The sequence below is a fragment of the Engystomops pustulosus genome, chromosome 1 (genome assembly GCF_040894005.1).
Source record: "Engystomops pustulosus chromosome 1, aEngPut4.maternal, whole genome shotgun sequence".
Taxonomy (NCBI): Eukaryota; Metazoa; Chordata; class Amphibia; order Anura; family Leptodactylidae; genus Engystomops; species Engystomops pustulosus.
The window spans coordinates 144,231,759-144,303,847 of record NC_092411.1 but is presented as its reverse complement, the minus strand read 5'-3'; the positions used below and the strand labels follow the sequence as shown (position 1 = coordinate 144,303,847).

The 72,089-nt window shown below is 43.3% G+C and overlaps 1 long non-coding RNA gene across 1 annotated transcript; it reads left to right on the top strand.

Annotated features, from left to right (window-relative positions):
- The first annotated feature begins 28,703 nt into the window (after positions 1-28,703).
- LOC140134763 (uncharacterized) lies at positions 28,704-54,124 on the top strand. The gene is made up of 5 exons (XR_011856401.1): positions 28,704-28,749; positions 30,305-30,637; positions 34,825-34,983; positions 49,431-49,518; positions 53,349-54,124. It is a non-coding gene; the product is annotated as an uncharacterized lncRNA (long non-coding RNA).
- Positions 54,125-72,089: the final 17,965 nt, after the last annotated feature.

Genomic DNA, 72,089 nt, shown 5'->3' with positions numbered 1-72,089 from the left:
CACCAAGGAGGGATGGTCCATGCACCCTGCATGGGGCATGTGTTCAGTCTGGTTGTCAACTGGTTCCTGAAGTCTTCCACCCATCTGCAATACTTTCTAAAAATGGCCAGGAAACTGTGCGTGCACTTCAGCCATTCTTACAAAGCCAAGCACACCCTCCTCGAGTTGCAGCGTCAGAACGGCCTCCCCCAACATAGGCTGACATGCTATGTTTCCATCTGTTGGAATTCCAGCTTTCATATGTTAGACTGCAGGTATGAACAGAGAAAAGCCATTAATGATTTTTTGATGATACAAACGGACCGAGGTAATCCCCTGTGTAACTTTGATGTCAGCCACGGGCAGCTCCATCGTGACACCTGCCGTTTGCTCAGGCCCTTTGAAGAGGCTACGTTATTTGCCAGTCGCCAGGACTGCAGGATGAATAATGTCATTCCACTGCTTCATGTCCTGTAACTGATGCTGCAAAATCTGTCTGGTCAGGCCACTGGAGAAGTGGCAACTACATCTCATCTCACATGAGTCCAGTGGGGGCTGAACTGGAGGAGGAGGAGGACATTGGAGCACAAGCAGAGTCTGGTGAAATTAGTGGTTTTTCTACTCAGGTGACAGGACAGGAGGAGCAGGAGAAACCGGAGGAGGTAGAAGACGAGGCAGATGACCCAGAAGCGTTGCAGTATACAGTGAAGATGGAGGCTGGGAGTCCCCAGAGTCACTTGCGCAGATGGCCCACAGCATGCTTCTTTGCCTAACTAGTGACAGACGAATACTCAACATCCAGCATAGGGATGACTTTTGTCTCTCCACCCTCTTGAACCCTTGCTACCGGTCCAAAATGGGTGACTTTTTTCCAGCTGCCAAGAGGGAGGTACAACTGGCGTACTATAGAGAAATACTGTGCAGACAGTTGGCCGCTGCCTATGTGTGCCATTGTCCATCCTCTGTCAAGTATGACCAGAGGACTCCTGGCAGTTAACGGCTGCTGTTTGGAGATGGGGGGTTAGGTGCAGTAGCAGCTCCATCAGCAGCAGTTTAAGTCTGGAGTCCTTAATAAGTGCTTCCTTCATCTGCCTAGTGAGAAGGGTAGCCGCCACCAGCAGGACATGGAGCAGAACATGCACCAGCAGATGGTGGCCTACTTGGACAGCACTCTACCACCCCAGGTAGAGGATCCCCTGGACTACTCTGCAGCCGAACTTGATGTGTGGCCGCAACTTGTGGAGTTTGCTGCAGAGAAGCTGTCCTGCCCAGCCAATAGTGTGGCATCAGAGGAGGTATTCAGTACGGTGGGGGCCAATGTTATCCCAAGGAGAACCCGCTTGTCCACCCGTAATGTGGAGAGACTGACCTTTGTCAAGATGAATCAGGCGTGAATTGGTCAGGATTTCAACTCACCAATTCATTATGCATCAGATTAGATCAGCCATGACGCCTCTCCCAAATGTTGAGAAATGAGTCTGGATTCTAACTACCTGACTCATCCACTATTCTGATGCTGCTCCCCACCTGATGCACACATCTGCTGCCAATTACTCCATCTGCCTCCCACCATCTTTATCAGGAATTGGAATTGTCATCCACCTCCACACTCTGTCACTGTGCCACTTTCTGACCTCCTGCTGCTGCTGGTGGCAACTCCACACTTTCTGGTTTTCCATATTGCTGCCAGCTCCTGAATTTGTCATTGTGCCACTCTCTGACCTCCTGCTGCTGCTGCCACCTCCACACTTCATCATTGTGCCACATTGTGGCCTACCATGTTGCTGCCACCTCCAGAATTTGTCATTCTACCACTCTCTGACCTCCTACTGCTGCTGTCAACTCCATGCTCTATCATTGTGCCACACTGTGGCTTACCATGTTGCTGCTACCTTCAGAATTTGTGATTGTGCCACTCTCTGACCTCCTGCTGCTGCCACCTCCACTCTTTGTCATTGTCCCACACTGTGGCCTACCATGTTGTTACCACCTCCAGAGTTTGTCATTGTGCTACTCTTCCACCTCCTCCTGCCACCTCCACGCTCTATCATTGTGCCACACTGTTGCCTACCAGGTTTCTGCCACCTCCACAATTTGTCATTGTGCCACTCTCTGGCCTCATGTTGCTGTTGCCACTTCCACGCTGTATCAATGTGCCACACTGTGGCATACTGTGTTACTGCCACCTCAAGAATTTGTCATTGTGCCACTCTCTGACCTTCTCCTGTTGCTGCCACCTCCGCACTCTATCATTGTGCCACACTGTGGCCTATCATGTTGTTTGTACCTCCAGAATTTGTCATTGTGCCACTCTCTGACCTCATGCTGCTGCTGCCACCTCCATGCTCTCTCAGTGTGCCACACTATGGCCTACAATGTTGCTTTCCCCTCCAGAATTTGTCATTGTGCCACTCACTGACCTCTTGCTGCTGCTGCCACCTCCACACTCTATCATTGTGCCACACTGTGGCCTACCATGTTGCTGCCAGCGCCACACTCTTTCATTGTTCCCCACTGTTGCCTACCATGTTGCTGCCACCTCCAGAATTTGTCATTGTGCCACTCTCTGACCTCCTGCTGCTGCTGCCACCTCCACGCTCTACCATGTTGCTGCCCCCTCCAGAATTTGTCTATGTGCCACTCTGCGGTCTACTCATGCTGCTGCCAACTGACTGCTGGAACACCCTGTGATTTCCATAATGCTGTTTCACCCTCCACCATTCTATGACGTTGCCACTATGTTTGGTTTTCACCTTCATTTTATCTGTCAGCAGGAATGAAAAGCTTCAGGATTGATAGCCAAAAGCAGGAGTGGATACAGAATACAGAGGACATGCAAATATCCCATTTACTGGTCATCTCTGTTTCGGATCAACTCCTGTTTGTTTTTGGCTTTAGTAATACTGATGGATTATTGACTGATTGAAAGCGGACAGAGAGGATGAAAAGAAGGGCAAAATGATAAGTGAAATGAGCTAGCACAGACTTTACCTTGTCAGACTGCGTTCCCGCTTCACTTATTTGGTGAAGTTGGCCCCTGTGAGTGCCCATGGAATTCAAGAGTGAAGCAATTCTAAGAGCGGGGGCTGTCATTTGCGTGTCATACTAAAACAAAGCATTGTTGGAAGACCAAACCACGCTCCCTATGCATATTTGAGCATGGCACAACTTAACATGGCACAACGTTCTACAACACTCTACAGGCTCTCTGCAGCCAGGAAATACCTGTTCTGTTATGTGAGTCGTCGATTCGGGTCGAATCAAATTTTTTCGAAAGATTCGGCGAATCGGGTCAAATCAAATTTCAACAAATTCGCCCATCTCTAATTTTAGCCCATTGAAGCCCAGGAGACACAGTGACGTCACTGTATTACGACTCCTGATTCAAGCAGCTCACTATAGCAGTCGGTAACAGGATGTTTAATATAAATACATCACCACTCTTCATCTTGTACAGGAAGAAGGAGAGAATAATTAGGAGGGAAGAGAGGTTAGTAATAGTGTCAATTTTATTTTTTAAATTATACAGTGTGAGGCACATGGGGGAACTTTAGTCTGGGGGACAATGTTTGCTGTGAGAACATTTACTGGGGCTGTGGGGAACATTAATTGCAGGGGGATGTGGGTAATATTACATAATGGAAGACTATCCATTAGTTATTGTGGGAAAAAAGCACATTACTTATTGGTGGCTAGGGGCCGTATTACGTACTGGGTGTCACGGGTGCTCCTATGACCCATAGCGCTGCTCACCTCTCCCCGCTCCTGATTCTGGCCCGTGCGAGACAGGGACGTGCGCTGGCTTCAGAAAATTTAAAGGGCCACCGTTGATTGGCTCTGGCTGTTTCCCAGATATCTACTTAAACCTGCCTCTCCCTGCACACCCTGCTGGATCTTTGTGCTTATGCCTAGCTGTTTCCTGTGAGTTATTCCTGTGTATTGACCTCCCGTTGTGACCCTAGATCTGTTCCTGATTATTCTCCTCCGCTGTCAGTCCTTACCTCCTGCTCTGTCTCTGACCCTGAACCTTTGCCGCCTGTCTTGACCTCCTGCCTTTCCCCGATTATGAGATTGCCTGCCGACTTTGTACCTCGACCCTGGCTGCCACCGTAGCCAAGTTACGCCTGTGCGAATGACCTGGTGGTACCACGCTTCAGCAAGACCAACCTGCTTTGCGGCGGGCTCTGGTGAAGACCGGATGCCACTTAGTTTCTGGTCCCAGGTGTCGGCTTGTGTCATTGTCCACTGTGGTCCAGGAGGTTTACTAAACCCGAGTTTTCACACTCGGGACTGTGGTGGACATTATTTACTGGACGGATGTGGGGCACAGGGTCTGACTAGGGGGACCTAGGACCAGCCACTGAAAATGAAGTTGGGAGCCCACCTTCTGCTATGTTGAAATATTAAGTGTGCAATTTTAGGCCACACTGAAGCAATGCATTTGTATTTCTTTTTGCAATGCATTGCAAATGCCCCATTATTAATGATGGTAAAACACAGATCTGCTTTCAGTTGCGTTTTTTATGTTGTGTTTGCAATGCTTTTTAAAACACAATGCAGACACATAGTCCAACATTTATCAAGCAATCTGCGCCAGTATTCTGGCATAGATTGCACATAAATACACGTGCACATAAATACATATGCAATCTGCTATTTATGAGGTGTTTGAACCATTAAGCTTCACTTTGCACGGCATGACAGAATATTGTGTACAGTATATGTTGCCATCACAATACTTCCATCTTGGGACACACCTCTGATCGCATGATCAGCTGTTCGCTTCCCGAGTAGCTGAAACTAAACTGCATATGTGCAGTATATGCGTCGCCATAGTGATGCTTCCTCTTTGACAAACACCTCTATACTACTCTTCTTTTGTATTGGCTAAATACATCTGTGCTCAGGGAGAAGATATTCAGGGTGCGCTTGACATGTGTTTCAGGGTGCAGTCACACCTGGTGTAAGTGATGTGTTTTACATCTTACCATGCGTTCGGCTGTTTTGAAAGAGGTTTTCTTTATTGGTGGAAGTGTAAGCAGCTTTGTTAACATTTTCACAGCTGGTTACAATTTGAGCAATGATGAAAAATCCTTTCAAAATAGCCAAATTCACGTTAACATGTCGCCATGTTTGACTGCATCGTCAAAACACAATTCAATGCATCTTGTAAACATGGACTTAAAGTCCAACATAAAGCAGGATCTCTTATTAAAAGCAACTGGTGACTCCTACAACCCCCCCTCATATTGTGTCTCCTCCTCTACCCCTCATATTGTGGATTCCATTATTCCCTGTCAGGATCAGTGGATCCTCTGGACCACCGCGGGAGATGTAACTAGCCAACACCCGGAACCGGAGCCTAGCGGCACCTGGTATTCACCAGAGCCCGCCGCAAAGCGGGTTGGACTTGCTGTGGCAGGATACCACTAGGTCGTTCCCAGGTGTGACTAGCCCACGGTGGCAGCCGAGGTCGAGGTACCTTAGCGGATGACAATCTCGTAGACAGGTCCAGGCACAGGGTCAGGGCAGACGGCAGAGATGCAACGTCAGGTCCAAGTCCGGGGTCAGCAACAGGAGGTCCAGGCAGAAGGGGACGGGAACACAGGTACAGGAACACAGCAACACAGAGGAACACGGGAAACACAGGACTTGGGAGCGGAGACACACAGGAACGCAGGAATACACAGGAACGCAGGAAAACACAGGAACGCAGGAATACTCGCTTGGAAGCTTTCTCTAAGGCTATGAGGCACAAAGATCCGGCAAGGGTCACAGGAAGGGGAAGAAACTTATAGCAGGCCAGCGCCAATTATTGGCGCGCTGGCCCTTTAAATCTAAGAGTGACGGCACGCGCGCGCCCTAGGAGACGGGGGGCGGCGCGCCGAGCTGCGGGAGCCAGGGAGGACATCGCGGGAGCCAGGGAAGGTGAGCGGGACCCGGGACCGGGGGCAGCAGCAGGAACACGGGTGCGCCCGCGATCCGAGACAGCGATCGCGGGAGCACCCGTGACAGTACCCCCCCCCCCTTCGGCCTCCCCCTCTTCTTCTTGCGGCCAATAAACCTCTGGAGGAGAGTCCTTTCCAAAATGTTCTCTTCGGGCTCCCAGGATCTCTCCTCAGGCCCGAACCCCCTCCAGTCTACAAGAAAGAACCGCTTACCCCTCACGAACTTCATGTCCAGAACTTCCTTAACTTCATAGACGTCCGGAGAATCCGCCTCAGGAGCAGGAGGAGGGGATTGTTGGGAGAAACGGTTCAGGATGACAGGTTTCAGGAGGGAAACATGGAAATAGTTCGGTATGCGCATAGAAGGAGGAAGGCGGAGTTTGTAGGCCACTTGATTGATGCGCTTGATTACCTCGAAAGGACCAAGGAACCGGGGACCGAGCTTGCAGCTAGGTATCTTGAGTCGGACGTATCTGGAAGATAACCATACTTTTTCACCAGGAGAAAAGACGGGAGGAGCCCGACGCCTCTTATCAGCCTGGGTCTTGATACGGTCTGTAGCTCGGAGAAGAGACTGGCGGGTCTGGTTCCAAATAGAGTTGAGGTCCAACAGCAGATCCTCAACCGCAGGGACATCAGAGGGAGTAGACAGCGGAAGAGGAGGGCGAGGAATACGTCCATAGACCACGAAAAATGGAGACAAGCCAGTAGACCCAGAGTCTAGGGAATTATATGAGAACTCAGCCCAGGGTAGGAGGTCAGCCCAGTTGTCCTGACGGGCTGAGACAAAGTGACGGAGATAGCAGCCCAAAGTCTGGTTCACCCTCTCCACTTGACCATTAGACTGAGGGTGGTAGGCAGAAGAAAAGTCAAGGTTGACCTGCAGTTGGTTACACAAGGAACGCCAGAATTTTGACACAAACTGGACTCCACGATCGGACACGATGTGCAGCGGAAGACCATGCAGCCGGAAAATATGTCTGAAGAAAAGGCTGGCAAGCTGTGGAGAAGACGGAAGACCTGGAAGAGGAACAAAATGTGACATCTTCGAAAACCGGTCCGTCACCACCCAGATGACAGTACAGCCCGAGGAGACAGGCAGATCAGTGCCAAAATCCATTGCCACATGGGACCACGGGCGACTGGGTATCGGTAACGGTAATAACAGTCCAGCTGGCTTGAGACGAGAGGCTTTGTTGTGGGCACAGGAGGAGCAGGATCCCACAAACTCCCGAACATCTTTGACCAGGTCAGGCCACCAGTAGTAGCGGGAGATGAGAGCCACGGTGCGTTGCACCCCAGGGTGCCCAGCCACATGGGAAGAATGTCCCCAAGACAAAATCCTCTTCCGAAGAGCAGGTCTAACATATGTCTTGCCAGGAGGTAGCTGCCGAAGATCAACAGGAGCTGCAACAACAAGCTGGTCTGGAGAAATTATATGCCGAGGAGCTGGTTCCTCTCCAGTCACATCAGAGGCATGGGATAGAGCATCAGCCTTGACGTTCTTGTCAGCCGGACGAAAATGGATTAGCAGGTTGAAACGGGAAAAGAACAATGACCACCGGGCTTGCCTGGGATTCAGGCGCTGGGCTGACTGGAGGTATAACAAGTTCTTGTGGTCAGTGTACACACATACAGGATGAAGAGCACCCTCCAGAAGATACCGCCATTCCTCCAGAGCCAGTTTAATGGCCAAGAGCTCTCGGTCACCAATCGAATAATTTCTTTCAGCTGGGGAAAATGTTTTTGAAAAGAAGCCGCAAGTGGAAGTTCGGCCCCTGGGCCCTTTTTGGGAGAGGACCGCTCCAGCTCCCACGGAGGACGCATCCACCTCAAGAAAGAAAGGTTTGTCGGTATCAGGCCTAGAGAGTACTGGAGCTGAGGCAAAAGCGGACTTTAACTTGGAGAAGGCCTCTTCAGCTGTAGGAGACCAGGAACGTGGATTGGCACCCTTCTTAGTGAGGGCCACGATGGGAGACACCACAGTGGAAAAATGGGGAATAAACTGTCGATAATAATTTGCAAACCCCAGAAACCTCTGTATGGCTCGGAGGCCCTCTGGGCGAGGCCACTGAAGAACTGCAGACAGTTTTGCGGGATCCATCTGGAGGCCTTTGTCGGAAATTATATAACCAAGAAATGGAAGACTGTGCTGGTGAAACTGGCATTTCTCCAGTTTGGCGTAGAGATGGTTGGCACGAAGTCGAACAAGAACTTGGCATACGTGTCTCTGGTGGGATTCAAGGTCCGGAGAGTACACCAGGATGTCATCCAGGTAGACCACGACACATGTATAGAGGAGGTCCCGGAAAATGTCATTAACAAATTCTTGAAAGACAGCAGGGGCATTACACAGTCCAAAGGGCATTACTAAATATTCAAAGTGCCCATCCCGGGTATTAAACGCCGTCTTCCACTCGTCACCTTTGCGGATCCGGATGAGATTGTAAGCACCCCGAAGATCCAGTTTGGAGAACACCTTGGCGCCGCGCAGGCAATCAAAGAGTTCCGTGATCAACGGCAAGGGGTATCGGTTTTTAACCGTAATCTTATTAAGCCCACGATAGTCTATACAGGGACGTAAGGAGCCGTCTTTCTTGGTGACAAAGAAGAATCCTGCACCAGCCGGAGAGGAGGACTTGTGTATGAAACCCCTCTTAAGATTCTCCTTGATGTATTCAGACATAGCAGCCATCTCAGGAACAGAAAGCGGATAGACCCTACCTCTGGGGAGAGTAGCACCCGGAAGGAGATCCACAGGGCAATCATAGGAACGATGTGGAGGTAGTGTCTCAGCTTGTCTCTTGGAAAACACATCTGCGAAGTCCATATACGGGTCGGGAAGTCTCTGCAGGGATTTGTGAGACAACGTAGAAGTCCTGACAGGCAGTGGATGAAGGACCCGCATGCAATGTGAGGAACAATCCGGACCCCAACGGAGAATCTCTCCAGAAGACCAGTCCAGAACAGGGGCATGAAGCTGCAGCCAGGGGAGACCCAGCAGTAGAGCAGATGTGCTTTGGGGCAGCACAAAAAAAGAAAGTCTCTCTTGATGTAGGGCACCAACTTGCAGAAGCAGGGGTTCCGTGCGAAACCAGATGGGCACGGAGAGAATCTGACCATTGACCGAGGCAATGGACAATGGCTTCTCGAGACGAACCACCGGGAAGTGATGCTGAGAGACCAAGGCTGCATCCACAAAGTTCGCTGTAGAGCCAGAATCCAGGAAGGCAGAAACCTGGATCTGGGTACCGGTGCCAGCGCTGAGGAGCACGGGAAGAGTCAGACATGGAGAAGCTGTACTTACACCTAGGGACGCTTCTCCCAAGAAGCCTAGGTGCTGGCGTTTCCCGGACGTTGAGGACGGACAGGACAGGAACAGATGAAGTGCTCTGGGCTGGCACAGTACAGACAGAGGTTCTCCTGTCGTCGTCTTGAACACTCCTGTAGGGAGAGCCGAATTCTGTCCACCTGCATAGGTTCCTCAGCAGACAATTCAGGCGAAGGCTGGAGAGGTCTTTGAAAGGCAGGAGCCAGGCGAGGAAAACGTCTTACCCGGGCTTGAGGGTGCTCGGTGCGGAGTTCCTCGGCGCGTTCCTTGAACCGAACATCAATCCGAGTGGCCAGAGTGATAAGACCACTCAGAGTTGACGGCAGGTCCCGAGCAGCCAGAGCGTCCTTAACCTGCGCAGAGAGTCCCTTCTTAAAGGTAGCAATGACGGCTGCATCGTTCCTGGCAAGTTCAGAGGCCAGGGTGCGGAACTGAACCGCATACTCTCCCACAGACGAGCTGCCTTGGCGCAGGTTCAGTAAAGCAGTCTCGGCAGAAGAGGCCAGTGCAGGTTCCTCAAATACGGCCCGGAACTCTGCCAGAAAAGCCGAGAGAGTAGTCGTGACTGGGTCGCCTCTATCCCAAAGAGGGGTAGCCCAGGCCAGAGCTTTCCCGGAGAGGAGACTGACGAAGAATGCCACCTTAGACCGCTCCGAGACAAATTGCGAAGGCATGAGCTCTATTTGCAGAGAGCACTGAGTTATAAAGCCCCGGCAATCCTTGGGGTCTTCGTCAAACTTGCTGGGCATAGACAGCCGAAGTCGGGGTTCAGCGACAGGAGGACAGACCGGAACGGCAGGGGTCGCTGGAGCGGGCACAGGAGCCTGCTGCTGTTGCTGGGTGGCTAGCAGCTGTTGCAGCATGGTGGTGACTTGATCCAGCTGTTCACGCTGAGCGGCAATCTCCTGGGATTGCTGGACCACAATGGCGGCAAAGTTGGATCGAGTAGGAAGCGGAACCTCGGTGGGATCCACGGCCGGATCTTACTGTCAGGATCAGTGGATCCTCTGGACCACCGCAGGAGATGTAACTTGCCAACACCCGGAACCGGAGCCTAGCGGCACCTGGTATTCACCAGAGCCCGCCGCAAAGCGGGTTGGACTTGCTGCGGCAGGATACCACTAGGTCGTTCCCAGGTGTGACTAGCCCACGGTGGCAGCCGAGGTCGAGGTACCTTAGCGGATGACAATCTCGTAGACAGGTCCAGGCACAGGGTCAGAGCAGGCGGCAGAGATGCAACGTCAGGTCCAAGTCCGGGGTCAGCAACAGGAGGTCCAGGCAGAAGGGGACGGGAACAGAGGCACAGGAACACAGCAACACAGAGGAACACGGGAAACACAGGACTTGGGAGCGGAGACACACAGGAACGCAGGAATACACAGGAACGCAGGAAAACACAGGAACGCAGGAATACTCGCTTGGAAGCTTTCTCTAAGGCTATGAGGCACAAAGATCCGGCAAGGGTCACAGGAAGGGGAAGAAACTTATAGCAGGCCAGCGCCAATTATTGGCGCGCTGGCCCTTTAAATCTAAGAGTGACGGCGCGCCCGCGCCCTAGGAGATGGGGACGCGCGCGCCGAGCTGCGGGAGCCAGGGAGGACATCGCGGGAGCCAGGGAAGGTGAGCGGGACCCGGGACCAGGGGCAGCAGCAGGAACACGGGTGCGCCCGCGATCCGAGACAGCGATCGCGGGAGCACCCGTGACATTCCCCCTCATATTGTGACCCCTAATCTTCTCTTGTTGTGGCCCCCCTCATCACCTACTCATATTATGGCACCTCATATTGTAGCCTCTTATCTCCCCCTTATATTGAGGCCTCTCATCTCCCCCTCATATTGTGACTCCCCTCATCTATCCCTCATGTTGTGCTCCCTCATCTCCCCTTCATATTCTGGTCTCTCACATTCCCTTCATATTGTGGCCCCCTTATCTTCCCCTCATATTGTTCTCCCTCTCATCTTCCACTATTGTGACCTTCGATCACCTCCTCATATTGTGTACCCCATCTCCCCCTATTATTAAGGCTTCTCTCATCTACCCCTCTTATTGAGCCTCCTCTCATTTCCCCCTCTTATTGTGGCCAAGTTCATCTCCCCCTCTAATTTTGAGCCCCTTTATCTTATGGGTTCCCTCACCTCCCCCCTCATTTCTGGCCCCCTATTTTCTCCCCTTTTATTGTGACCCTCTCTCCTCTTTGTAGTGTAGTTACAAAAAATAATGCTCTCCTTTCCACGTTCCCCAGTTCTGCTCCTTTCTCTGCTCCTATGCCCAACAGGCTGCCAGGCGATGACATCATTATATCAGGACTGTCGACCTGCTGGACATAACAACAGAGAGACAAAATGATGATGTGGAGAGCTCACAGCTCTCTGCATCATCATTGGATTCAACTCTATATGTGTCCTAGGACACAGATACAGTTGAAGTCTCGAACATATGTAGCAGGGGCAGAGTCAGCGCCGTCCAGGGGCGGGGTCAGTGTCATGCAGGGGGAGGAGTCATCAGGTGTTGGGTCACTTCGGTGGTATCACTCCAACCCTGGTGGGGGACATTACTTACCGGGGTCAGTGGGACATAATATACTAATGGGTTTGGGGACATTACTTATTGGAGGACAGTGTGAGCCATTACTTACTGGGAGATGTGGGAGCCAATACTTATTGGAGAGACTTATTTATTGTGGGGGAATAATTCAGTGTGGTACTATTATTGTATGGGAGAATTATTCGGTGGGGGTATTATTTAGCGCGGTGGGGGAAATTAAGTTTAGGGTCGTTAAGTGGCCATTTTGCAATTTTCTCTACTCAGAATTGGACAAGTTACCTCCACATAGTTACTAGGCTAAATGTGATTTGGCTACATGGTGGACGGGAGATATAACAGGAAATATGGAATAGAGCTTAAAAGATTTTCTATTGCATTTTTACTAGGACACCCTTCATTAAGTCCTGGTGCTTAATACATACACCAGCCATGCTGTTTTGGAATAGAAAGAGAGAACTCCACACACACAACGAAACACAACAAAACTATATAAATTTTATCCAGCTTTCCAGTACATTGCATGTAATATTGAATAATTGCAGTAGAGAGTATGATTTGTTCATAAGATAAGAATCCCACATATAGCTTTAGAAATTGAATAAAACTATATAACTAATTAAATGTATATAAGTTATACATTTTGGAAAGTGGGGAATAAAAAATGGAAACAGCATGATGATTTATTCCAATTCCTCTACCCTATAGTATTTCTAGAAACTCTTGGTATCTTGCATAGCTATTGTTATGAACTGAATATGTATAAACAGTATTGTTGTCTTTGATATTTTGAACAATTAAAACAAAAGTGTAAGTAAAATCAAGAGTTGAACATAAAACCTGCATAGACTTGGAAATATATTTCACTACTTAGTATGTGGGAAAGGTTCACACTCTCTTCACACTTGCATGCCAAATACTTAATTTGCTAATAATTCACGTAGCATTAATCACTCTCATTTTTATAAAAGATTATACAGAGGTTATAAGGTGATTTCTATGTGGAAATGTCTTGGGAACAGAATGTGTATCAAAACTTGCTAAATTAAAACAGCCTGAAGATATTTCATATGGGATTTTCTGTAATTAGTATGTAAGCCATCTGTGACTGAAACTAAAGTGACTATGTCTATTACTCAATTTGGAATAATTTAAAATCTATATTTATTTATATATTTAACAAGCTTATAAAATTCTTGGTCACTGTGAACATTTATTTGGACACAGTGAAATGCACAGAGTCTTGTCTACATCCTGCTCTCCAAGATGTCCCAGGGAGTTCTCAAAAAGAGGAAGTCTCTCCGGCACCAAATTATTTTAAACATAGTTCTTACTTTTCTACATAACTGTTTTTTCCTAACTCATGGGCTTCACTGTCACACAGAGTGCCTTGAAAATGTCCTCAGCATCAGGTACTGCGTGATGAGGTACCCATTGGCGAGTACCTTAAAAGGGTTTGCCTATGAAAGAAAGTTTTCAAATTCTCTAGTCATGTTTGCAAAATTACAATAATTTAAGCCTTCTTTGCATTTTTACTAAGTTTTATTGCTGTTTTAGCACCTGTAACTTAGTGATGGTCAGTGTAAGATGCCAGAGTATGCAGGGAAGCACTAAGCAGACACTACATGATTTATATGTGCTTATGCTGACAATCTGTTTAGATTATCAAGGTCCAGGGTTTATCTACACTTTTATTTAGCTTCTGAACAGTCTACTAGTATCTGACACAGAAGAAAGAGAGATGAGGCAGAGTCATGAGATGGATATAAAACACAGTGAAACACTCAGCTCTGCTCTGTCTCTCCTAATTAATAAAACACTCTGCTATAAGCATGACTGAACCAGAAGGTGTCTGTGTCAGTAGTGTTCTGTCTGCCTACTACCCCTCCCCTTTCACCTGCAATGCAAGATAAGCTAGAGGGAATTGCCCTTCTGTAGTTAGAAGATAGTCAGCTCTGCTCCGCCTCAACTAATTAATAAAACACTCTGCTATAAGCACAACTGAACCAGGAAGTGCCTATGGCAGTAGTGTGCTGTCTACCTACTACCCCTTCCCCTTCACCTGCAATGCACGATAAGCTAGAGGGAATTGCCCTACCATAGTCAGAAGATTTATGGTTGGATCCAGGGACAACCTAAATTGTAAACATGAGCTGGGAGGACCAATAAAAGAGGTCCATCAAGGATGGGAGGACCCACTACAAAAATGCGGGGATCATATGTTTCAGCTGCACCAGAAGAGAAGGATCTGTACCCAGCTTAAATTCCGAGCATGAGCAGTAAATAGGCACCAGCTGGCCAGAATGAAACATCCAGGAAAATACATCATTAAGAGCAGACTGTGATTGATCCCAACAGTAGCTGCGCATGCGCACACTACCTGCAGGCAGCACCATCTTGAAAAAGAGCAGGAAACACATAAGTCAAAGATAATACTCAAGATAACTGACCCATAAAGGCTATTTCATAGGAAGGTGTGGGCAATTTCTAAATTAAGCTATTTTGCTATGAATAAAACATGCTGTCAAAGGATATCCAAGAAATTGATACAATGTTAGGAATAGTAAAATCTACAGTTTGGAACATCAATGCAAAAAGACCTGGACACCCCCGGGGATGACAACAGTGGTGGTTGATCGCAGAATAATTTCCATGGTGAAGATAAACCCACTTCACAACAGCCATCCAAGTGAACAACACTCTGCAGGTTGTAGGCATATCAATATCCAAATCTACCATAAAGAGAACACTACATGAAAGTGACATCACACACACATATATTATATATACACACATATTATACTGCCCCTACACTTTATATCTTGGTTGTACCCTAAGCTCTTCTCCAGGTCTACAACTTGTTCCCTGTGCTGTCTAGATCTTCCCTGTCTAACTAAGCATTCTCACCCTGCCCCACTCAAATGTTTGCAAAAAAATAAATTAAGGAAAGGGGAAAATAACAGGTTTATGTATGCGCGCTTCCCCTATAGTTAGGATATAGTGATCAAATCAGAGGTTTTATTAAAAGTTTTTATTTGTATGTTTGGACAATGCGTTTTGAGGACAAATTGTTTTCCCGTTTCCTTAACCCCTTATCACCGACACTAGTTTTCATCTCAATGACCAGACTCGATTTTTCAAATTTGACATGTCTGACGATAATTGGTTATAACTTCGGAATGCTTTAACATATCCAGGTGATTTTGAGAATGTTTTCTCATGATACATTGTACTTCATGTTAGTTATAAAATTTAAGTGCTAAGTTTTGCGATTCGTTCTGAAAAAAAGTGAAAATTTGGCAAAAGTTTGTAAAAATTCTTCATTTTCCACGTTTGAAATGTTCTGCTTTCCAGACAGGAAGTAAAACTACCCAAAAAGCTTGATAATTAATATTTACGGAATGTCTGCTTTATGTTGAGATGATATTTTATGCATCCTCTCACTTTCCTAGTATGTTATGAAGTGCAGAACTTTAGGTGCGATTTTTCTCATTTTCATGAAAATTGCCAAAACTCACAGTTTGAGGGACAACTCAGCTTTCAAGTGACTTTGAGAGGCCTAAATAATAGTAAAACCCCATAAATTACCCCACTATAGAAACTTCACCCCTCAACGTATGTAAAACAACTTCTATTAAGTCCATTAACCCTTTAAGTGTTTCACGTGGGTTAAAACAATATGGACCTGCAATTTAGAAACTATGGAATTTTTTTGGAAAATACATTCATTTAGGCCAAACTAACAGTTCAGAATAAATTAAATGATGAAACGCACTGCAACGTTTGATGCCGAATTCCTCCCGAGTGTACTGATACCACATATGTGGTGGTAAATTGCTGTATGGGCGCACGGCTGGGCATAGAATGAATGGAGGCGCCATTCACAGCAGATTTGTATTGTCACATTGTACAACCTATAAATTTTTATTTTTTTTGGTGATGCAAACATATGATAGCTTATTTTTTACGGGATGATATACAATGTATAAATAATTCATTTTGGGGGTCTATAGCTTATTCATGAGATTTTATTAACTATTTCAAGGGGGACACAAACAAAATCATCAATTTTTATTTTGGATTTTTAGCATTTCCCCCCCCCCCCGCTCAACGTAACATAAAAATAATATTTTATCTTTATTCTCTGGTTCACTATGATTGCGGTGATACCTCATTTATATAGTTTTTCTTATCTTTGCTCAATTTTCCTGAGCAAAACCAATATTGGAGAATATTGCATTGTTTTTACTATTGACAAATTTTTAGGGCCATAACTTCTGTATTTTTCTGTTGTCAGACGTGGTTGAGGGCTTATTTTTTGCAAAAAGAGTTGTTCTTTGCAGTCGTATCATATTTGGGAACGTAACTTTTTTTGATCACTTTTTAGATCATTTTCTGTGATGGTGTTTGATGAAAAATTGTATATTACGGGAAGTTTTTCGAGTTTTTTTTTTACATCGTTCACCGAGCGGGTTCAATATTGATTTAGATTTATTGTACAGATTGATACGGACGCAGTGATACCAAATATGTATGTGTTTTTGTGTTTTATATACTTTATTTGCTTTTCATGTGTATCTGGGGAGATTATGGGACTTTTTTTTTAAATTTATTTAATTATATAATAAAATGATTTCATCTTTTTTTTTAACTTTTTAACATTTTCTACTTCTTGGCTTGAACAAACGATCATCCGATTGCTTGCTCAAGTGTATTGCAGTGTATAGTGTAAGTAACTGAGCATGCTGTGCATGCTCAGTTACTTACAGCCGGGTCCTGCCAGGAAGGCAGAACCCGGCGGGTAGAGGAGCAGGAAGCCCCGGGTCACTCGCCGGACCCGGGTGCAGGAGCAGGACCGATCGGATCCCCCGGTAAGCAGACCGGGGGGGTCCGATCCACGGGGGACACACTTGCACGCCGCGGTCACGCTTGACCGCGGCTTGTAAGGGGTTAAACACCCGGGATCAGAGTTTTTCCGATCCCGGGTGTTAGTGCCGGGTCTGGGCTGTAAGATCACAGCCCGACACCGGCACCAGCGAGACCCGGTGTCCCGAAATCTTCTTCTGACGCGCCGCTGTAGAAAGGCGTACGCGTCAGAAGAATTACCCTTAATGACCGCCGTAAAAAGCCGATATGGCGGTCATTAAGGGGTTAATTTAGTTTTGTGCAAGCTACACCACCAGTCAGGTACTGCCGGTAACAGGGTACGCTGTAGCCCCCCTAAAGGTCTACACACCCAAACACACTTACATCTACAACCTACAATATCTCCATTTTAGGGCGCCACTGGGTACTCCCCTCATACCACTCAAATGTTGATATGTTTATTAATGATGTGACACAGGACAAAAGTAGACAGATTAATTCTGGGATAGTCAGAGACATACTTGGGGGTGGGGGATTTATCACCACTTTGGCTGGTTTCTTCTACTACTTGTTGAGACATTTTCATCACAGTTGATACATACTGAGAACCCAAATAAAGTGGTGGTAAACCCCTTCCCCCCTATTGTGTGCTCAAATCCAGCCAAACACTGCCAAACTGATTGATCAGTGTTTTATAATGCAGGGGGTCAATTAAAAGCTAAAACATAAAGCCAGAGCAACGGAAGAGTTTATTAAAGCAAATAAATGGAATATTCTTAGATGACCAAGTCAGTCACCTGATCTCAACCCAACTGAGCATGCATTTCACTTGTTAAAGACTACACTTCAGACAGGAAGGCCAAAAAACAGCAACTGAAAACAGCTGCAGTAAAGGCCTGAAAGAGCATTAAAAAAACAGGAAACACTCCGTCTGGTGACGTACCGTATATACTCATGTATAAGGCGAGTGTTTCAAAAACTCACCTCTGCTTATACACGAGTCAATTAAAAAATAAAAAACTTAATACTCACCCTCCGGTGTCCGGATCTTCGGCACGGCTCCCAATCTTAGGCGCGGCTCCCGATCTTCGTCACGGCTCCCGGCAGCTCCTTTTCTCTCTTCTTTCTTCTCTCTTCTCTAGCCGGCAGAGTCGTGTCCATACGATCTGCCGGAGGGCGCATGCGGCGATGTCGCTGCTGATGATGTCATCAGTGGCGAGACTGGGCCATCATAGTGTGCGCCTGCCGGCAGGTCGCATGGATGCCACTGCCGGCTAGAGAAGAAAGAAGACAGAAGCCGCCGGGAGCCGCCGCTGGGGATCAGGAGCCACGCCGAGTATTACGTTTTTTTATTTTTTATGCGCTTGTAAGGGGGCTAGAAGTATACTACATGTGAACTGGCTGTATACTGTATGGGGGCTGGCTGTATACTGTATGGGCGCTGGCTGTATACTGTATGGGGGCTGGCTGTATACTATATGGGGTGTGGCTGTATACTGTATGGGGGCTGGCTGTATACTACTTGGGGCTGGCTGTATACTACTTGGGGCTGGCTGTATACTACCTGGGGGATGGCTAGCTGTATACTACACCCTCGGCTTATACTCAAGTCTATAGGTTTTTTCCAGTTTTTGGTGTTAAAATTAGGGGTCTTGGCTTATACTCAGGTCGGCTTATACTCGAGTATATACGGTATATGAGTTCAAGACTCATGTACATCAACCAAGTATTAGAAATTAACATTTAAGTTAAAATTATTTAATTAGTCCACTTACTTTTGAGACCCCGAAATGAAGGGATTGTTTTTACAAATGCTTTAGTTCTTCAAATTTTTATGCAATCATTTTTTTCAACCGACTGAATTAAAGCTGAAAGCCTGAACTTCAACTGCATCTGAATTCTTTTGTTCAAAATTAATTGTGGTAATGTACATAACCAAAATGAGAAATATTACAAAAATATTGGTTCTCTCTCTCTCTCTCTCTCTCTATATATATATATATACACACATATAAATACACATATTATGGTGAATATTAATGAATGCAGTAACAGCTTAATGATCAGTTTGTAAGTGTGATATTGCAAACATGGAATTGTGAATAAAACTAATAAGCCTCTGATAATAAAGCATAATAAATAATGGATGTTTAGAAATCCAGTGTTATTGTGATAATGACTAGCAAAATTACTGTGTGTATGTATGAGGTGTGGATGATATGTGTGAAAAGAAGCTGAGAAATTGAGAAAATTGCAATGATACCAGTAAAGAATAGTGAATGTAAAGGTGTAATGTGCAGTGTATGATTTAGTCAGTAATAGACAATGGGAGCAATGTTCATTTAACATTGGATCACACTAAGGATTGTGCTTGATAGTTACTTAATATTTTTGAAAAACATTTTTCCGGTTAGATTTATTACACCACTAACACAAAAAGGATGTGCTCAAGACACAATGGGGGTCATTTACTAAGGGCCCGATTCGCGGTTTCCCGTCGTGTTACCCGAATATTTCCGTTTTGCGCCGATTTTCCCTGAATTGCCCCGGGATTTTGGCGCATGCGATCGGATTTTGGCGCTAGCATGCACACGACGGAAATCGGGGGGAGTGGCCGAACGAAGACCCGACGGATTCGGAAAAACCGCCGCAAAAAGTGTTGCAGGACTCGCGCTTACCTTCACTAGGAATAGGCTGGTGAACTTGAGTGCATTCCGGCGGGCCTATATAAGTGCTAAAAAACAGTAATGCACTTGACAATGGTATTATATCTGATACAGATATTAGAGTAAGCAGACTTATTCAGTGTAGGGCAAATGTATCAAATTATAAGTTGCTATTACCGTATATACTCGTGTATAAGCCGAGTATTTCAGCACAAAAAATGTGCTGAAAAACGCTCCCTCGGCTTATACATGAGCCACTGTAAGGAGTAAAAAATACTTAAAATATAATAAACGTATAAACTCACCCTCCGGTGGCCCTGATGTGCAGCGCTGCTCCCCCAATGTCCGCGCCACTTGTCTTCAGGCTTCCACGCCCGTCTTCTTTCTTTTGCAGCGGCGTCATACTAGGCGCTGACGTGAGAGAGAGCAATGGCGGCGCCCAGCAGAAGAAAGAAGACGGACGCGTAAGCCTGAAGACAAGCAGCGCGGACATCGGGGGAGCAGCGCTGCACATCGGAGCCACCGGAGGGTGAGTATATAAGTTTATTTTTTTTTAATGCTGGGGGCAGACTGTATACTACTGGGGACAAGCTGTATACTACTGGGGGCAGGCTGTATACCACTGGGGGCAGGCTGTATACCACTGGGGGCAGGCTGTATACTACTGGGGGCAAACTGTATACTACTGGGGGCAGGCTGTATACTATTGGGGCAGGCTGTATACTACTGGGGGCAGGCTGTATACTACTACTGGGGACAAGCTGTATACTACTAGGGGCAGGCTGTATACTACTGAGGGCAGGCTGTATACTAATGGGGGAAAACTGTATACTACTGGGGGCAGGCTGTATACTACTGGGGGCAAGCTGTATACTACTGGGGGCAAGCTGTATACTACTAAGGGCAGGCTGTATACTACTGGGGGCAAGCTGTATACTACTGGGGGCAGGCTGGGCTGGCTGTATACTATAGGGGGCTGGTTGGCTATATACTGAGGGGGTCTGTGACCAATGCATTTCCCACCCTCAGCTTATACTCGAGTCAATAGTTTTTCCCAGTTTTTGGTGGTAAAATTAGGGGTCTCGGCTTATACTCGGGTCGGCTTATACTCGAGTATATATGGTAGTTGTTAGTGTGAATAAAGAATTCCTAGTCTCTTACATAGGACTGTGCAAGTTAAAGATAGTAGAAAAAATTATTTATTTTTAGGTGTTCAAAAATAGATTTGATCTCATCCAATTGCTATATTTTGGATACAAGTGTTAGAAAAAATTATTAGCAATATCAATATGAAATGATAACAATACTGAACAAATAACCATATCTCCACTTGGGTTCTAGGGGATGATCAGCAAAAAATACACACAGACAAATTGTATATTTAAAACGAAGAATTACATTATGAACAGAGTCAAAATAGAAAGCATGAAATGGATAGACAGACACTACACAAATTCAAAACAACAGTATTAACTTTTTTCTTTAATTTTACATATTTACAGTACAGTATAGGATTACATTGTTCTTACAAGTTACAAAACATAAATCCTATATATTCAGCATTACGTTCACCCATAACATATACATTCATTTGTGGTGTGAGACTGGCATCGTTTTAGTTCCAATCCTTGAATTTTCTATCTTTTTATCTTTATCTTAATTCCTCCCTCCCAGCAAACTTTATAAATGGGGTGGAATCAGTATTTATCTCCCACGGGTACCAGATCTTTTTTCTAACTTTCCATTGCCTTAGTCCATTTGCCAAGGCTATCTCATAATGCATTTGCAAAAAAACTTTTTTATATTTGGAATTTCTATAGACTTCCATTTCCTTGCTATACATAGTCTTGCTGCTATCAAGATATGTCTTATAACTCCTCTGTATTGGGGGGGTGGGGGGGAATTTACCCTACGCGTCGTACTGCTTGTAAGGGAGAGGGTTCAGCAACTTCACCCATTATAGAGGAAATTAGCTCAAAGACTTCCAACTTTTCCAGCACAAATGGAAAATCACTGTAAGCTTTGTGCTAACCTATCTGGGCTATCTTGCCACCTCCATACTCGATTGGTACCATTGCACTGGGGATAATTCTATTCTTAAATCTTGTTCCCATTTTAACATATACCAAAAATATCTCATAAAAGATCCTCAAAAGATCTCATAATCCGCTCCTTCATTATGGAATCTATATCACTATACCCTTTGTTTACCCAATTATTTAGGTTCACATTAGGAATAAGTGCTTCCAAACTTTTTATTGATATTAATTTGAATGGCATTCCACCTTTTTTCAGTGTTATATCAATCCAAATGTCCATAGCATTACCAATGGAGTCTAGGGTGTATTGTCTCTTAGTAGGGTTAATATATATGCTTTCCACAAGGGGTCTTATGGTTCCTACTGGAATAACAGCACTTTCAATTTGAATCAATTAATGAGCTACAGAGGGGATCCAACATTCCCTAAGCATATCTAGGATAGCAGCCTTATGATATAGCTCCAGGTTTGGGATACCCAGACCCCCCTTTTTTATGGGGGCAAATAGTAGTTGGTAGCGATTGTGAAATACATGCGCTGCTGCCGGAGATTCTTACAGGTCCCTGACTGACAGGGACGTGGAGGTGGTGTGTCGGCCGGCCCACTCATGAATACGGCCGAATACTAGGGACCTTATTTGGTAAGAGGTCGGAATGATTAAAACTAAGTTTGCACACACAAATTTTAATAAAAATTTTATAAATATAAAGGGGCTGGGGACAGGATTAGGGGGAACATATTTGGTGGGCATATTTTTCGGGGGTGACAGGTCCTCTTTAATCCTTGAAGGTTGAATTAGAAATCCACAACAAACAGCATCCCATGGCTTAATCTCAAGGCCCTAGAACTCCCACTGCTCCATCTCCCCTAAGAGCCAGCCCAGTAGCCCCCACCAGACCAAATCTGGGGTATTTTATACCCCTTTATGGCACTCATCAGCAAGAAGCTGTCTTCCAACAAAAGATTCAAGATGCTATTTTTTTTAGCATAATTACCATTTCAAGAGACATCTTAATTGGCACATTGAAGGATAATCACACCCAAGACAAGCTGTTCTGGTAGTAACTGCCCCCATCAGACAAACCATCAGCAGAATTATGCTGATGATACCCAGATATAAAGTGGTGGCCAAAAGTATTGGCACCCCTGCAATTCTGTCAGAAAATACTTGTTTTCTTCCAGAAAATGATTGCAATCACAAATTCTTTGGTGCTAATATCTTCATTTATTTTGCTTGCAATTAAAAAAACACAAAAGAGAATGAAGAAAAAGTCAAATTATTGATCATTTTACACAAAATTCCGAAAATGGGCTGGACAGAAGTATTGGCACCCTCAGCCTAATACTTGGTAGCACAACCTTTAGACAAAATAACTGCAAATAACCGCTTTCGATAACCATCAATGTGTTTCTTACAATGCTCTGCTGGAATTTTAGACCATTCTTCTGTGGCAAACTGCTCCAGGTCCCTGAGATTTGAAGGGGCCTTCTTAAAACTGCCATTTTGAGATCTCTCCACAGGTGATTCTGATCTGGACCCATTGCTGACCACTTCAGAAGTCTCCAGTGATTTCTCTCAAACCATTTTCTAGAGCTTTTTGAAGTGTGTTTTGGGTCATTGTCTTGCTAGAAGAACCCTGACCTCTGAGGGAGACCCAGTTTCTCACACTGGGCCCTATATTATGCTTCTTCAGACTTCATAATGCCATGCACTCACTCAAGAAGTCCAGTGCCAGAGGCAGCAAAGCAACTCCAAAACATCAGGGAACCATGTTTGACTATAGGGACCTTTTATAGTGTTCTTTTCTTTGAAGGCCTCTTTTTTTCTTGTAAACTCTATGTTGATGCCTTTTCCCAAAAAGCACTACCTTTGTCTCATCTGACCAAAGAACATTCTCCCAAATAGTTTTAGGCTTTCTCAGGTAAGTTTGACAAACTCCCCCATGGCTTTTTTATGTTTCTGTGTAAGAAGCGGGGTCTTCCTGGGTATCCTAGCATACAGTCCTTTTTAATTCAGATAGTACGGGTTGACACTGCTGTACCCTCAGACTGCAGGGCAGCTTGAACTTGTTTGGATGTTAGTTGAGCTTATTTATCCACAATCCACACAATTCGGTGTTGAAATCTCTTGTCGATTTTTCTTTTTCGTCCACATCTAGGAAGGTTAGCCACAGTGTCATGGGTTTTAAACTTCTTGATGACACCGCGCAATTTGGCTTTTTGACAATTCTTTTTGTGATTTTTCGTTGAAGATAAAAGAATATAATAATACCAAATAATTTCTGATTGCAATCATATTTTGGAAAAAACAGTATTATCTGGGTTACCAATACTTTTGGCCACCACTTTATAAATCTTAACCTAACATCATCTCTGTATTACTTCTGAACACTGGTGATCATCTCTCTGCTGTCTCCAACATCATGTCCTCTCTCTTTGTGAAACTTAAAGGGGTATTCCCATTCTGGAAAATGAATATTGTTGTTTGCATGATGAAAAATTATACAGTTTTCCAATATACTTTCTGTATCACTTCCTTGTGGTTTTCTAGATCTCTGCATGCTGTCATTCTATAGGAAGCTTCCGTGTTTGCTTCTAGTGGATAAAAATATGACCACGGTCACACAAGTCCATGGTTCGTTATGCCACAGACAGTAATCAGAGGTGTGTGACTGTGGTCAGATTTCTGTTCACTGGAAATAAACAATGGAAAAATTCCTATAGAATAACAGCAAGCAGAGATCTAGAAAATTAAAAGGAATTGATACAGAAAGTATTTTGGAAAATTGTATATCTTTTCATTATTCAAACAATTACATTTATTTACTAGAATGGGACAACCCCTTTAATCTTTCGAAGGCTGAAATTCTTGCCTTTCCACCATCTACTAACCGACCCAGCCCTGAACTCTCCATCTCAGTCTGCGGGATCACTATAACACAGAGGCAGCAGGCCTGCTGTCTTGGGGTTGTGCTGGACTCTGACCTCTCCTTTGCACTGCATGTTCAATCTCTTGCTCGCTCTTGCCACAGGCATGTCAAAAACATCTCAAGAATGTGCCCTTTTCTTACAAATTAAACTGCTAATTGTTTCTCCGATTCACTCTGGACTAGACCAATGTAACTCTCTACTAATCGGTATTCCACTCACTAAACTCTCTACTCTCCAATCTATTTCTTCTGTTTGTTGCAGTCACTGCACTGGTTGCCTGTCTCCTTTGGAATATAGTTTAAAATAATCACCCTAATCAACAAAGCACTGCATATTGCTGCACCTATCGCCCAACCCATGATCTTCGATCTGCAAGTGATCTTAGATTAATCTCTTCCTTAACTTGAATCTCTCACTCTTGTCCCCAGGACTTCTCCCAAGCTGCACTAATTCTCTGGAATGCCCTTCCCCGGACTATCAGACTACTACCCAACCTCCAAAGTTTCAAACGTGCTCTTAAAAGCCATCTCTTAAGGCAAGTCTATCACACTCACTAACTGCATGAAATTTCGACTCTCTCTTTACTAATCCATTCTATGTCCCCCTCCCATCTCTTATCCGGCAAACACAAGATAGATACCAAGCTCCAGGGTTTTCTGCAGTCCAATTGACACTGGACTCTGTATATAATATGGCTGTTGATGGCTGGGTCAAGCAGCATTTTTAGTTATTAAATTATTTTATTCTGTTCTCTTAAAAAGAATGGCTGGACCATTAAACAAGCTCTATACCTCTTGTGTCACGCCTCCTCTTCATAGACTGTAAACTCTTGCGATCAGGGCCCTCACTCCTATTGCTCCATATGACTGTTTGTACTCTGTAATATAGTATTTTATTTGTATATGTCCCCTACCATTAGTAAACCTTTACGGAATATGATGGCGCTATAACACTTTAACAGAATTTGTGTACAATTAGCATTGGATCACATGCAGGATTGTGTCCAACAGTTATTTATGCTATCTGAACAAGGTTCAGTCAGTGATACCCTGTTTCCCCTTAAATAAGACATCCCCCGAAAATAAGACCTAGTAGAATTTTGTTCAGACTTAGAAATATAAGGCCTCCCCTGAAAATAAGACCTAGCGGCCGCCATTGCAGCAGCTCCCCCCACGCCATACATTAACATTAGTAAATCTTTTAGATGCTGCAGAAGGTTGTGACATGGGAAAGAATTCATGGGATAAAATCACTGGCTGTTGTGCTGTAAATGTGATACCAGCAACTACCAGGACAAGAAGGGTCATTTATGGAAAGTGCTTTTACTAAACATAAGAGGTTGGGGCCACTGATTCTAATAGAAATGGAGTCACAAGAAACACAGCTGGAAATTCAGATTTTGGAGAGTTATGAGGATGTTAGAGAAGTAGATTTTTTGTTCAACAATAAATGTAAATTCTTGTTCATGGAAAATAACACATCCCCTGAAAATAAGACCTAGTGCCTCTTTAGGGGCAAAAATTAATATAAGACACTGTCTTATTTTCGGGGAAACAGGGTAGTTGCAAGTGATGAGATCCCCATCTGTTGGTATACTTGGTGGGTCTTTCCTATTAGTCCTCCCTATACTAAAAGGTGTGATTGCCTGCCCAGCACCAAAAAAGGCTTTGTATATCGAGAAACGTGTTGGAGTGTACGCTGAGCGGCACATCTTCCCTATGAAGGTAGTTTGACCATTTACTGAGGCTGAGCCCTCTCCATAGCTGTTAAGTCTTTGCTGCATATTGCAGCAAAGACTTACCGTAACACCCACGATCGGTGCTAGCACTGGTCGTGGGTGCTATGTCATTGTCCCCGCTGGCAACGCTGCCGGCAGCTTCAAAAAGATGGCGGCGCATGGGTGCCGTTGCCATGACAGTCTCGGGTCTTCCGAAGACTCGAGGCTGTCTCGTTTTAACCCTTTCATTAAAATGTGCTATCAGCACATTGTAATGAATGAGGAGGAAAATCCCCATACTGTAGTATGGAAGTATATGATAGGATTGATCAGACAACCTAGGGTCATAGAACCTTAGGGAGTCTGAAAAATAGTAAAAATAAAAATGAACTGATATAAATATAAATAAACAGTAAAAATAATAAACACATTAGGTATCGCCATGTACGAAAATGTCCGATCTATCAAAATATAAGGGTTTTTCACTGTGTTTAACCCTGTAACGGAAAATAATGACACCACCCACAGGAGGTTTTAATTTTTGTGAATGTATGAAAACATTATAAAACCTATACAAATTTGGTATCCCCATGATCACGCCAACCCTAAGAATACAGTAGACATGTCATTTGGAGCGCACAGTGAAAGCCGTAAAATAAAAGCCCACAAGAAAACGGTATTTAGAATTTTTTCCCCGCTTTCCAGTACACGACATGGAAAATTAAATACAATCACTATGAAGTACAATTTGTTACGCAGAAAACAAGCCATCACAGAGCTCTTTACGTGGAAAAATAAAAAAAGTTATAGATTTTTGTAGCTGGGGAGTGAAAATGGAAGTGAAAAAACTAAAACCTGCCAGGTAGTTAAGGGGTTAAAGGCATTGTTTTTTGAAAAGTACATGTATGTATCTTCTCCTGTAATTGGTAATAGTGCACTTAATTTGTGTTTATTTGCATTTATATAGTTTTCACTGTCCCGTTTACATTTTTTATTGTTGCGCTGTCAATGTGTCTGTTTTCCTGTAGTGGACAACTAGTGACAATTTAAAATGTATTTTAATTTTAACTTATCTCAAATAAACGATTTGGTTTTATACTTCATTGTGGATTTCATAAATTTTCCTAGTTTTCTTTGAGTTGAAGGAGCAGCTTCAGCAGAAGTGAGGTCACAATCTGTTACTGTCATCCACTCCATTGTACAGTCTCTGGCGACAAGAATATTTCTTCATATTATCACCCTTCTTGCCAAACAGGAAATTTGTATTTTTTTGTAAAAAAAAAAGAATTTCATGTTTTGAAATGTATTAAAGCGTAATTAAACATATGCCGTATATGTGGCATAATGCCAATGGTTTTTTCGTCATTTTCTCCAAATTTGGAAATACCAGTACTGTAAACATTTTTAATTATATATTTAATTTGTTGAATGTAAATATGATCCAAAGTAAACAAAAAAATATGTCAAGGTTCCAGAACTAGATAATTACACCCTAGTGTTCAGTGGCGTAACTAGAGTCCACTGGGGACCGGGACAAAATTCCTAATGCCCCCCCCCAATTATACCTAAAAAAAACCTATGCCCCATGCCCTGGTGCCACAGCATACCGCGATGTAGTATCAAATGCATATAGCGTGCCGCCATGTAGTAAAAGATAAATACAGCATACCGGCAAGTAGTATAAAATGCATACAGCGTACCGCCATGTAGTAAAAGATAGATACAGCGTACCACCATGTAGTATAAAATGCATACAGCATACTGCCATGTAGTAAAGGATAGATACAGCGTAACCCATGTAGTAAAAGATAGATATAGCGTACCGCCATGTAGTATAAAATGCATATAGCGTACCACCATGTAGTATAAAATGCATACAGCATACCGCCAGGTAGTACAAAATGCATACAGCGTACCGCCATGTAGTAAAAGATAGATACAGCATACCGCCAAGTAGTATCAAATGCATACAGCGTGCCGCAATGTAGTAAAAGATAGATACAGCGTACCGCCATGTAGTATAAAATGCATACCACAATGTAGTATAAAATGCATACAGCGTACCGCCATGTAGTATAAAATGCATATAGCATACCGCAATGTAGTATAAAATGCATACAGCATGCCGCCATGTAGTATAAATTGTATACAGTGTGATGCTATGTAGTATAAAATGCATGCAGCATACCGCCATGTAGTATAAAATGCATACAGCATACCGCCATGTAGTTTAATATGCATACAGCGTGCCGCCATGTAGTATAAAACTAAAATTTGCAATTATTTCAGGGCTTCCATGCCACTGACATGGCGCAGAAGCCCTGATAAATATCAGAAATACTGCATATACATACAGCATATATACACACACATACAGTCAATTCAACATCTACACACATAATGAGTAAACATACAGCAAATACACAAATACAAACAGTATATACGGCATATACACACACTACACATACATAAAGCAAATATACACATCTATACATACTTATATATACATAGAAGTTAACTTCTTCTTTTCTTCTTTTACGGTTCTGGCAGGTTCAGCGGTGGGTGGGGGCTACTGGAGCCGGGTGGAGGGGGGGCGCTGACCGGAGCCAAGGGAGGTGGGGTGACTGGAGCCGAGGGGGGCGGGGACCAGAGCTGAGGGGGGGAGGGAGGGGAGTCGAAGGAAGCCGGAGCCTGGATCGGAAGGGGGGAACCCGGAGCGGACCGGGACAAGTGAGGCTGCAGTAAATTGGATGTGCCCCCTGCGATCACGGGGAAGTGCTGGCTGTTGGGAGGATGGATGTGTCGGCCGGCAGTCATGGGGACGTGGGGTCATGGTGCATGTGCCGGCACAGGGCACAAGTACGTACCTGCTGCGGCTGGCACACGCCCCCGCCCGCCCGGAATCATTTAATAACTGGCAATGCATGACAGGGGGGGCCAGGGCCACAGGAGACAGAGGCATTAGTGATAGCCCTGGCCTCAATGGCGACCACTGCGACTGCGGACGTTACGCCACTGCTAGTGTTCTTAGAGACCTTGACTTAGTTATTGCTGTGTCTCTGTTCATTACATTCTGCAGTGATGGGCACTATGTCAAGAGATTGGCGCAAAGCAAATGTTATGCCAATCTTATATATAAGATTAGTCTACATAATACGCTAGAATATTAAGTAACTATATAGGTATGATATTTTCTTTTACAATTTAGTATTTGTTTTCCAAAAGAAGAGCACTATATTGACGCTGAAGTGGTTTTAGTTCCCGAAAAAGCAAAGTACCTTTATTCCTTCATGTTTCCATAACTTCCATATAGGGGAATGACAAAAACATTGTAAAATGATAGTCTATACTGTTTCCACAACTCTCACAACAGACACATTCACCTGTTTCACCTGTGGACTTGCATCAAACTCGCAACGCATGCTGCCCAGATAGCTCGGCCCGAACACTGAAAACCGGAACTGAACTCAGCATGTCAGTTCAGTCCCGGTTTACAGCGTTCGGGCCATGCATTCCGGGCAGCACGCCCTGTGAGTGTGTAACAGGCCTAAGTCTTTAATGGCTTTTTTCTTCACTTGGATATCATTGTCAAGGGTGTACATATTACAGCAGCAGTTACTATGGTAACCCAGCCAATATTGTCTTTCATCCTTATTTTAATAGGAGGTAAACACCTATTTTGGAATTCTTTCACCATAAAATGTATAATTTAAAGCAAGGAAACGAACAGCGACTATACATGAAACACAATGAGGGTTGAAAAATCCAAGCCCATCTAGGCCAGAGTATTAGAAGTTGAGAAGTTTACTGTATTATAAATAAATCCTGTTGGAATAGAATTCTGTTAAATACAATAACTAAACTTTCAAATACAGAACTTAAAGAACAAAGTAACAAGTATCCTCTAAAAAAAAGCATTTGTAAGAACATGTTGTGACATTTGGTCAGAAGAATTCATTACCACTAAAAGCAAAAATGAAAGGTCTCATAGACAAGGAGAGACTTTGAAATCAGTTCAAATGGAGAAAGGCAAATATTTTTTTGCACTTGTTTCCTGTAAGAAACATGTTATATGAAAAAAGACAGCTGTTGAAGGTAATGCCAGTGGTAAAACATACACATTACGGGTACAGTACATTTTCATTGTACACATAGTGTATATATTATACATTAGCCTGAATGCAATTTAACACATAAAATAGATTTGTGTTACTCTATGTACAATACAAAATGTTCTATAATTAAATGTAAAAAAATTGTACATCATTTTTTTTTTGTTTTACAGACACCAAACCATCCTAAATGTGAAGGAGAAGTTAAAAACATTGGGGCATATTTACTAGGAGTCTGCGGACCAAATTTCCGTCGGGCTTCCCGACAATTTCTGTTTTGTGCCACATTTAACAGGGGTTTTTGGCGCACGCAATCGAATTGGCGCAATCGTGCCGACTTTTATGTGACACAAGACATGCACTCACATACCCCGAGAAGAAGGTGAAGTCCGGCGGACCTCAGCGGGGAAGCGACACCTGCAGGATCTCGGGCACACAATCTTATTGAATCGGGGCAGACTTCATCCTCGTCGGACAATGCACCTCGGGCATCGCGCAGGGATCGGGTAAGTAAATGTGCCCCATTATGTTGCTGGTTTTCTGCCCATTTTAGAGATTTTTGTTTTAAGTCCTAGCACAAATGGAATTGCCAAATCGCAAGTGAATATATCCTACAGCTCACTAAATTGCAGTGAGCATCTAAAACCATAGTGTATCTATGACACCAACAGGGGAATAAAAAAACATACCATGCAGCTCAACCGGCTGCAAGTGTCGTCATTTGTACAATCATCTAATCGGTAGGTAGTCAAAAACAGTAGTCTTACCGGTTCTGATGTGAGGTACCAGTTATGACGACAATCCTGCCAGCCCTGTGGTTATGTTTTCTTGATGCTCAGTACGTGTACAGCTGGGAGATCACATGCTATAGAGTTAGCAAAACCATACCTGTATGTGATAGGACAGGAAGTGACAACACGTGATGCTGACCCTATCACCCAAAAAAGATCTCCCACCCTTACAAGGACAGTACCAAATTGTATGCCCTATGCTAGACACCCCGCACCTCCCCTCCTTGACATGTTTCCTCCTCCATCGGATTCATCAGAGGGACAGCGGTAGAAATGCTAAAGTCTCAAATTCAGTGACCACTTAAATGTAAGTGTGTCCCCTTGGGTGTACAAAAGTAGTTAAACACAAGTGCAGGGTTATCCACCACCCCGTTCCTGATCCCTATGTGGTCCTACAGAGATACTTGCCCCTGTGTGTTGCTGGGGTGAATACACAATAGAGTATCACGCGCCCCTTCATTCACCACTCGTAGACCCGGTACCGATCTACACTCCGGCACTTACAGCTGCCTCTTGTTTGCATGGCGCACCCTGCAGCGTGACGCCAGTGATGCCTCTGGTCACATGTTCGGGGTTGTGTGATAGCACAGGAGTGCATCGTAACCAATCGTCGTGGATACATGATGCTGCCAATGCTGATTGCATCTGCTATCCACTATTGGTCCGTACAGGCTTAGGAAGGCTGATCTATCACAACAGCCTACATATATATAAGCAGGCAAATTGGCTAACACTGGCTAAAGTACAATAGCCGTTTTGGATGCTGGCAGTTTCGGCTGACAGTGGCCATACTGAGAAACGCCAGCTCGCAAGACACATGTAAAGTAACTAGTATATCATAGTGCTCAGGATTACAGTGGTAACATGCATTAGGGCCATATAGATATAAAAGGGAAACGCCAAGTGCACTTCCTAATTGGCCAGACGTGATATACTAATAGAATTACAAAATATGCACCCTATATTTGTCCAATGATCTGAACAACTATACTGTAACTCCCTTAATACAATAAAGAAGTAAGGGAATCATCAGTATTAAGTTGTATAAATCAGGTTATTGGTCATCCACCACCTCTACACCTCTGGCCTGGGACACCTAATTAAGTCACAATGCTTCCAATATCATTCATATGCAGATGTCCACAGCAAACAACCAGTTACACAGCTTACCTGGAGTGCAGACTCCCAAGTGGATCGATTGAGTGCGGTTTCTCCAGCCTCTTTTGGAGTTAAACATAATACAGATGATCCGGCTCTCAGATACAGATTTTAATACACAAGTGGATGTCTGTATCTGAGAGCCGGATTGTGTGTGTTCATATGCAGATGACACACATCTATATTTCAATTCCAAAGTGTCAGTCAGCCATATCCTCCTTTTTCACTTCCCGTTTTCTAAAACTTAACATGGACAAAACAGAACTCATAATCTTTCCTCCACCTAACACATCCCCCTCACCAGACCTAACTGGCTCAATTCATGGCTCCACACTCTCTCCGGTACCTAAACTCTGCCTTATCCTTTAAGCCTCACATCCAGTCTCTTACTACAACCTGCCGCCTCCAACTCAAGAACATATCTTGCATTCGACCCTACCTCGATCCAGAGTTTACAAAATTACTAGTCCATGCCCTCATCATCCCTTGCTTGGACTACTGCAACACTGTTCTCTGTCGTCTCCCAGCTAACTCTCTAACACCCCTCCAATCTATCCTAAACTCTGCCGCCCAGCTAATCGAGCTGCCTCCTCGATTATCCTCTGCCTCTCCCTTCTGACAGTCTCTCCACTGGTTACTCATTGCACATTTAATTCAATTTAAAATACTAACCATGACCTACAAAGCCGTCCACAAAATGTCCCCTCCATATATCTTTGAGCAGGCAATACTGCCCCACACATAATCTCGGTTTCTCACAGGACCTTCAACTTTACTCTATTACCATCCGCTCTTTTCACAACTACATTCAGGATTTCTCCTGTGCATCTCCATACTCTGGATCTAATGCACAATCAAAAAGCAGAACCTTGCACAACCACTATGTGGACTAGCTAGAGAGTAGTTAACGCACTAAAAATAGATGTATGCAACAAAGAAAAGTAGTGCGTCACTGAGGTTATATTACAAAATACAAATAGCTTTATTAGTACACAAAACCAAATGCAGACAATAGCACAAAATCACATACAATTACATACCATGTTGTTTATACCAAAATATGTAAAACAACATAACACCACCTGAATGGGTAAGGTAAACCCTAACCAACCCCAAAACGGATAAACAAAATATAGATATGTCCAGCTATCATGAGAATAACAGCAAGCTAATGCCAATGTTAACAGGTAAGTCAAGGTGTCCCTAGTAGTAATCATGTATGGCTTGGTAAGCGAGGCAAATCCCTAGCATACATTACAAGTAACATGGCAGCAGACCATGTTAAAATTTTGGTAGCTGCTTTTCATGGACTCACGTTTAAAAAGAGAATGGGGCAGATTTACTTACCCGGCCCATTCGCGATCCAGCGGCGCCTTCTCTGTGGTGGATTCGGGTCCAGCCAGGATTCACTAAGGCAGTTCCTCCGCCGTCCACCAGGTGGCGCTGCTGCGCTGAAGAGCATCGGAACGCACTGGAATACACCGAGGCCGGCTTAGTGAAGGTAAGTGCAAGCTCCGCGACACATTTTCCGTTTTTAAATGCAGCGGTTTTTCCGAATACGTCGGGTTTTCGTTTGGCCACGCCCCCCGATTTCCGGCGCATGCATCGGAAATATTCGGGTAACACGTCGGGAAAACGCAAATCGGGCCCTTAGTAAATGACCCCCAATGACCACAACTCAACACCCATTTAACAAAAAAAATTTTGATTTTGAAGCCCTGTATGGTGATACAACCTATATGGTGACATATATGTATGAATATTGGAATAGAAAATTTCAAAATACATTTACAAAAACTGGGGAAATTGAGTATTGAACACTGTGGTAATATCACAAAATATTGCCTTATTTTGTTATTTTTGTTCACCTGTCTCTCCTGCGTCCTAATCCTCATTACACGTTAGGGCTAGGCAGCCATGAAACCTTTGTTGGGGTTCATTGTAACCCACAAATAGAGAAGACTATTTAGTATGAAGGGGGATTTTGGCATTTGTCTTGGAGGAAAATCATATCTACTCAAATAACATGGACATGAAGCATAATTAGGAGTATTCACTAACAGGATAGGGTCAGGGGTTTGACCCTACCTCCAAATTTGGGACGGTACCTACCCCTCCAGGAACCTTACTAAATAACATTGCAACTTTAACTCTTTATTAACCAAGTCTGGGTAATCCCACCTGTCTGTTATCCGTAAAAAGCTTATGTGCAGTCCCACTGACTTTGTATATAAGATGGCAGCTGATGGTAGCAGCATTTTTATTTATTAAATTATTTTTATTCCATGCCCTTATAAAAATGGCTGGTATAAGCCCTTATACCTTTTTTTGTCACCCCCATCATCCTCATAGACTGTGAGAGCCCTCACACCTATTGTTTCATGTGACTGTTATTTTATTTGTATATGTTCCCCAGAATCTGTAAAATGCTACATAATTTGATGGCGCTATATAAATAAAGATTATTATTATAACAACTCCACTGCTGGGTGTAGCTTATGTCTGATATTGGGTGATATGTAGGTACCTAACTGGTTGGGGGCAGCTGTAATACTGCAGCAATTATTAGTTGAGAGTAATAAGGTTTAAAGGAGTTCTCTGGTCCCTATATGTACTTTTTTTTTAAACTGGCCATTTCTTTTTACAAAAAATATAGTTACACTTATACATCACATATAAAAAATATAGTTACACCCTTACATCACAACCCTGGGCTGTAAACTTTCTTTTCCTTCACTTCACAGCTCACTGCCGAGATTACATCTCCCACAATCCCCCTGGTCAGCATAGCTTCTTCACAAAGAGGAACGGACAGCCACACCCCCACAGCAGGGAATAAGGAGATAACAGCACATGCCTGAATGGAGAGCAGAGAAAGTATACAGGTCGTTTCTGTGGAAACTGTAAGTGTAGAAGGAGATGCCAAGGCACATGAATGACTTTGATTTCTTGAAAAGGGGATTTATTGACACTGAATTAGTGAAGTGATGAGTGTGGGGTGATAAGGTATAGTGAGGTCAATCTTTGTCACTGGATAACCCCTTTAATAACAAACCACTTACAAAATGTACCTGACTGAGGGGTGGGACAGGCCACATTAGCATGTGAATATTCCCCTCTCAGTGACATCACAAGCCAGGGTACAGGAAAAAAAATACACAGAACATAAATTTTGGAGTTATCAAATGCTCATTGGCGGGGTACAGCCCGAATGCTGAACCCGGATTTGACATCGGGTTCGGGAACTAGAGATGGGTGAATTTTTCAAAATTGTTGTGCCATGCTCGAATATGCGTAGGGAGCGTAGTTTGGTTTGCAAACAATGCTGTGTTTTAGTATGACATGCACATGCCGCCGCTCTTAGAGTTGCTTCACTTTTCCATTCCATGGGCACTTACAGGGGCCAACGTGACCAAATAAGTGAAGCAGGAATGCAGCCTGACAAGGTAACATCTGTGCCAGCTTGAAAGGACTGAGTTGAGGGCCAAGATCCCACTATAACATCAAAGAGTGCACTCTTTTTACACTGACATCAGATGATTCCATAGATTACGACAGAACCTGTTCTGTTAAACCCTGATACATGTAGAAACCCCCCAAAGGAGTGGAGAGGGTGTCGGCAGTAATTTTGCACTGATGCCACAGTTCATTTTGCCCTTCTTTTCATCTGTTAATCGGTCAATAATCCATCATCAGTATTGCTAAAGCCAAAAACAAACAGGAGTTGATCCAAAACAGAGATGACCAGTAAATGGGATATTTGCATATCCTCTGTGTTTTGTATCCACTCCACTCCTTTTCATTCCTTCTGACAGGTGAAATGAAGGGGAAAACCAAACATAGTGGCGATGTCATAGAGTAGTGGAGGGTGAAAACAGCATTATGGAAATCACAGGGTGTTCCATGGAGACAGCGGTCAGTTGGCAGCAGCATGAGTTGGCCGCAGAGTAGCACAATGGCAAATTATGTAGGCGGCAGCAACATGGCAGGCCACAGTGTGGCACAATGACAAATTGTGGAGGTTGCAGCAGCAGGAGGTCTCAGAAAGTGGCACAATGACAGAGTGTGGAGGTGGGTGACAATTCCAGTCTCTGGTAAAGATGGTGGGAGGCAGATGGTGCAACAGGCAGATGTGGCATCAGGCGGACGGCAACATCAGAATAGTGGCTGAGGCAGGTAGTTAGAATCCAGTCTAATTTCTCAAAGTTTACGAGAGGCGTCATGGCTGATCTAATCTGATGCATAAGGCATTGCAGTGTTGAAATCCTGGCCGATCCACGCCTGATTCATCTTGACAAAGGTCAGTCTCTCCACATCACGGGTGGACAAGCGGGTTCTCCTTGGGGTAACGAGGCTACTGGCCGGGCAGGACGTCTTCTCTAATGCAAACACATCAAGTTTGGCTGACCAGTAGTCCAGGGGATCCTCTACTTGGGGTGGTAGAGTTCTGGTGCAGTGTCTGTCCCATGTCCTGCCGCTGCTAGTGGCGGCTACCCTCCTCACTAGGTGGGTGAAGGAAGCTGCTCATTAAGTACTCCATATTTGGGGAATACAGAACCCAAAAACTGACACCGTGGACCTTGAGCAAAAATCACTCCATCAACTATGTTGATTTGACATGGACACGGTGGTCCTTTCTTCTTCCCAGAGTTCTCTGCCCCATGTAACACATTGTGCTTGCAGCCAAGAAAAACCATGGAATTAATTAAATGTAATTTTTGAAAAATTATGTCACACCGGTTAATGGTGTTACAGGTGTTCAGACCCAGTTCATCATTCTCAAACTGTTCTCCTTGGATGGCGTCCTTGTACTTCTGGTAGACTCTTTGTCATATTGGCCTATGGGAGTATCAGCAACCCAGTAAACAACCACAGTTGGCCCTCCAGGTGTTCTCCTCACATAACCATGACCCTTCCTCTCACTGTAATTTGTGACGGTTGTCCCCGCGTTGTCCCCCTACATCTCGGGACGCGGGTACACCAGTGTCTCGATCTGGTCCCTGGCACCTCCATGGCCCCATCCTCCCCCGTACTGCCTTACCTCTCCACGCTCCAGCTCAGGATTCAGCAGCGCCACCTAAGGTGTGCACGGGGCAGCGCTCGAAGATTTAAAGGGCCAGCACACCGCTAATTGGTGCTGGCCATTTCCAGGAATTTTATTAAAGTCGGTCACTTCCTGCATTCCCTTTGTGCCTCACAGTCTTAGAAAAAGCTCCCTAGTGATATTCCTGCGTTCCTGTGTCTCCTGCGTTCCTGTGTATTCCCTTGTATCCTGCTCCCGTGTGTTCCTGCTCCAGTGTGTTCCTACTCCTGAGTTCCCGTGTCCTGCATTCCCGTTCTCATCTGCCTGGACCTCCCGTTGCTGACCCTGGACACTGGATTGGACTTGACATTGCACCTCCTCCGCCTCCCCTGACCCTGTGCTTGGACCTGTCCACAAGATTGTCTTCCGCTAAGGTACCTCGACCTCGGCTGCTACCGCGGGCTAGTCGCACCTGTGGAATTACCTGGTGGTACCCTGCTGTATCAAGACCATCCTGCTTTGTGGCGGGCTCTGGTAATGATCAGACTCCGGTCCCATGTGTCCGCTAGTATTACCTCCCACGGTGGTTTCCATGCCATCGTGACCCAGCATTCACAGCTTATTGCAGTAAAAAGTCAGCAGCTGGGAGAAGCCACCGCCATTCTACAGCGGCTTTTGTCCTCCCAGCAATCACGTTAAGTTCCCGCGGTTCTGCTAGCCCGGTTTGTCTACCTTCCACAGAACCTAGGCTGAGGCTCTCTATGCCTTCCAAATATGATGGGGATGTGAAGTCTTGCAGAGGCTTTATTACCCATTGCTACTTGGATATTGAACTAATGCCTACACAGTTCGTAACTGAACAGTCGAAAGTGGCTTTCGTGGTCAGTCTTCTCTCTGGAAGAGCCTTGGCCTGGACCACACCCCTCTAGAACAAGGGTGACCCAGTTACAGCAGACATTACTGCTTTCTTTGCTGAACTATGGACCAGCTTTGAGGAACCAGCCCGGGCGTCTTCTGCTGAGAGTGCCCTTCTGAACTTGTCCCAAGGGGACTCCTCCATGGGAGACTATGCGGTGCAATTCTGTATTCCGGCTTCAGAATGTCATGTAATGAAGCAGCCTTGATTGCTACCTTTAAATAAGGACTGTCTAGTCAGATCAAAGACACCCTGTCTACCGTCTACCCTGAATGGTCTAATTTCCTTGGCTACTCGGATAGACATTCACTTCTCTGAATGCAAGGAAGAACAGAATTTGAACTAGCACAACCCAGAGTCCGACATTTTTCTCGTCTGGCACCGGTTTTCCAGAAATCTCCTCTGCCGTCACCTACGTATGCTACCGAAAAATACTTGCAGGTGGGTGAAACCCAGCTAACACCCCAAGAACTTCTCCTCTGCATATCATCCCCAGACTAATGGGCAAGTAGAGAGAGTCAACCAAACTCTGGGCTGTTACCTTCGTCACTTTGTCTCTGCTCGTCAGGACGACTAGTCCTCCCTCTTACCGTTGGCAGAGTTCTCCTACAACTCTTTGGATTCTGAGTCTGCTAGTGCTGCTTCATTCTTTATTGTCTGGACGAATTCCATGCCCACCGCTTCCTCTGTCTGTGCTCTCAGATGTCCCTGCGGTGGAAGAATTGATGCAGAACCTCAAATTGATCTGAGAACAGACATGTCAGTCTCTGCTTCAGGCGTCAGTCCGCACCAAGGCACAAGCTGATAGGAAGCGTAGGCCTCCTCCAGTTTTATCTCTGGATGACAAGGTGTGGTTATCATCCAGATAAGTCCACTTGAAGATTCCCAGCTACAAGCTTGGTCCACGTTTTCTGGGGCCATTCTAGGTGATAAAACGCTTAAATCCCATGGCTTATAAACTCCGCTTTCCTCCCACTATGCGCATCCCAAACTTCTTCCACGTCTCTCCCCTGAAGCCTGTCATCTTGAACCGCTTCTCTCGGCAATCTCCTCTTCTGGCTCCTGAGGCGGACTCCACTGATGTCTTTAAGGTAAAGGAGGTTCTGGACATGAAGACAGTGAGAGGGAAGCGGTTATTCCTTGTAGACTGGAAGGCGTTCAGGCCTGAAGAGAGATCTTGGGAGCCCGAGGACAATATCTTGGACCGTGGCCTCCTACAGAGGTTCCTCCAAACCAAGAAGAGAGAGAGGCCAAATGGGGGGTACTGTCACGGGTGCCCCCCCGACCCACGTCTCGGGTCATGGATACACCTGTGTCTCGCTCCGGTCCCCGGAAATTCCGTGGCCCCCATCTACCCCCTCGTACTGCCTTACCTCTCCACGCTCCTGCTCAGGATTCAGCGGCGCGCAGCCCCGCTTGAAGATTTATAGGGCCAGTACACCACTAATTGGTGCTGGCCATTTCCAGGAATTTTATAAAAGCTGGCCACTTCCCGCATTCCCCGCCAGATCTTTATGCCTCACAGCCTCACAGCCACCAGCTCCCTAGTGGGATTCCTGCATTCCTGTGTCTCCTGTGTGTTCCCGTGTATCCTGCTCCCAAGTGTTCCTGCTCCCATGTTTTCATGCTCCCGTGTGTTCCTGCTCCCATGTATTCCTGCTCCTGAATTCCAGTGTCCTGCGTTTCTGCTTTCCTGTGTTCTCTTGTCCCGTGTGCCTGTGTTCCCATTCCCATCTGCCTGGACCTCCCGTTGCTGAACCCAAGATTGCACTTGACAATGCATCTCCGCCACCTGCCCTGACCCTGTGCCTGGACATGACCACAAGACTGTCTTCCGCTAAAGTACCTAGACCTCGGCTGCCACCACGGGCTAGTCGCACCTGTGGACGACCTGGTGGTACCCTGCCGCAGCAAGACCATCCTGCTTTGCCGCGGGCTTTGGTGCAGACCAGTTGCCACTTAGACTCCGGTCCCAGGTGTTGGTTAGTACCACCTCCCACGGTGGTCCAGAGGATCCACTGACCCCGAATCCTGACATAGCTAAAGTTATTCAAATATGGAATTGAAAATTTTTAATTTGAAGTTTGAAATTAATTTGAAGTTGAAATTTTAAATTTAAATTTGAATTTACATTGATTTGAATTTTAAAAAATTCTTTCCTGAAGATTACAGAAGTCACATGTATCATTCATTAAAATTTCACTGAAAATATTATGTCTTTGCCTGTATTTTTCATTGGTTATATTAAGGGTAGAATTGCTAAGATCAATAGAAGATGTCTATGGGACAAATCTTTTTTTCTAATGATGGATAAACATGAAAGTGCCATTGCTTTTCTGGAAAGTTATAGCCCTGAACTCATCACTTTAGCTCAGGGGTTAATGTAGGCCTGCAAAAACAAGAAGCAGGATGAGGAGAATTTCCCATATTTTAAAATATGAGGCACAAGCTGACACCCTCTTCTCCTGACGATGATGATGAAGCCCTTGCTTCACCCGGCTCCCAAGTACGATCGGCTACATCATCATCGATTTATGTTTCCCTATCACTACTATTCTCCTCAACGGTCTCAGTATGCACAGCCTGACTACTTGCAAGTGTTACATAACCTCCTGTGCCACTCTCCACATCTCTACTTTTCCGCCTACTGCACAAAGCAGCGGATGTCTGCTCCACCTCTTCACTGCCAAGCAGCTGCTGACTGTCCTCAAATAGTTCATCCTCGCTGTATAGTGGCGGTGAGCCCAGACCAGCTAGTAGATCACTCACTAAGGGAAATGAACAGGACAGAGGCTGGTTGAGGACAGATAAGGGCCACTGACCTGCTCCTGGGCTATGCCAACTAAGGGTTGTATCTGTCGAACCCACAGAGTCTTGGCTGGGGTTGTCAGATGTCATTTGGGAAGAAGTGGATGACCTGGTCAACCAATCAAGAACCTTTGGGTTGTTTATCAACACACTGCCGCTAGATGACACCGGCAGTTCTGGCCTCACAGAGTCACCTCCGCTGCGACATCCCCTTAATGCGCTGCGACCTTTGCCTGCTTCACCTGCCACCTCTCTGTCTGACATATTGGTTAATCAACTATGTGGACTTTACACTTCCTTGCTATTAACTTCAGCAACAAAAACCCCTGAAATTTGGGGTATAGAGATCCCCCAAGATGGACATCCTGGAATTGGAGCCAAAATCAACCCAGCAACTATGTGGATTTTACACAGATTTCTTGCTAGTAACTTCAGCAACAAAAAAGAACTGCAATTTGGGGTATACAGATCCCCCAAAATGGACACCCTGGAATTGGAGCCAAAATCACTCCAGCAACTATGTGGATTTTACACAGAATTCTTGCTATAAACTTCAGCAACAAAAAAGTACTGAAATTTGGGGTATAAAAATCCCCCAAAATGGACACCCTGGAATTGTAGCCAAAACCACTCCAGCAACTACTGTTTACAAACAGCTAGACGCTAGAGACAGCACATGCAGTGAGAAATGACGAGATTGGAAATATCTGCCTGTTTTTATAGGGCTATGACATCACATAAGCATGCCGGTCGCTGATTGGCTTGCAGGTCTGCACATGTCATAGAGGGATGTACCTTTCTTCTTCCCATGCCCCATGTAACACGTTGTGCTCGCGCCCATTTTGCTAAATAGAGGGGAAAAAAACTTTGTTCCCACGAATCATCATAAACTTAGGATTCGTGTCGAATCCAAGTTTTCCTGGAATTCCGATTCGTTAGAATTGATTCGCCCATCTCCTTCGGGCCAGCTCATCTTTAGTTGTTACCAAGATCTGGTGATAATTTAATGGCAAAAGCTCTCTTAGAAATATTATCTACTCAGAAAATTGGAGATGTGCTCATTAACTATTTACCAGCTATAAATAGGGAATAGCCCTCTTTTAAATGCCTGTGAATTTTATTACTCGATGAGAAGCCTATTCAAAATTCTTTAAAGAGAACCTACCATGTAAATCAACCCACCCAAAATAAATACTTCATTAAAAACTATGATTAAAAAGCATTGCTCTTATCACTAAATGGTTCCTTTCCATGGCTGGAATGTTAAAAATTCAGTTTGTAAATGTATATGCAACTCACCTGAAGTGAGTCCAATGAGGCCTGGCATATTCAGTGGTTACTGCATTGCCCTTCCTCCTTGTTCTTGACTCTTACTGCTATAATATGGGACACAGCTATGTGTATGTATGTGTGTGTATGTATATCTGCTAAAGGAATATGGACTATTGCGTTTACAAACAGCAATATTTTGCATAGCTGCTCCCCATCACCAGAGATCACATTAACCCCTCCACAAGCGTCATAGAGGCATCCACATGCAGTATTACTCTTTGCAGTATTATCCCATATTGATTTTTGGCATTTCTGGCCAATCATAGTCACAGCTAGATGCAAGAGGCTTCAATTTGCTGCATTGTTGTTTGGCTGTTTGGGTCCCGGACTCGCGGTAGAACCAGAATGCAGACATTGTGACCGATCAGCTCTAGTGGCCAGTGCTGTCGGCAATCAGGTCCACGTGACCAGCTTTACCACCCATGCGTGGTCAGGGTGTTCTGGGGTCATCCATGGTCTGGAGGGGGGTGCTGGGGCATCATCTATGATCTTGACAGAGGGGGTCTTGGGTGTCAACCATGGTCTGGATGGGGGGGAGGGGGTTCTTGGGCTTCAGCCATGGTCTGGATGGGGGGGTTTGAGGGGTCTGGGGTTTCAGCCATGGTCTGGACAGGGTTGGGGGAGGTCTGGGGTGTGAACTGAGGTCTGGACAGGGGGGGCTTGGGTGTTAGCCAAGGTCTGGACAGGGGAGGCAAAGGTGTCAGCCGTGGTCTGGAAAAGGAAGGGGGGGTCTGGGGAGTCAGCCATGGTCTGGATGGAGATGTGTCAGCCATGGTCTGGAAAAGGGGTCTGGGGCATCAGCCATGGACAGGGGGCTTATGGACATGGGGGTTGGGGTATCATCCCTGGTCTGGAAAAGTGGGGGGTCTGGGGCGTCAGACGCGGTCTGGACAGGGAGGGCTTGGGTGTCAGCAGTGGTCTCTAAAAGTGGGGCTCTGGGGCATCAGCCATGGTCTGTAAAGTGGGGGAAGGAGGTCTTGGGCGTCAGCCATAGTCTGGTCTAAATTGGCTATTTAAGCACACAAAACACTGGTTGCAATCATATTCATACATAAATATATGCCTAAGATTTATGTATATGTATTACTGAAAATTTCATACTCCTCCTCACCTAAAAATACTCCTCAAAATGGTGTGAGGAGTATGATTGCCCTTCTGGAGAAATGTTAGTGCGACCTCTGCCCGTGACTCAGGGAATGTCATATACTCTGTTTTGAGTCCAAATTTTTCATACTGCGCTTTCATACACTTATTAACCACCATATACAGTAACCTAGCCATTGTCTGATGGTTGCTGTGGCAGTTAGCAACCAATCACAGCTCAGCTTCTATTTTGCCACAGGTCATTAATATGAGCTCAGACAGACAAATATAGAGACAGACAGAGAGACAGACAGACATAGAAAGAGAGACAGAGAAAGATAGATAAAGTTGATTTATGGGGATGTAAGGGAAACATTTTTCAGCTAAAAGAAAGGTGTCAGTTAATTGGTCGATATCTTTCACTAGCTGTATGTGGGAAAGTGTGGTGACAGGTTTCCTGTGCCAGCAAGTAGAGGCACATATGTGGTGGCTCTTGAGATGATGAATATGTCCCCTTAGGCTCCCTGTCCATTGCTGCCCGAATCCAGCTACAAGAAGCACCAGCGAGTCCCAGTCTAAGACATTTGCCTATTATTCCAAAGGCAAGGAAGGTCATCCAAAATAGCAGAGACACCTCAAAGAGGCCTTATCACTGTCTTATTTGCTAAGACCCATGCGTTCTCAACTCTAGATGGCACTCCAGACTGGCCCTCTGCCTCAGCACCCCTAGATGACATGGCCTCACTCCAGGAATCCAGATAGTTTGATCAAATCCGATACACAAACTGAGCCAAAGAAAACTAAGTTAGACTCTCTCCAATACCAGGTAATTTTATTGGCAGCAAAACATAAAGACCTGTCGAATCATATCAAGGGGGCAATCTCCAAATCAAAGGTCTCCCAGAGTCCATCACCAATCTATGTAAGGCTGCCATTAACTTTTTTGCTCGCATTTTGCCAAGTAGAGCAAGTGACCTTCAAATGGATTGCGTTTATATGGCTTTTACGAAACCATAAACCCTTCACTACCAAGAGACATTGTTCTCAAGATTGCCTATTCTGAAATGAGAAAACAAATACTGCATGTTGCCCAAAACCTGGTGCAACTTTCTGGAGTTTCAGCATTGGTACAGCTATATGCGCACCTTGTTCCATTCTCAAGGGAGGATCTCTGCATCCACTCATTCAAACACTCGAGAGTGTGGACATTCGCAACCGCCGGGGTTTCACCTTTTTGCTACAGTTTCATCTACTGAATCAACAGCTGTAAGCAATCTGGCGGAGGGCAGGACTCTCTTAGAAACTGAATGAATTTCGCTAGAGGACACGCCTTCCTTGCCGCAATGCTCTTCAAGCTCCTGGTGGCAAGTCATCAGGTGCACCCCTTGCCTGCTAATACTCCAACACCATTAGAAGCTGTGGACTGATTTCTTTGAACTTGTCCAAGATAAATTCCTGATGTTACTCACCGTTCTATTGTTGCGAGTCCTCACGTTCTGTGTTGGCATGGGACACTTGCTGTCCTACATCCCAGGACTCAATGGATGACTGATTCTAAGTCTGCCTCACCTGGTTGCCTTAATTGTTTATGGCTGCAGACCACCATTCTGTAGCAGTTGTTACTATTTTTCTGTTTTAATCTCACCCCTTATTTTTTTCTTCCATCACCCCCAAAAAGCACTGAGGAGTGCTATTGCTGCTACATTCTTACAAGTGCAGTCTTTAATAACTGACACCCATAGCTGCTTCCTTATCCTTACATGTGAACTTCATGGCTTTAATATAGCCATGATTAACTCTCACGCCCTTCCCCTTCCCTGCCCTCCTGGAAGACCCTGTCCGAACATTCCAGCTTATTGTTGGACTAGCAGGCCTGACCATTGACAGAGTTTTCTGGATGGCTGATTTGAATTTTGCCATGTCCCCCACCATGTATAGGTCGAACTCAGGACTAGACAGATTGACACCAAAAGTACTGGTACAGTCAGCATTGCATGACTTAGGATTGGTGGATATATGGCGGAAACACCATGGTATTCGTAGGGGTTGTTCTTATTTCACTCTAGCACATAGCACATATATAGCACATAGCAGATAGATTTTTTTGCCAACCTATGCCTCTGTTGTATCTATCTTAGACCAGTCTGGATTTATACACTGTTTACCCAGATCATGATATACTCCTGACCTATTTCTTAGCTCTGCAAAGCCTTTGGGGTCCATGGAGACCAAATAAAGCACTGCTTAACCCTAACAGGATTCAGCCTTTTTTTTTTAAAGGGAACCTGTCATTAGAAATCGGCCTAATAAACCACTGCTAGTATATTGTCAGGTAGCATAACACCTTCCTGTTTAAGTTTCTTTATGATCCAGTGTAGTGACATCATACAGAAAATCAACTTGGAAGTGAGAGGTAAATTGGTTGTATAAGTTGAGGAGGCGGAGAGCTTAACACTGAAGTCAAGGTGAGGAACTTTGAACGCCTCATCTGTAATTGACATTGTGCATCACCTGCATTTATTTGAACTTTGTCCATACTACATAGATTGCCAGATTGATAGGCATTGGTGATGAGGAGCACACTATTTTATATTTCCACAGTGGCAGAATGGCACATTAGGAAGTGTCATATATTTTATGTGTTTTTAGAGCATACCACTAAAATTCTTTTATTTTATTCTAGTTCAAGATTGGCTTTGGTTTATGACACTGGCCTAGTAGATTACTTAGCATGTCACACTACATGAGATCTGGTTAGTGATGTCTCTGGATAAAGGATCATCAATTGCAGTGGAAGCCTTTCTGAGGAAGAGAGAGCTTGATTTCGGTGATTCCATGACTTTATACAACCATTTTACATCTCACTTCAAATTTGATTTTCTGAGTGATGCCACCACACTGGGCCATGAGAGAAACATGATCTGGAAGGTGTTCAGCTATTTGACAACTGGTAGTGGTTTATTAGGTCAATTTCTGTTGACAGAAACGTTTTTTACTCCCCTCATTCAAAAAGGAAGAAGCTACCATTCAAAACCACGCCACCAGCCAGTGAGCCAACAGCGGTAGACTAGTTATGAATTACGGCATCAGAGTAGAGTCAAATAGTGTAGCACAATGCCTTAGATAGATAAAAAAAACCTCATATTAGGATATTTGGATGAAGAGGGGTGAGACCGAACCTATCTTATTTACCCCTCTCTCTCTTTTCCCTAATGCGATATATATGTAATTTCCATTACCCTCAAGTTTTGTTACATGTTGTTGACCTAATATGAGTTTTTGTTCTGACTGGCGATAAATAACTGCCTGCTTGAGGTCACATCATATTTAGGTATAACAAAAAGTTTTGTTGTGTCCACCTGAGCTGAACCATTTCACTAGGACATATTACACTATGTGATATTGTTATTAGAGCATGGCTTATTTGTGCTTTCTATTGTAATATTATTAAAAGTTAAAGGAAACCTACCACTTTGGGTATTGCTTATAAGCTGGACATGCCGTGCACCAGCTCAGGGTGAGCTGGTGCCAGCGCTTATCTCCGTTATGTTTTTAAACAGTTTGAAAGTGTTTCAACAGTTTATTAATGTTTATATCCTTACTAGCTTCCCCGCACCGGGGTCCGCGCTCGGCGCACCATGCGCGCGACCGTGCGTGCATCTGAATAGGAAGTGGTAGCGCGCATGGTGCGCCGAGCGCGGACCCCGGTGCGGGGAAGATAGTGAGGATATAAACATTAATAAACTGTTAAAACACTTTCAAACTGTTTAAAAACATAACGGAGATAAGCGCCGGCACCAGCTCACCCTGAGCTGGTGCACGGCATGTCCAGCTTATAAGCCCTACCCGAAGTGGTAGGTTTCCTTTAAGTTTTATCTATCTACCTCACTCAAAAAGCCATAATTTTTTATTTTTCAGAGATAAATATGGGCTCGTTATTTGTGGGACAAATTGTTCTTTTAGTGGTGCCATTTAATTTTCCATGCAATATGCTTGCAAGCTGGAAAAAAAACTCCAAGAGCGGTTAAATTGACACGTTTGCCGTTTTTCGTTTAGGCTCTTTTTTATGGCTATCATTCTGTGCTGCAAATGACACTTCCTCTTAATTATTTGGGTCGGTACGATCACAGTGATACCAAATTTATATAGGTTTTCTTATGTTTTAGTATTTTTTAAAAAAATGTAATCTTTTGTACAAAACAAAATTTGCCTATTTGTCAATTCTGGGGCCAAAAACTTTTTCATACTTTGGTGTACGGACCCATGTCAAGAGTCATTTTTTCCGGTACATTTGTGAAAAAGTGTTGATTCAGATATTTGGGTGCTATTTTCTGTTACAGTGTTCACGGCCGGGAATAATTTTTTGAAAACTACACCCCAATAATCAAACAGTTATGGTCCAATTTCGATGCTTAGAATAATTCTATGATCTCCCGGGTGGGAAGGATAAATGTAATAAAAATGAATATCCCTTTGGAAATATATATTCCACTTCATCAGGGGAAGCACACGACCAAGGATTAAGACCTGGTATTATGTAATTCCATAAGAACATGAGTGGAATATCAATCCCCCACTTGTTTAAATATTATTATGCAGCCAAACTAGACCAACAGGCTACTCTGAATGTGGGCAAATCTGCACTTTGCTACTAGCAGACAAGTTCCCAGGGTGTAGGAATCACAAGATGCATTTCCAAAACTTCAACTATACATTTTTAGAAATTCTGCATTCCTGAAACTAAAACTTCCAATTTTGACTTTTCCAATTTGTGGAAAATGAACTTGAAATTACCAAAATTTTTAACATAGTGAGAAGAAGGGTGTTTTTTAGCTCTGATCCTACACATGCGGAGTAATTGCGAAGTGAGCTATGTCAGACCCTTTTCTTTCTTGGTGTAAACGATATTTATCTGTTTTATTGTCTATTTTAACCCCTTAATGGCCTTTTTAGTGCATTTTTAGCGCTATTCATAGATAGTGGACAATAACTTCTGTTTTGTTCGTTACCTTAAACATTTTTATGGTAGTTTTTTTCATGACACAAAAAAATGATTTAATCAGGCGGTCCCCTACTTAAGGACACCCAACTTACAGGTGACCCATAGTTAAAGACGGACCCTTCTGCCCACTGTGACCTCTGGTGAAGCTCTCTGGATTCTTTACTATGGTCCCAGGGTGCTGTATGGTGCCTGTAATGAAGCTTTATTGATAATCCTTGGTCCCATTACAGCAATAAATTTTGAAACTCCAATTGCCACTGAGGAAAAAAATTTTTTCCTCGAACTACAATTATAAAATATACAGTTTGACTTACATACAAATTCAACTTAAGAACAAACCTTCGGAACCCATCTTGTACATAGTCATGGGTGCTCCCGTGATCCTGATCTGTGTGCCAGCTCCTGTGATGCCTAACGTGAGTCCTAGTGTGCCTTCCTGTGCTGTTCTCCCGCTGTCACCCCGGATACAGGCTGTCTCCTGCATTACTACCTTGGGTGCCACCGCGGGCTAGTCGCACCTGTGGAACAACCTGGTGGTACCCCGCCCGGGCTCTGGTGAAGACCAGGTGCCAGTTAGACTCCAGTCCCAGGTGTCGGCTAGTACCATCTCCCGCGGTGGTCCTGAGGGTCCACAGACTTACAAACCTGACAAACGTAACCCGGGGACTGTCTGTAATGTTAAAGGATTTTTAAATTTTCACTTTAGTTTTTGGAGGGGTTTAAAGTGAGAAAAAGGCATTTTTTTTGTTATTTATTGTTTTGTTGTTAATTTCTAAATTAACTCAAATTGACCAATATAAATGTTTTCCCTCGTATGTTATGGTCATTTTGATATATAAATATATATAGTCTCAGGCAAATGGTTTTTTTTTTAGTCCTTAAGAGCCCCAGCTACAGGGGGAAACCACCCCCTGTGGTGGCTGACATGGTATCAAAACTGTACTACTGACTAAATTTTACTAACTGTTATTTAATTAATTAAAATGAAAAAAATGATATTACATTTACAACTTAAAATCTCTTGCTGTTCCTTATTTGGTGTAAAAAAAAAACATATCGTATATACTCGAGTATAAGATGAGCTTTTCAGCACAAAAAATGTATTGAAAAAACCTAATTCGGCCAATACTTGAGTCTATAAAATAAACAAACTCTCACCTTTCCAACGCCCTCGTCTTCTTTCTAGGTCCTCTTCTTCCTTTCGATGCTACAGCTCCGTCTCCGGGTCCCGCATGCTGCCGTCGCACACATCATGATGTCAGCCACTTGGAAAGGTGAGTACAGAGTTTGTTTTTTTAAAGGCAGGGCATACTTGGGGCTGGGGGCTAGCTATATATTGGAGGGCATGGACCGCTGGCTATATACTAGGGGGCCTGGGCTGGTCATATAATGGGGTACATCGGAAGGCTGGCTATATACTGAGAGCAGAGGTTGGCTGGCTATATACTGGGAGCAGGGGCTGGCTGGCTATATATGGGGGGCAGGGGGCTGGATGGTTATATGCTGGGGGGCAGGGGGCCGCTAGCTGAAAACTGGGGGGCAATGGCAGATTAAGTGTCCCATGGGCTCTGGACTATTCACAAGACTAGGGCCCCCAGTATCCAAACCAACAGGTGCCCATATGTGTTAGGACCTGTCAGGTCAATGAAACACTTTAGCTGCTCATTCTACAGTAAGCAGCTCCCTAACCCTACCCTAGTTATAGCATTGATAAATCTGTAGCTTTATCGGAAAAGCTAGAAAACACTCCAGTATGTAGCGGTCCGATCGTCAGACCTAGCTTAACTCAGTTCAGGGTATTCATGAGGGTGCTGAGGAGGTGGTGACTGCAGCATCGAGCCTGGCAGTCACCACCAGCATACGGTATTGGAGTGGTGCCCCCTGGGAGAGAATCTGAAGAAAGGGCAGTGCCTCGGATCGCCCCCTCATGAATACGACGGACCACTGTAAGCTAGGTCCGGTGATCAGACCGCTACATACTGGAGTGTTTCCTAGCTTTTCGGTATGTTCAGATAAAGCTACAGATTTGACAATGGTATAACTGGGAGAAGGCTAGGGAGCTGCTTTTTACAACGAGCAGCTAAAGTGTTTTATTGACCTGACAGTTCCTATTTAAGTACTACTGTATATCTATATCCACTGCTTTGGAGTGTGTCTGTGCAAACGAACTTGGAAGTCTTGTAATCTTGCAAAACTTCCTCCAGGAGGAGAGCGTGGTGGATTGAGACAGGGAGGGAGAGCTAGGTGCATACATAGTTATGCTAATGACCAAGCACCAAGTACCCTGTGTGAGGAGCGCAGGAGAGCCAAAGGGTCATTTTCATATTTTATTAATCGATTTTTGGATGAAACTCCTGATTTCTGTGCCTAAACAAGACAACCTCCAGCATCAACTTACCTACCGCTATGTTAAGGTATGTTTAAGTCAGAATGACCATTTTCAAATGGTAGATTTCTTTGATTCTAGTACTTTTCATAAAAGTAATTTAATAATGAACTTCAAGCATGCTCTTATAACCCATTTATTTAGGAAAGCCAAACATGTTCCCTAACTGCATGAAACCATCCACCCGGACTACCGTCCAGACCAGATCTCCCAGATAGTGTAGGAGATGTTGACTGCTGCCCCTGGCTGGTCTAGGCTCTGTGCGCTCTGCAGCTGAACTCTCCCTCATACTGTAAATACTCGCGTATAAGCCAAGACTCCTAATTTTACTACAAGAATAAAAAAACTGGGAAAAGTTATTGACTTGAGTATAAGCCCTAGGGTAGGCAATGCAGCCGCTGCTGTAATAAAATGTCCAGCAGCAGAAACTCATTCATAAAATGTCCACAATAGGGCCCCCTTTAATAAAATGTCCACAGCAGAGCCCCCTTTAATGAAATGTCCACAGCAGAGACCCCCTTTAATGAAATGTCCACAGCAGAGCTCCCTTTTAATGAAATGTCCACAGTAGATCCCCTTTAATGAAATGTCCACAACAGAACCCCCTTTAATGAAATGTCCACAGCAGAGCCCCCTTCTAATGAAATGTCCACAGCAGAGCCACAACAGAACCCCCTTTAATGAAATGTCCACAGCAGAGCCCCCTTCTAATGAAATGTCCACAGCAGAGCCAGCTTTTAATGAAATGTCCACAGTAGATACCCCTCTAATGAAATGTCCACAACAGAAACACCTTTAATGAAATGTCCACAGCAGAGCCCTCTTTTAATGAAATGCCCACAGCAGAGCCCGCTTTTATTGAAATTTCCACAGTAGATGCACCTTTAATGAAATGTCCACAACAGAGCCCCCTTTAATGAAATGTCAACAGCAGAGCTCCCCTTTAAGGAAGTACCCACAGCAGAGTTCCTCCTTTAGTATAATGCCCACAGAATAGACCCCTTTACAAAAATGTCCACAGCAGAGGCACCCTTTAATTTAATTTCCGCACCTGCCCCTTGCAGCTTCTTTCCGGCCGTGTGGCCCTGACTTCTACTGTTACTGCACACGCACATTATGACATCAAAAGGCTGCAACACAACCACATCATGGTGTGTGCGCCCGGACCGGAAGGAGAAGAAGAACCCAGGGGGCTGGGGAGAAGAATGTGGGGGTGAGTATAGATTTCTTTTTTTTGGAATACTCATGGTGGATCTTCATGTGTGTGCCCCTCGCAAGCCAAAGGCCCCGGGTGCCCGGCCATGCAGCCTATATAAGGATCTACATTGCTGGGGGCAGGAGTCTGCTGGCTATATAGGGGCATGGGTTGGCTATATGCTGGGAGACAGGGAGGTGGCTAGCTATATACTAGAGGGCATGGGCTGGATGACTATATACTGGAGGCATGGGCAGGCGGGCTGGATGACTAGCTATATAGTGGGTGGAGGTTGTGATCAATGCATATCCACCTTAGGCTTATACAGGCTATATAGGCTTAAGAAATAAAATAATTGTAACTGATGTAACACGCCTTTTCCACTGTTCAACTGTACTTTAAATTCTACTCATTCCTCAGCTTTTTGAGGGAAACGACAGATTACCTTCTATGTGATTCTTTTTTGTCAAAGTAAGCAGTTATCAGATTTTCCCAGATTTTAGTGTTAACATTAGGTACCTCAGCTTATACTCCAGTATATACGGTATTACCTATACAATATAATTCAATACAATTATGGTGATACCTGAGTTATATAGTTTTTAACTTGTTAAGCCCTTTTTCAACTGATCATTTAAAAAAACATTACAAATTTATGAAATAATTAAAAACTTAAATGCTATCCAAAGACAGTTTTTTCACTGACCTCTTGACTTATGGAGCTGTGAAATGGATCTAACTAGGACATGCTCTACCTTTTGACAGAGTGGATGTATAGATCTTGAAAATGCATCAATCGCAGCCATGTGCAATACATATTAAAAACAAGCAGCACTTTTTTTCTCAGTTTTTAGTGTCCTGTGCAGCTGCCCTTACTCATGTTTTATTGTATTTTTTTTAAGTAATATAATAAATGATACCCTCCACTTGTATTACAGTTCCTGTTCAAGTAGCTAAAAATGGGGGTAATGAAAGTAGATACTGACAGAGACATCTCAGGGCATATTGAGGGATTAACCAATGTGAATCATTTAACATTTCTAAATATAATTCTTTACAATTTGAATAATAAAGAATGAACAGGAAAAATTGAAATATTGTAAGAAAATAAACATATGGTTATATAGTGACTGGACAGAGGCAAGTGCTGCTTCACTACAGTCACAAAGTACAGGTGAAAATATTTAGGTCACAGTTAATAGGTTTGCGGTTGCCATCCCTGTACATGTTTTCCTGTGAATTCTTTATTACTTTAAGGAACAAACTGAATGATAGGTTTTGTGTGTTGCCATCAACTGTACGTGATGTATTCATGAATATGCTTTATATGCTGTCCTTCTGGTGTAAGCCACGATCTATTACCCATTTCTTAAACGTTCTCTGGATTTTTATACATTATTATACTTAATGCCAATTTTGCCTGTTTGCAAAATGAAGAACTATTCCACCTGGAGAAAACTAGAATATGTAAAGAATGATGCAACGAACAATATCTAAAAAATTCTCTGAACTTGTTCTTACAGACAAAATACCGAAAATAACCTCTTAAACTCTCCTTCTACCAAAAGCAGAAACAGAACAAAAGTATAGAAGAACAAACAAATGGCTTGGCAATAAAATAATAGAAATCCTGACATATGCACTCCCTTGAGAGCTTTATCAAAGGCTTTGCAGAAGCTAGTAACAAATGAAAAGAAAGTGGGACTCTTTCTTTGTATTTTCTACAGTATTTTTTATCTGTATACTTTATGAATTGTAAATGCTTTTAACGGATGGCTAAACTTTCTTTTACATTATTACGACAATAGACCCACAAAAATTTAACATATTGAAAATGTATGAAGCATGAAAATTATATTCTGGAGATTCATTCTTTATCCCGTAGTGGTACAGGGTGTTCTAAGGACAGTCACAGTTGAATCCAATTTGCTGAAGAGATTTTCACTTTTGTGAATGACATATTTGTATATTGCTGTGACCTCTAATAATATGAATGCATCTCTGAGGCTAATTTTCCTTTTCATGATTTTACAACACCTGTTATTGTCCTCAGAAAATAATTCAACAATGCTCAGTCAGAAATGAAAGCAAATCTACCATCAAAAGGAAGCATGATAAACCGATGACACTTACTTATAGATCCACGCACTGTAATGTGGTAATATATTTGTTAGGCCTCATTCACACGACCATATGCATTTGGTGGTCCCATATTTACAGCTGTTTTCTGGCCACAAAAACGGGCCTTGCGTCACACAAATGTTATCCTTATGCCACCGTAATCTGTCCGTATCCGCAAAAAAATATGGTGTGTTGGCACCTGTGTAACCTGGTCTCCTGAGCAACCCACTGCAAAAATAAAGTGAAAAACACCATATGTAGGCTGTTTTTTTGTACTCCTATAGACATCTATAGAAAGACCGTACAGAAAAACTTTAATCGCTTCCCGATATATCGGACGCAGAGCTGATGCCGGTTTAGCTCAAGATCTGAGCCGAACCGGCATCGGGAAACACGGGGTGCCGACTGTGACTGATATCCGGCACCCCAGTGTAACACCCGCGGTCAGAGTGGGCTCAGATTGCGGGTTTTCAACCCGTTAAATGCCACGGTCATTGCGACCCAGCATTTAACATGCTTTTGGGGGGTCTTTCCCCCACAATTCCCACCCCCCGCGCCGTTTTGGGGGGCGCTGTCCGTTGCTATGGCAACTCTGGGGTCCGATCTAGATCCCAGTGTTGCCTGTAAGAACTGCCTGTAAGATGACGTCATCTTAAAGGCACAGTGTCAGCCTATGCATGACACTGACACTGCTAATACCCTGCAATACATTAGTATTGCAGAGTACTATCATGAACAAGCAATCAGATGATTGCTTGTTCATGTCCCATGGTGGAAACTGTAAATAAGTAAAAGAAAAATGTTTTTCACTAAAAAATAAAGTAAGAAATCAATAAAAATGCCCATAAGCCCCATAACATATAAAGAGACATATAAAGCAAAAAAAAGGCTAAATCATAACACAAACCCGTATCACCGCGTCCGTAACAACCTTTTAGAATAAAAGTAAATAATTATTAAACCCGTACGATGAACGCCGTAAAAAAAAACTGTTATAAATCCACCAAAAATTATGATTTTTACCTATTCAATCCCACAAAAAATGCTATAAAAATTGATAAAAAAAATGTACTCCAGAATAATACTGGTGCAAAGTACAACATGCCCTTCAAAAAACAAGCCATCAACCAGTTCCATAGCCACAAAAGTAACAATGTTATGCCACTAGGAAGACTGCAATGCAAAAATTATATATTTTTTCCACATTAGGGTTTTATTTGGCAAATTTAGTAAAACATAAGAAAAAAAATTATTAATGTATGGTATCCCCGTAATCGTATCGACCCATATAATAAAGATAACATGATTACGGTGAACACGAAAAAAAAGGAAAAAGATCCAGTAGAGAATTAATGCTTTTCTACTCCTGCCCTCAGTTCCTAACATTTTTCAACAATAGGGGATACCAACCCCAAAAGGGTAACACTGGAAAAAGCATCTCATCCCACAAAAAAAATGGCAACACATGCCCCCAATAATGCAAAAGCTAAAATTTTATAGCCTACAAAAGGAGGCAACGATTACACTAGAATCCTGGCAGCTGCAGGGCGCTCCTTCCTTTCTGCACCCCGCTGTGCGCCCATAAAACAAGTAACGGCCATATGTGGGGGGGTCTCTGTACTCGGGAGAAATTGTAGAACAAATTGTATGATGGGTTTTCTCTTTTTATCTTTTGGAAACTTTAGGGCTAAATGAACGTATAACCGTCAAAATTTCATCATTCTAAATTTCACCTCCAGTTTGATTCAATAACTATGAAGATCTCAAGGGGTTAACAATCTTCCTAAAAGCTGTTTCTGATAGTTTGAGGGGTGCAGATTTGAAAATGGGTTGATTATATAGGGGTTTTTGATGCTAAATATGTAAAATTTCATTCAAAACTGTATTTATCCCCAAAATAGTCAATTCTGAAAATCTGGAAAATCACTTTGATAAGTAAGTGTTCAAAAGCTATAACCATATAAAGTGACGCATGTCAGAATGCAAAAAATGTTGCTGAGCCTTAAGCTACAAAATGGCTGCGTCCTTAAGGGGTTAAAAAAACAGGACATGTCCTTTTTTTACGTTGTGTTCTGATGGCCAGTTCATGGTGTGCTGAGAAATATGTTGACCAGATACATAGCCGTATTTCATATTAAAATCAATGGGGCCAGTTTTTAAATGCAAAATAATGCTTGCAGTAGCTCCTTTTACAGCTAAAAAAAACTGTTGTGTGCATGAAGCCTTATCCATGGCCTCCATCCTTCTAAAGTCAACTTTTTACTTTATGCTATTTAGACAGAAGGGCTCTTTGAGGCATTACAAGAGCCTACCTGTGCTTTGGCTTCACTGCATAACTCTTCCCCTTATCCCTTGATAGTCCCTCTGCCTAATCTCACACAGTGGGAAGGGTGAAGTTTTCCAGCACAGTACAGAAGCACTTTGGTAACACCCCCAGAGCCAATCTGGCTAAATAGCAATTTGTGAAAAGTTGATTTTAGAACGAAGGAGGCCATAGATAACAAATATAAGACGATTACCAGAGTCAGAGTGTTGGATCTATGAGTAAGTGCACCTGGTTCAGGGGCGTAACTATAGGGGTAGCAGCCATATCCACCGCATCGTAACTACAGGGGTAGCAGCCATGGAAGCCACGTTTGTGTGTATATGGTGTGTATATTCTGTAAGCGTATATAAATGTGTGTATACATAAGTGTGTAAATGTGTGTGTTTACACATGTATATACACTCACCGGCCACTTTAATAGGTACACCTGTCCAACTGCTCATTAACACTTAATTTCTAATCAGCCAATCACATGGCGGCAACTCAGTGCATTTAGGCATGTAGACATGGTCAAGACAATCTCCTGCAGTTCAAACCGAGCATCAGTATGGGGAAGAAAGGTGATTTGAGTGCCTCGAACGTGGCATGGTTGTTGGTGCCAGAAGGGCTGGTCTGAGTATTTCAGAAACTACTGGGATTTTCACGCACAACCATCTCTAGGGAGAATGGTCAGAAAAAGGATAAACATCCAGTGAGCGGCAGTTCTGTGGGCGGAAATGCCTTGTTGATGCCAGAGGACAGAGGCCAGAGGTCAGAGGAGAATGGGCAGACTGGTTCGAGCTGATAGAAAGGCAACAGTGACTTAAATCGCCACCCGTTACAACCAAGGTAGGCAGAAGAGCATCTCCGAACGCACAGTACGTCGAACTTTGAGGCAGATGGGCTACAGCAGCAGAAGACCACACCGGGTGCCACTCCTTTCAGCTAAGAACAGGAAACTGAGGCTACAATTTGCACAAGCTCATCGAAATTGGACAGTAGAAGATTGGAAAAACGTTGCCTGGTCTGATGAGTCTTGATTTCTGCTTCGACATTCGGATGGTAGGGTCAGAATTTGGCGTCAACAACATGAAAGCATGGATCCATCCTGCCTTGTATCAATGGTTCAGGCTGGTGGTGGTGGTGTCATGGTGTGGGGAATATTTTCTTGGCACTCTTTGGGCCCCTTGGTACCAATTAAGCATCGTTGCAACGCCACAGCCTACCTGAGTATTATTGCTGACCATGTCCATCCCTTTATGACCACAATGTACCCAACATCTGATGGCTACTTTCAGCAGGATAATGCACCATGTCATAAAGCTGGAATCATCTCAGACTGGTTTCTTGAACATGACAATGAGTTCACTGTACTCAAATGGCCTCCACAGTCACCAGATCTCAATCCAATAGAGCATCTTTGGGATGTGGTGGAACGGGAGATTCGCATCATGGATGTGCAGCCGACAAATCTGCGGCAACTGTGTGATGCCATCATGTCAATATGGACCAAAATCTCTGAGGAATGCTTCCAGCACCTTGTTGAATCTATGCCACAAAGAATTGAGGCAGTTCTGAAAGCAAAAGGGGTCCAACCCGTTACTAGCATGGTGTACCTAATAAAGTGGCCGGTGAGTGTATATGCATATATATATATATATATATATATATATATATATATATATATATATACGATGGGAAAATACAAGCAGCACAATCAACACGTTGTCCAGGTGGGTGCAGGCATCGCAGGACCTTTTATTCCATCAAAGGTGACAGTAGTGACGTTTTGGCCCTGGGAGCGCCTTTTCCAAGCTATTTACATGGTGCAGTCAGCGGAAATATATACAAACATACATGGTCACATGACCTACAAAGATCCGCCCATCATATTTACATATTAGTGTTTACAATGCATAAAAAATATAAAAAATACTACAATATTAGTGTACCAGCAGTGAGAATATTCATATAATGTATAACAATGTGCATTTGCTTATATTGAATTGATTTGCTGTAACAGCATGCACATTGTGAACTAACCTTTTACATATAAAGTGCTAGTGCCAAAGAGGGAGCTTTTCTAGCTGATCCCTGGATGTATCCCCACGTCCATAGAAGTCTCCAATCTTTTCAATAATATGTGTAGCACATGAAAAATAGTAAAATCATAATGGAACGCACATGTGGAACGCCAAAATGTGTCTCAACACGCGTGCGCAACAAACACGTGTTTGCGCCAAAAAAAAAAAATCAAGATTGTGTCCTGTTTGCGGCAAAAAATCTAAATTGTGTCCTGGACGTCATGGCAACCTGGACAGATTATACACACTATCAGATCAGGCAGAGGATCGACGGCACAATGCTATAGCAATGCACAAAACTGTGCAGAATGTGTATACCGAAAAATCATTCACAATATATTTGAAGTGTAACCTTGTCCAGAAAAATAAGCATGTTAGTACATAATTTATCTGAGTTAGATATTCGATGCCACAGCTATAACACAGGACTGCATAAGAATGTGACGAGGAATCGGAGGCTTGGTTAACCCCTCCCAGGGAAACCATCCTGACTAAGGGGTAAAGAAGCCACTCACACATATAATAATATAACACCCCTTTCCTTGATGCATCACTTGCATAATAATGCAAGCAAATTCCCAAGCTAGGGGCACCTAAATCTGCTACATATGGCATATCACCAAGGTTGTATTAGTCTAAATATATATAATATCACTGTATAACTGCCGATGTGTCCTCAGCTGTCCGATTTTAATGGCAGGTTGTTGTCGGACGCCAGTTCTTGAAAAAAGTAGATGGAGAAAAGCAAAGCTATGTAGGGAAACATCCAGGGTCAGGGTCATTAAATATGATATCACCAATGTACACTTAATACTTAACATAAGAAGACAGGAAGTATTCCCACAAGACCTATGGAGATGAATCATAGTGTGCTTAACTAGAAGTCCACATTAAGGCCTTTTGGTCTCAGGGTATCTAATATAAAGATCCAATGCAACTCTTTCTTTTTTAGTATTCTTTCCCTGTCCCCACCACGTCGAAGGGGTGGAACATGAATAAATAAGATGAAATTTCAAATGTTTCTCAAGGTGTCCTGCCTCTGTAAGGTGTTTTGGAACTGGGAGATCCTTACGTTTAGATCGGATGAAGTAGTGGTGTTGATTGAGACGTGTCTTAAATTCTAAAGTGGTTTCTCCCACATATGCCAACCCACATGGGCAGCTAAGAACATAAATTACATATGAACTATCGCAAGTTAGGTAATGCGCAATATCGTAGCACTTCTCATTATGCATAAAATAAGGACCTTTTAGCATATATTTACAATTTACACAGTTACAGCAAGGGAAACAGCCCTTCCTAAGTTGTCCCAATATGCCAGTTTGTCTACTTGATTAAAATGATCCAACGTCCGCTCTTACTAACCGATCCCTTATATTTTTGAATTCCGATAGGACATTAATGGTGGATTTTGGAACTCAGGAATTGTATTAATGCTGCCAGAGAGTTTCGACCAATGTTTGCGTATTATGTTGGCTATATTATTGCTTTGTGAGTTGTATGTTGTGACAAAAGGGATTCTTTCTAGATGTTTAGTTTCCTTCCTTGCTGTCAAAAGCTCAGATCTTTCAATCGTGTTGGCTTTACATAAATTCTGTTCTATGATCTTTCTAGGGTACCCTCTCTGTCTGAATTTATTAGCCATATTGTCTAAATTATATATCATCTTTTCAGGTCGGCTGGTTATTCTTTTTACTCTTAGGAATTTACTATATGGTAAATATGGTTGTGCGTGGGTGACTACTCTCGTATCTTACCAGTGTATTTCTATCTGTCAGTTTACTGAATATATCCGTCTCGAATGAGTCACCCATCTTAGTAACTAAAACATCCAGGAACTGTAACTTTGTATCTGAGCAAACCAAAGTAAACTTAATGGTCTCATCAATGGTATTAATGGTATTGAGGAAGCTGTGGAACAGGTCCAACTCCTCTTTGGTACCTGCCCACAAGAGGAAGATGTCATCAATATACCTCCACCACCTCAATCATAATGCAAAAGGTGGGGAGGTATAGATGACATCCTCCTCCAATACTCTCATCACAATGTTTGCATAGGTCGGCGCCATGCATTGTAAACAATAATCATCGCCAAACAGAAAATAATTATCTTTAAGGACAAATTGTAATAAGATGAGGATAAAATCCTGCGTCTTGGGTGAAAAATCCGTGGTTGTAATCATCTTTCTGACAGCCGCTAAACCTCTTTCATGATTAATGGAGGTAGATAAAGATGTGACATCCAAAGATGCTAACAAAATATTATGCGTGGAGAGATTTTGGATGTTGTTTAACTTGTTAATAAAATCAGCGGTGTCACGAATGTACGAACGACCTGATGTTGACAAATCTCGTAATGCCCTGTCGAGAAACATAGCTATGTTTGAAAAAATAGATTCCATACCGGAGACTATGGGTCTACCGGGAGGATGTACCAAGCTCTTATGTATCTTAGGTAAAATATATATAATAGGGGTGATTGGGTGTTCCACCCACAAAAATTTGTACATATCGTCATTGATAATACCATTCAGTAGTGCTTCATCTAAAATACATTTGATCCTTCTAGACAGAGAAAATTACGCATCCATAGAGATTTTCTGGTAGACCTGGGAATCAGACAACTGTCTATTGATCTCAGCGATGTCTGAGCTGGTATCCTTGACGACGACAGTACCGCCTTTGTCAGCCGACTTGATGGTGATGTCGCCGTCACGGGCCAGCTCGCCCAGCACCGAGATCTCCCCGCGAGTAAGATTTGGATGACCCAAAGGAGCATCAATGGTGGCATCACGTAATGCAGCTAAATCCTTCTTCACTGCAGCTGAGAAGGCCTCAATGTGTGGTGCTTCTACCTCTGGAGTGAATGTACTCCTATTGTGAAGCTGAAACTGGTAAAGACATAATTCAGATACATTTCCACTTTCAATTCTAGGATGGGCATGAAAGAATTGTTTAAGGTTAATTGTGTGGATGAATTTCTGTATATCCGTCTCAACCTGAAACCAATCAGGACGAGAGGCAACACAGTCCTCCATCTACTTTTTTCAAGAACTGGCTTCAGACAACAACCTGCCATTAAAATCGGACAGCTGAGGACACATGGGCAGTTATACAGTGATATTATATATATTTAGACTAATACAACCTTGGTGATATCGCATATATAGTAGAGTTAAGGTGCCCCTAGCTTGGGAATTTGCATGCATTATAATGCAAGTGACACATCAAGGAAAGGGGTGTTATATTATTATATGTGTGAGTGGTCTCTTTACCCCTTAGTCAGGATGGTTTCCCTGGGAGGGGTTAACCAAGCCTCCGATTCCTCGTCACATTCTTATGCAGTCCCGTGTTATAGCTGTGGCATCGTATATCTAACTCAGATAAATTATGTACCAACATGCTTATTTTTCTGGACAAGGTTACACTTCAAATATATTGTGAATGATTTTTCAGTATACACATTCTGCACAGTTTTGTGCATTGCTATAGCACTGTGCCGATGATCCTATGCCAGATCTGATAGTGTGTATAATCTGTCCAGGTTGCCATGACGTCCAGGACACAATTTTGATTTTTTGCCGCAAACAGAACACAATCTTTTTGGCGCAAACACATGTTTGTGGCGCACGCGTGTTGAGACACATTTTGGCGTGCATTCCACATGTGCGTTCCCTTATGATTTTACTATTTTTCATGTGCTACACATATTATTGAAAAGATTGGAGACTTCTATGGACGTGGGGATACATCCAGGGATCAATTAGAAAAGCTCCCTCTTTGGCACTAGCACTTTAGCACTTTATATGTAAAAGGTTAGTTAGCATGAGGCTTGACAAAGGCTGAACAACAGCCGAAACGTTTTGGGAGGTGGAATAAACACCAAGTTTTTTCACTACTTTGGAGTGCTGACGTTTTTCCCTATTGGATATATATATATGTATATATATATATATATATATATATATATATATATATATATATATATATAAGAGGGAAGGGGAGCCCCATTCATTTGTCTGTTATGGGGCCCTGCCTCTTCTGGTTACGTCCTTTCCCAGGTTTATAATGTTTGATTTAGTATTTTACATTTCCTTTAAAGGACATCTTCCACCAGGTTAAAGGATTGTAAACCAAGCACACTGACATACTGGTGTGTTCCTTCTCTGGCAGGATCCACTCTTCTTTAAGCTTTCCATGGATTTGATTTTAAGAAAACAAGGAGTTACAAATTATGCAAATGGGCCAGAGGGGCTTCAGGCTCCATGAACTCTAACGGAGCCTGGAGCCCCTCAGATTCTTTTGCATAATTTTACAACCCTTGCTCCTGGTAGACATCCTTTAAAGAGAAACTTTCATCTTGCAGCCTCCATGAGTGCTGCTCCACTGATTCTGGAATTCTTAGAATTTTTCTCTAGCATGCACTTTTTCCAAGCAATCAGTGCTGTTAGTTTTCTGGTTAGACTCTCTACTGTCATGATGGGTAATCCAAGTATATTTGTTCTAGCTTGAACCATTGGCACCTATGTGCCTGTAAATCACCGATTGCCTGTAATAGATGGGGGTTAGAAAAAATATTCTGTTGTAAACCCTGAACAAAAGTATTTCTCAGCACTACAGCCAAAACTCCCTAGGTGCACAGTATTAGGACTCCTAACATATGGCTTGTCATCTATTATAGTTTTGTGCTCTAATCTAGAAGAAGGCTGTCCCCTCAGCTGAATTTCAACAGATAGACTGATATTATTTTTCAAATTCTACTTTGACTAATTCTACTTTTATTCATATTGAGTAAGATTTAAATTTCTTCCATGTACTATCTCATTTCAAAGTATTGATATGCTGTCTTGTCACTATAAAGGTATGTAGTATATGCCCTAATTTGTAAAGGTCTATTAAGAAATATGATTCTTTTTGGATGTAGCTTTAAAACTCTCCCTATCTAATCTTTAGACCTAGCCAGTGGCAGGCCATTCAGTGCACATTCACACAGGGCACAGATCTAATCCTCACTTTAACAGTACATTGCACGGCACACTGACAAGGAAATTATGGGCTCTTTATCACAAAAAGCTCTTAACACAGTGGTCAAAGTGAGACCGTTGTCTAGCAGTAGAATCGAAGACATGAAGCATCATTTCTGATTCGGAGTCATTGCTATGGAAACTGGAAACATAGACCACCATAATGTAAAATTGAAGGGCAAGCTGGGAGTACATGATTTGCATCCTCCCATTATCCTATTTATACAAATGCTTAAAATTAAGATTATTGATAAAATGGATCCTTTGCAGAGCAGACATAGACCCAGATTTACTAAGCAATGTGGTTGCACATGTATTTATCAAGTGTCTGCGTTAGTATTGTGTTGCGGCTTCAATATGCGTGCCACAACACAATACTTTGCTCAGAAAGGGGTGCTCCGGTTCATATTCGCACCACCCGACACATTTATGTCAGAAATCCGAAAGAATTCTGTGCTCACGTCAGTAAAACTATGCAATCATTTTATGCGAATAACTTCAAATCCACATAGGTTATCCACACCACACATCGGTACAATTTAATATTTTCAACCCTACTGAATCTGCAGTTTTCAGATTAACAATATACACTTTGTAAATGAATATTTGAGGTTAACATAAATTATTCTTTATTATATCTTATGAAAGGAATAGTCCTTCTTCTACTGTTCTCAGTCCTCTAATGCCTGCTAAATTGCTTAGTATACGACTCAATTTAGCAGTGGAGGTCTGAAATCACACCCCCACAGGTGTAGAAAGTAAAAAAGAAAAGATAACCATAGTAAATGGAGGAAGAATTTGTACTACCTTGTATGAAAGGAGAATTACATTTACAACAAAGAAAACCAAGGATATATGCAAAAACAAGAATTATTATATTATAATAGTACAGTAGACACACAGTACAAAACAAATATATTGAATTTCATTCCACAGTCTGCAAAAGTCACAAACAGCCCAAAGCTAATTTGCCTTGCAGGGGGCAGCAGTGAATTTGTGCCAAATTACTGGATTCAGATGATAATTTACGGAAAACTGCAAAAACACTGTCACAAACTAGACAATGGTGAACTTTGAAGGGAGACTGGCACAAAATTAGGCGCATAAGTGTGCATGCTTTATGTAAATACGCAAAAAAAGAAAGAAAAATCCAAGCAAAAAATATAAGCAGAGATTAGCAGACCAAAGGGTTCAGGTCTGTGATGAACTTTGGCAGTTCAGGTTCTGCTCAGCCACAAACCCACATTCTCCTATGATCAAATCTTTAAAGCCTGTTTTATTCAATGTATTTGTGGGTATGCTAAAATACTTTGAAAACTTACCATATTGTAACTGGTTTACACTATTTCTGGTCCTACTTGCTGTGAACAAGGTAACAGTGTCAGAACACTGAACCTCCTGGTGGTGAGTGTTTAGAGAAGACCTAGTTTGGATGCTGCCTCTGTACTACTAGCTACACACTGTCACCATTGTTACCATCACTGTTGCAGCAGAGAATTTTACATTTTTTATTCTACATTTTATTCAATGTAATTTATTGAGATATAATATTAGAAAGTGGAGGCAGGCAAGTCAAAAAAGGTTAAGGACCTTATCTTTAATTTTGTAACTTTATGGTAAGGTTTTGAATGTTGTATGCACCTTATCCAATTGAAGGCCACATATATGCCATATGAATGTGCAATATAGCTGAGTATTGTGAAAACATTGGGGCACATTTACTTACCCGGCCCATTCGCGATCCAGCGGCGCGTTCTCTGCACAGGATTCGGGTCCGGCTGGGATTTAAGATGGTAGTTCCTCCGCCGTCCACCAGGTGGCGCTGCAGCGCCGAAAATAATCTTAACGCCCCGGAATGCACCATCCCATAGAAGGTGAAGGTGAGCGCTCCCCAAGCGACACATTTTCGGTTTTTAAATGCGGCGGTTTTTCCGAATACGTCGGGTTTTCGTTCGGCCACGCCCCCCCGATTTCTGTCGCGCGCATGCCGGCCCCGATGCGCCACAATCCGATCGCGTGCGCCAAAAACCCGGGGCAATTCATGTACAAGCGGCGCAAATCGGAAATATTCGGGTAACACGTCGGGAAAACGCGAATCGGGCCCTTAGTAAATGACCCCCATTGTTTCAAAATCTGGTCATCTCATGCAAAAAAAATCCATTTTGTTGCATTTATGACAAGTTCTGCTTTGCAGCCTGACAAGGCTTGTCTATGTTGTATACTTTATTCACTGAAAACATCATAAAACCATCAAGAGCAATAATCATTAAAACATCTGCAGTGACAATATACCAGAAAATAGGTCAAAAACATGAGCATGTGTTGTCTTATTTGCTATGCTACGCATGCATTATTTCTCAGTGTCAAGGGAACATGGTACTTTAGTCATTATTCACAATCCTTTGTTCTGTTACTGCAGGTGTGGAAAATAAAAAGGAAAAGATAACTATAGTAACTGTAGGAAGAAATTGCACAGCCTTATATGAAAGGAGAATTACGTTTACAACTAAGAAAAACAATTCAAATCATATACAAGGATGTAAGCAAACACAAGAATTATCGTAAACAGGTGTTTTAACAATACAGTAGAACAGTAGAAATACAGTACAGTACAAATATATTGAATTTCATTCCAAAGTACAATGTGCGATATCAACCTTGTGCCTTATATTCTGTGAAAAAGAGGATCCTTCAGTAATGTATTTGAACATATGTGCAGAGTTGTGAGCTAGCCGCACATACTTTTACAACAAGGGACTTGCAAGAGCTTTGTTCACAATGAACATGAGAATTAGTTTCTTCTGGCTGTCCTGGTGGCTCCTTCTCCATCTGGAAGCTTGATTTTAAGTGCTGCCTATCCTGGAGTTAGGCCATTACTAAATAACTTGGCGTTCATGCACCATAGTTTCTGGGAGAGGCCATCAGACTGGTCCCTACTGGCCCATACTCAACCAGGAATGTAATTACACCTTTATCTCTATAGTTAACCTGCATCACTATTTGCTGTGCCTAACTTGTGATACAATACTAACACAAGTGCCAAATTTCAGTACTGTTCTCTATAAATGCATGTGTCCTATCTTATACTCTGTAAGCGTTAAATGTCTTGTATTGATAATATTTCTGTTAATTTTGCAGAATTGCACAGATGTCATTGGCTGGTTCTCAGGTGTCTTGAGTATGGGCCAGTAGGAATACACCTGAGTTGCTGGAACCAGTGGGATGGCCTGTTCCATTTGTGTCCACCTGCATGAATGGCAAGTTATTTATTAATGGTCCAACTCCAGGACATTACACTGCCTATCACCAGAGGGTTGATGTGTCACTGGCAAGAAACGCCTATTGATTTTATGCTGCCATCTCCAGTCCTCAGTTCCATGTCTGAAGATGATATTGCATGGCCAGGGGGCTAGGGGCAGCTAAAATCCCCTCATGTATAGTTCCTATAAGCCTGTAGTACTAAGTATCAAGGTGAAACAGTGTTGAGGGACCTAGTCCTAATCTTGACAGCTTTAGTTTCAGTGTGTTTTTACCTAGGTCTAATTTTGACAGCTTTAGTTTCAGTAAAGATCTCCATTTGTGTGAAAATTAACCCCATAGTGCAATAAGACGTACCCTTACGTCTTGCTGCGCATGGGGGAGTATGAAGAGAGCTCATGGGCTGTCCGTTGTCATGACAGCCTCGGATCACACAAAGATCCGAGGCTGTCATGATCGAGGCTATCTATTACAATGTGCGATCTGCACATAATAGATGGTATGCAAAATCCCCATATACTGCCATACTGTACTATGGCAGTGTATGGTAGGATCAATCAGACAACCTAGGGTTAAAGTACCCTAGGGAGTCTAGAAAATAGTAAAACAAATAAATAAAAAAAAGTTAAAAAAAAAATAATTATATTAAAAAAACATAAAAATTCAAATCACCCCCCTTTCCCTAGAACTGATATAAATATAAATAAACAGTAAAAATCCTAAACACATTAGGTATCACCGCGTGTAAAATGCCCGATCTATCAAAATATAATAATGATTTTTCACTGCGTTTTACCCCGTAGCGGAAAATAGCACCCGAAGTCGCAAATTGCATTTTTTAGCCATTTTGAAAAATAGAAAAAATTCTATAAAAAGTGATCAAAAGGTCACACAGTCCTTAAAATAAAAGCGCTGAAAATGTCATCAGAAGTCGCAAAAAATGACACCACCAACAGCTCTGTACACTAAAGTGGGAAAAAGTTATTAGTGCAAGAACACTGTAAAATGAAGAATTTTTTTTCTGTACAGGAGGTTTTAATTTTTGTAAATGTATGAAAAAATTAATGAAGTAAATCTGTCATTTGGGGCGCACAGTGAAAGCTGTAAAAACCAAGCCCACAAGAAATGGCGCAAATGTGTTTTTTCATCATTTTCACTGCATTTAGAATTTTTTTCCCGCTTCCCAGTACGCAGCATGGAATATTTAATACCATCACTACGAAGTGCAATTTGTTACGCAGACAATAAGACATCACACAGCTCTGTACATGGAAAAATAAAAAAGTTATAGATTTTTGAAGGTGGGGAGTGAAAAATAAAAACACAAAAACGAAAAAGGGCCTGGTCCTTAAGGGGTTAAATGGAAAAAACACTTAATTAGACAAGAAAGTAAGGAGAGTAATGATCCTGGCATTCTGATGGCCTTACTGATGGATCCTGTGACCTTTCATTTGGTAATCAACCTAATTAAACACTGAACTAATAGTGAATGTGAGAATAGGTTGCAATTTGTAATATATAAGAAGAAAACAATTGTTTCACCACTAGGAGCAAAAGAATAACAATATAGTAATAGGACAACAATCTGCATAACTGAGCATATCGTAAATAATTGCTAGTCAAATTTATGTATGGGATAACCAAAATGATCGTCTCAAATCTGTAGTGAATGATTAAATAGGAATATTGAAAGTCAAACGTTCAGAACATTGTTACCCTTTTGTGGGCATGGAAAACTGTAGGTTTGGCTGGAGTGACCAATAAACTAAAATAAAAAGCATTATAGCCATGTCTTTCTAGTGAAAATCAGTGGTCTAAATGGAGAGAAACCATGTTTATTTATATGCAAATAAGTGTTGCAAATGCAATATGGATATGGCCAGAGTTTTAGCACCCAATGTTAGTTGGGTAATGTCGTTCAGGGCCGGAAGGCAGTGAATGCAGTTTAAGGCTGCATTCACACGACCGTTGAAAAACGGCCGTATATACGGGCGTATATTCGTCCAGAATACGCTACCATTCATTCCTATGGGAGATACGGTGATACAAAGAATTGCCCTATTTGTCACCGTACCGTACCGTACCGTATGTGAGCCGTATAAAAAGATAGAGCATGTCCTATTTTTTCACGTTCTTGCGGCCGTATGCCCCATTGAAGTCTATGGGAACGTATAAAATACGGGTGACATACGTAGTGGCCACCGTATGCTGCCGTATATACGTTCTGTATCTAGGAATACCAGGAACTAGGGGAGGGGAGGGGAGGACTTTCCTGGGAGTCAGAAGCAACATGGCTTATGTGCAGATGGAGAGGCTCCTGGCTCTGGTGCAAGCGCACCCTATCCTATGGGATAAGCGTTTGGAAGACTTCCACAACCGTGCCCTCAAGCACAAAAAGTGGGAGGAGATAACTGCAATACTGTTGCCGGACGAATGGGCTAGTAGCAGTACCCGGGAACGTGCATCTCTTGGTAAGCTAATTACCCTGCCCTGCAGCCATGTGCATACCCCACCCCTGCGGATCCCTGCAGCCATGCGCCCTGTGTCACCCCTGCAGCCATGTGCCCTGTATCAGCCCTGCAGCCATGTGCCCTGTGTCACCCCTGCAGCCATGTGCCCTGTATCACCCCTGCAGCCATGTGGCCTGTGTCACCCCTGCAGCCATGTGCCCTGTATCACCCCTGCAGCCATGTGCCCTGTATCACCCCTGCAGCCAGAAGAAGAAAAGATATTGAAGCAGCACTCCGTAAAAGTGATTTATTCCACCTTCAAGATGCGACGTTTCGTCCATTCAATCAGGACATTTTCAAGCATAGCGAGGTATCCGCCCGCCGCCTTTAAATAGCAGGCAGGTGATTACCAACACATGTGTACATAAGTTTAACAAGTGTATCCATAAAACTGTGTAATAACCATATAAGTATCATATAACATATTCTTAATGGCAAATAAAGTGCATTACTTGTAAAGTATTGTAGTTATAAAGTGAGGCTACGAGGTAACTCACGCTCCCCTAATGGTTGTCATGGTTACCAATGAAGCTTACAGACATAATCACGGACTGTTCGTCCGGAAAAACAACAAAGTGCAGAAGTGCCAAAAAAGTGCAATGTGTACGAAATGGAGGACATAATAGAGTACTATACCTAATACATTTAGAATATATAACAAATATTAATTATACGGATCCTGTGTAAAAACCCCCATCCGGAGGAAAAAGTTCACGCATGCGTAGAATAGGCTTGTGCGTCAATGATAGCCATCACAGATGTAGAAACCCGTGCAAGATGGACAGTTAGGAGACCCGGGGAAAACCAGGACGGAACCTCGAGGGACGTCACGGGAAGGTGCTCGGTGGTCCAGTGGTGAGCAATTTTCAGCAAGGTAAGGACACCAACATGATGCCGAACAGCCAGAGGATGTCATGCCTGCTATAAGTCCCATCCGGGTGCGCTGCTCCCTTATGTGGATCCACCGGCCCCAATGTATCCCAATCGTCACATCGTCGCCGTCCCCAAATGGAAATCCACAGGGTCCCAATTTTTACGTCCGATAAATGCTACGGGATAGAAGAGAAAGAATGTTAGCACATATGACTGCACAAACCTATATCAAATATAAGGTATAGATATATATAACATATCCTCAACGTAAATAAACTGTATAGCATTGAGTTTAGTTGTTAGAGAAGATACTCATATACAGGGAGGGTAAACAGATCCTGGGGTTCATTACAACGGTATCCCTTACAAAAATACATTCAAGGGGAAATCCTTGTTCAGACCACGGGGACTGAGTGACCCTAATTTGTGAATCCATTGGACTTCTCTACGTTTCAATAGGAGTTCCCTATTGCCACCTCGAGTTAGCGGAGGGATCCTATCAATAATCATGAACCTGAGTTCATCGAGTGAGTGACCAGCTTCAGCAAAATGGCATGGGACCGGTAAATCAAGCTTGTTGGTACGTATACTAGATTTATGATTGTTTAACCGTAATCTGCACTCCGTAGTCGTTTCACCGACATATAGCATCTTGCATGGACACTGGAGGACATATATCACATAGTCACTTCTGCATGTAAGTGAGAAATTTATCTTATATTTTTTACCAGAGATCGGGTGGCAAAACATATCGCCTTTCAACAGCAGGGAGCAATTGTCACAGGCCATACATGGATAGCATCCTTTACGAGAGGCCTTGTCCTTTCTAGGGACTACATCAGTTTTAACCAACATGTCTCTTAAGTTTTTATTCCGTTTATAGGAAATCAGTGGAGGTAGCTGAAAAAATGGTGAGCTTTTATAAAACGTTTTTAAAATGCACCAATTATCACGTATAATAGTGGCAATCTGTTGGCTATGTGAAGTGTATGTAGTGACCAACGGTATGCGGGTATTGGACTTAGTCACTCGTTTAGAAGAGAGTAGGGATTGGCGGTCTAGTCTTTGAACTTTTTGTATATGTCCACTCACAAGTGATTTGGGATATCCCCTATTGATAAATTTTTTACCCATCTTAAGTAATTCAGATTGTTGAGTATCAACATCATCCACAATCCTTTTGACCCTCAACAACTGACTGTAGGGTAAAGAACGTACCATACTTCTGGGGTGTTGACTTTCATATCTAAGGAGTGTGTTACAGTCTGTTTTTTTTACATGAAGGTTAGTTCTTAAATGATTATCAACAATAAAGACATTGATATCCAAAAATTGTAAATTGGACTCAGACATAACCATGGTAAATTTTATGTGGGGATCCACACTATTGAGAAATTCAAGAAAAGTGTCCAGTGAGGGGCGATCTCCCACCCAAATGGAGAAGACGTCGTCGATGTAACGCCACCACGACAGTACTTGACTGAAGTGGTGGGACACATAAACGTGCGTCTCCTCCAGGTCGGCCATCACAATGTTGGCATAGGCTGGGGCCACATTGGACCCCATCGCCGTGCCGCGTAACTGTACAAAAAATTCCTCATTGAATCTAAAATAGTTGCACGTGAGAATCATCTCCAAGAGTCCGAGGATAAACTCTTTCCCCTCATTCGAGTATTGAGAATTGAGTAGAATTTTAGCCACACTGGTTAAGCCACGGTCATGGTTAATAGACGTATAAAGACTTGTAACGTCAAAAGATACCAGATACGCCCCTGTAGGTACAAAAATGGTAGAAATTTTGTTCAAAAAATCAGTAGTGTCCCTCACATATGATTTAGCATTGATCGCATATATTCTCAGAATTTTGTCAAGAAATATAGCTGCTGGGCTGAAAAGTGAATCCCGCCCAGACACAATTGGTCTGCCAGGAGGGGGGGACAGACCCTTATGTATTTTGGGCAGACAATACAGTAGTGGTATTTTGGGGAATTTAGGGATCAAAAATTCATGCAGTTCTTTATCAATGACATCAATAGCAAACGCATGATCAACCAAAATCCTAAGTCTCTTAGAAAATGTTAATGTGGGG